The following is a 72,089-nucleotide window of genomic DNA, read 5'->3' on the forward strand; positions in this document are numbered from 1 at the left end:
TATCCCCAACGAAAGGGCTGGGATTTTGCTCTGTTTCTTGAGCTAACACAAGGTTATGCAGATAGAATTCACATAATAATCTTTGAACCTTCACCCATAGTGCTTACAACAATTTATGAAATCATCAATAGTGTTTATTTCTATCGGGGCTCCTGCTGTGACAGCTTTAATTTTCAATTGAAAATATCGTTCCTTAAAAAACAAGGCATAGTTCCTAGCAAGTGCTCTACACGCTAGGATGTCAGTATACAAAGAGCATAAGGTACCCATTTGTTTGATGACTACATCTAGTCTATGAGTTACCTCTTTGACCCTATCTTCTTCCTTTCGCCATCCTTCAAATGCCTGGCTTTCGGATAAGTTGACATTCCTCAGTTGTTGTTGTAATTTTTCATACTTTTCTCGAGAGACAGTCTGTTCTGTAAGTTTCTCTATTGTTTGTTGGGATTGCACCAAGTCCTTTCGCAGAGTTACTGTCCTCGGATCACTATCCCACATAGTAGTTGTAAGCAGAAGGTTTACTTGAATCTTCTTATTACATCGTCTCATGTTTATTGTTCGCATTTCCTCAGAGGATTGTGCCTTTGTCTGAACTTCTTTGTCACAACCTGATATATTATTTGTTTGTACTTCAACATGGGCGACAGCTGAATGTTGTTCCTTTTGGTTTTGAATGGCAGGCTGGACTTGAGTCCTCCTAATCTTTTTCTTAAGGGGTTTTGCTGTAATGGTTGCATGTTTTTGTTATGAAACCAGCTCAAGAAAAGATAGAAAAGATAGATCAACGCCTTAGAATTCAGCCTCTTCGAGGGGGCAACCTCCTTTACATTACATAAATGAACAATTCTTGGATGATTCAAATGACAAAACCTCCTTTCTCTATATAGGAGTCTAAGGAGTCACAATATAACCCAGCTGACCTAACAATAATAATATAAAGCCAAAAAATAACAATAGAGGGATTCTATGGGGCACAGTAATAACAATATGGGGATAATAGGGGCACAACAATATTAATAAGGGATGCAACTACAATAGTAATGGGGTAATCACTAGTATTATAGGGACCCAACATAGGGATGCAACTACAATAGTAATGGGGTAATCACTAGTATTATAGGGACCCAACATGCCCCTCTCCTTCAAAAAAGTGTTGTCCCCAACGCTTGAGTAGTTCTGGGTGCTTCTATTTAACATTCTCATCCTCCCATGTGGAATCTTCAGTGGATAAGTTCTTTCACTTGATAAGATACTCTGAAATTGATCGATTTCGTAGCTGTTGAGTTCTTGTTTCTGTGATTGCTTCTGGTTCCAATATAATTTTTCCTTCCTCATCAAGTTCTGGCAATATTGTTTGAACTGGGAGCTTGTCGCCTATAACCTTCTTTAAACATGAAACATGGAAAACTGGGTGAAATCGAGAAGCTGCAGGAAGCTCCAATTTGTATGCCATAGTACCAATCTTTTGCAACACCTTGTACGGACCATAATACTTTGGTGATAATTTATTATCCTTCTTAGCTTGCTTGAGGGAATTTTCTTATATGGTTGTAGCCGTAGGAATACCCAATCACCTACATCAAAACTTCTTTCACTGCGATGTTGATCTGCCTGTTGTTTCATTCTATTCTGTGCCAACACGAGGTTATCCTTTAAGAGTTGGAGGACTTGTTTTTGATGTTCGATGTGATGTTCCACTGCTTGAACCTTAGAATTTTCTCTTAAATATGATGTGATGGATGGTGGCTGATATCCATAAAGTGCCATAAATGGGGTCATTTTTGTTGTTGTATGGAAGGAAGTGTTATACCACCATTCAGCCAGAGGCAACCATTTGACCCATTGTGTCTGTTTATCAGATACAAAGCAACAAGATATCCTTCCAAACATTTGTTTACTATCTCAGTTTTCCCATCAGATTGAGGATGATAAGATGAGCTATGAGCTAACTGAGTACCAAGACAAGAAAATAATTATGTCCAAAAATTTCCAGTGAAAATGGGATCTCTGTCACTTACAATAATCTTTGGGTTTCCATGTAGCTTTTGAATTGTTTCCATAAATGCAGTAGAAACTGTACTGGCTTTAAATGGATGTGATAATGCACAAAAGTGTGCATACTTGGTAAGTCTGTCAACTACCACCATGATGACACTCTTTCCCTCAGACTTGGGTAAACCTGTGATAAAATCCATTGAAACCTCCTCCCAACGTTGGCTTGGAATGGATAAAGGTTGTAATAGACCCGGTGTCTTAATTGTTTCAACTTTATTTTGTTGGCAAACCAAACATTCCACCACAAATTTTTGAATATCTGATTTAAGGCCATCCCAAAAAAATTCCTTCTTAACCCTGTGGTAAGTTTTTAAAAATCCTGAGTGCCCTCCTAAGGGAGAAGTGTGCAATTCCATAAGAATCTTTTGTTTTAGTTGGGAATTCTTACAGAGGTATAAGCGATCTTTGTACCATAAAGAATCATTTTTCCAGCTAAATGTATTTGACATACTGGAATCTTGTTGTAACTTTTGAATAAGTGCCCACACTTCTTCATCATTCTTCCATTCCTCCCTTGCTTCGTTTATCCAATCTGGTTGGATAATAGAAATGGCGCACAACAATGCTTCCACATCCTCATCCTTTCTTGAGAGTGCATCTGCCACCACATTTTGCTTCCCTTTTTGTAGATGATTTCAAAGTCATAACCCAACATCTTTGTGACCCACTTTTTTTGCTCTTCAGAGGATAATCTTTGTTCTAAAAAGTATTTAAGGCTATCATGATCTGTTTTTACCTTGAAGTGTCTTCCCATTAGGTAGGGTCGCCATTTCTTAAGTGCATGGAGTATTGCCAACATTTCCTTCTCATAAATAGCTTTGTGTAAAAACTTTCCCTTGATTGGACGACTTTCAAAAGCAATGGGTCTTTCATCTTGCATTAAAACAGCACCAATTCCATTTCCTGAAGCATCACATTCCACAATAAAGGTTTTTGTGAAGTCTGGTGTAGCTAAGACCGGTGCTTGGCACATTGCCTCTTTAAGATGTTCGAAGGCCTTTGTTGCTTCTGAGTCCATGAAAATGCATCTTTCTTCAATAATGTTGTTAGAGGTGCTGCTATTCTCCCATAATTCTTAACAAACTTGCGATAATACCCTGTCAACCCGAGAAATCCTCGCAGATGCTTTATGGATGTGGGGATTTTCCATTCCTTAATGGCTTTAATTTTGCTAGGGTCTACCTTAACTCCTTCATGAGATACAATATGACCCAGATATTCCACCTCTTGTACTCCAAAGAAACATTTGGATCTTTTTGCATATAATTGTTTCTCCTCCAATAGTTGTAGCACCCTGTCAACATGTTCAACATGATCCTTCCAAGACTTGTTGTAGATTAGTATATCATCAAAAAATACTAACACAAATTTTCTAAGGAATGGTTTGAAAATGGAATTCATCAAACCTTGAAATGTTGAAGGTGCATTGGTAAGGCCAAAAGGCATGACCAAAAATTCATAATGACCCTCATGAGTTCTAAATGTTGTTTTCGGAATGTCTTCAGTCTTCATTCTGATTTGATGATATCCTGAACGAAGATCCAACTTGGTGAAGTAAATTGATCCATGCAATTCATCCAGTAATTCATCAATGACAGGAATGGGAAACTTATCTTTAATAGTGAGCTTGTTGAGCTCCCTATAATCCGGACACATGTGCCATGATCCATCCTTCTTGTGCACTAATACTACTGGAGCAGAGAAAGAACTTTGACTCAGTTGAATTATACCAGCCTCTAGCATTTCTGCAACCATACGTTCAATTTCACTCTTTTGGGCATAGGGATATCTGTACGGCCTGATGTTTGGAGGAACACTTCCTGGAATCAAATGAATAGCATGATCATGATCACGAATAGGTGGGAGACCTTTGGGAGTCTCAAATACCTTGGAATGATTGTCCAAGACTTTTTGGAGATCTGGAGAAATAGATGATTGCAATGTGGAAACATCTAGCGAACATAATTGTGCAATTACACCCTTTGTTCCTTTTTTAGAAGCTTTGTCATACCATTAGAGCTAATTATCTTTCTCGGTTTCCTTGCAATACCCCTTAATTCAACTTCCTTTCCTTCCATGGAAAATTTCATGAAAAGTTCTTGAAAATTAAAAGCTATTGTACCCAAGGATTGTAGCCATTGGACTCCTAGTACAACATCAACACCTCCCATTGGAATGGAAAGCATTTGGCTAGTCAATACATATTCTCCCATGGATAGCTTGATATTATGGCACTTTCCAAAGCAATTTATTTTTCCTCCATTTGCAACCATCACTTGACACTCTGGTGCTGGATATAAGAAGCAATTCAATTCTTTTGCTACCTTACAATGAATAAAATTGTGGGTACTTCCTGAATCAATCAACACTATTACCTTTTTCTTCTTGATTTGTCCTTCTATCTTGATGGTTTGAGGAGTGGTAATTCCCACCAATGCATTACAAGATATGGTCAGATTCATTTCTTCTTTATCTAGGCTTTGTTCCTGGAGTATATCCTCTTCTTTTGACCTTTCTTGCTCCTTTTCTTCTTCCTCTTTGCAATCTATGTAGAATAATTTCTTCTCAGCACACTTATGACCTTTAGTGTATTTGCTATCACAACTGTAACAAAGCCCTTTTGCTCTTTTTTCTTCCAATTGTTGTGGTGTCAACCTTATAGGTTGTGGAAGACTAGGGGCAACCACACTTCCATCTTTATAGTTGTGAGTGGTATGCTTCCTGGTTGCCATAATTTTGCTTTCCATTTTTCTTGCTAACCTGAATGCCTTCTCTAATGAATCAGGTTCCCAAAGGAAAACATCATGTTGGATATTATCCTTTAAAGTATGTATGAACACATCAATCCTATGCTCCTCTGGAATATTTTTTACCCTTATGTTCAATTTTTGGAACTCCTCAATGTGCTCCATTATTGAACCCTTTTGTTTGAGACTTATCAATTGGCTCAAAAAGTGTTGCTTTTTGTATCCTCATAATGTGCTATCAATTCTTCCGTAAAAATTGCCCAAGTGATAATTTGTTTACGAGAGCAAAGCCATTGATACCATACAAACTGATTTGGTTCCAAATATAAAGTTGCAATACGTACCTTTTGTGTGTTTTGCACATTATTGAGATCGAAAAATTGCTCCATTTGTAATATCCATGTTGCGGGATCCTTGCCATCAAAATTCCTCATATCGATTTTTGGAATATGGTGGGTCTTTGATCCCACATTAGAGTCTAAGAAATCATGATTAACATTTCTTTTGTTCGCATCATGAGTTTCCTTTACTACCTTTTCACCATTAGTAAGTATTTCTTGTAGAAAATTTGTCAAATCTGTCTTCAAATCTGCCATGCATGTCTTCAAATTTGTGTTCAAATCTATCTTCAAGTTGTCCATCTTAGCTTCCATGCCATTCATCTTAGCTTCCACGCCATTTATCTTAGCTTCTGTTAGCTTTTGTGAGAGTGACATTTGTTGCACTTGTTCTTGTAATTTTGATATATCATGTAGCATTTCTTCCTCTTCTTCATGAGTCATGCTAGAGCTTTCAGGTTGCTTACTAGGTGTTTGCATTTTCTTTCTTCGGGGCATCAGTTACCAATAATAATGCTCTACTATGCCCTTTGAATTCCTTCAAAATAAATTTTCAAACCAAGCTTAAGCAAAAATTTAAAAAAATCTACACATCTTTTTTCACTTTGTAGGAGCTCGATATTTCATCTAATGTATCTTTGTACTTTCTGATCATCTAGTTCTAAAATTGCGACTTGTAGTAGCCTTCTATTTCCTCTTTCCAATGCCACCAGTCTAACCCAAATTGGATTCTCCTAGGAAACGTTATGTGAAATCTCCCATAGTGACTTGATTATAGACTAGTTCAGTAGAGCGAACTTGTATGACGTGCCACGAATCACTGTTTCGACCTTTGGCTTTGAAAAATATCTACAAGAAACTATAGTCCGTTCTCTTTCTATAACTTCTTACGAAATTTTAATCCGATGCTCAGAGAGAAAGTTGTGACGATTTTCCCCAGGTCACCTGTTTGGAATGTAATTCAAGAGTCTGCAAAAATACCAACTTCCTCATATCATATCTCCACAAATATAGTGTGAAAAGCTCTGAAATTTGGACCCGAGGTTCAACACGATTTCTTCTCAAATGGGTTTTTTTTTATCTTTTGAAACATCGCAGAAAAAAAAAAAGTTATAGCGAAAATGCCACGATGACCTATTTGGAGCAGTGAAACCCTAGAATCCAAGGCTCTGATACCAAATGTTATGAAACCAGCTCAAGAAAAGATAGAAAATATAGATCAACGCCTTAGAATTCAGCCTCTTCGAGGGGGAAACCTCCTTTACATTACATAAATGAACAATTCTTGGATGATTCAAATGACAAAACCTCCTTTCTATATATAGGAGTCTAAGGAGTCACAATATAACCCAACCGACCTAACAATAATAATATAAAGCCACAAAATAACAATAGAGGAATTCTATGGGGCACAGTAATAACAATATGGGGATAATAGGGGCACAACAATATTAATAAGGGATGCAACTACAATAGTAATGGGGTAATCACTAGTATTATAGGGACCCAACATAGGGATGCAACTACAATAGTAATGGGGTAATCACTAGTATTATAGGAACCGAACAGTTTTACCCCCAAAGTCCTTTTTGCTTTCTTTCCCATTTTCAAAACCCTAATTTGTTGTCGAAGTTGTGCTATCACATTAAGCAGTCTTTGTTGTTATTTTTGTAATCTTTTAATTTCCTCTGTTTTCTTGGAAGGAACAGTTGTTTGTTTACTCGGGCCTAGACTTTCGCCTTGGCCAATTTCCCTGTTCTCTTCTTGGGGTGCTTCCTCATTGTTCTGATCGGGTTGTTCAGGAGTAAAAACCCTAGCTTGTTCTGTTATTTCCTAGGTGACTTCTTCTTCCACCCCTTCTCCTTCATGAAATTCTTCTGGTGTAGTCTGACTGGGAATAGATTGTTCCTCTTCTTTATCTTCATCACTTTTCTCTCCAGATATACTTTCATCATGAGCAGAGTGATTCTCTTCTTCTTCTTCCTCATCACACAATTCTTCGGATGCATTTTTGTCATGAGCAGAATGCTCCTTTGGTTCTTCTTCGATGTGGAGGTTTAGTGGGCTGAGAGGTTGAGCATATTCACCCATATTGGCCAGAATTTGGGCCAATTCATCCTCTTGCAATGGATTTTGCAATGGGCTTTCTTTACGTTGCTCTGTCTCTTCCTCCGCCTGCCCAGACTACTCGGTCTCTTCCTCTGTTTCTCCTTCCTCATTTTCCTCCAACTCTTTCTCATTCTCCTCTCCTTCCAATTACGAGGTTTTCTCATCCCCTGAATCATCTATCTCCACCGATTGACTGGTATTCCCTTGGGAATTTTCCAGCCTCCCTCTGATCCATGCCAATCTAACGGATTTCCTCCATTTCAATGGTCTATTCGATGTACTGGTAGCATGTTTTCGTTTTGGGGCTGGCAGAGCCAGTCCCCCATCTATCGTGACGATCAGTTCCTCCCAACTGCTCTGTTGTTGAGCAAGACTGTAGCTAACTATCAGTCGTATCAACCCATGGTGACTTACTACCGATTCTACGTGGCATGATTTTTTCATGCTTTGGGCAACATCATGTAATAAAGAATTTAAAAACGCAGGCAAATTCACAAAGCATTTCTATTTTAATACGGCTAAAAGTTTAAGGTGGCGTGGTCTTACCACGTCTTTCCTGCCTTCACAGGTGATGTAACTCTGGATGATTCTTGCCAATTCTACCCACGACTCTCCCAATGTTGCTGGTAGAACTCCCTTTCCTCTTACATTCAGGTTCTAGCCTTCATCTTGGAAGATTTTTATGATGTTTCGCAGTCTCTCCTTCTTTAGAGTCCACACAGGTGCAGTGGATGGCAGTCCCGAGACCTCTACAATTATTTCATTGGTGACTACTATGTGCCTCCCTCTTAGCGTGGAGTGATGTTCTTGCAAGTTCTGCAAGAATTCAATTGCTACGGTCTCGTTGGATTGTTGTAAATGATTGAGATAAACTATCCATCCTGCCCTTGTTAGGATTTCTCATGCAGCATCAGAGACTGTCAATACCTGTGGTTCTCTCCGAATTGATCTTCCTCCCATGCTTAGCACACTATAAAAACGCAGAGACGGCAATGGAACAGCAGGTTGTTCAAGTTGTTAGGAAACACACAGAAAATAATGAAACATAAAACTTGTTCAAATCCGAGTCACTTACTAATTGTTGCAAAGCATAATACAGAAATAGCTTCGAAACAACAAGCCATGCAAATTGGAAAACAATATACCGTTAAGCCTTACTATTCCCAAGTGAAAATTCTCCAAATAATAGTCTGACACATATGCCAGCAAATTATGAGGTCACCTTCTCCCCCCTGTAATGTGATAGGCCGTCCTCGGCCGTCAAATGAGGGAGCAGCGTGTCGAACTGCCATGGTACAAATTCATAAAGGAACAGCGTATACCGAGATTCCATGTTTACAAAAGGAGCATATTTCTGAAATCGAGGTGTATAATAGAATCGCTTAATAAATAAGAGAATGTCATGATATGATGCGAGGTTTGGAGGATAGGATAGCTGACATGCACAAAAATTCTGATGTGGTCATTATCAACTCTTTCCGTCATCTCAATAGAAAAGTATACATCTCAATAGAAAAATATACCCTTTGTTCTTATTCCTTAATAGTGATCAAAGAAGATTATTGAAATTTAAAAAGAACCACCATGATAAAGATAACCAATCATATCAGTATTAGTAGAATAATGACAGCAAAGTGATCAATAGTTGTGCCCTCTCATCTTTTCTCCTATCAATTCAAAGAAATTTCTTGTAAAAGAATAGTGATTTTATGTAATTTGCTGATTTCAGTATGCTCTAATTTTGTATCCATTGCATAAGTGTATAGTTGTGCTCCAAATCACAAGAAAAAGACTCGAAATTGTTGTACATTGAGAGGAACAGTAGCTGTCCTTTAATTGGAACAACAAGGAAAATAAGTGTACGTAAACTAGATGCGAGAATGTTGTCCTTTCAAAAAGGAACAACAGAAAATGCAAGTGTTGTTCCTTCGGAAAAGGAACAGCAGAAAATGCAAGTGTTGTTCCTTCGGAAAAAGGAACAGCAAAAAACAAAAGTGTTGTTCCTTCGAAAAAGGAACAGCAAAAACGAAAGTGTTGTTCCTTCGGAAAAAGGAACAACAGAAAACAAAAGTGTTGTTCCTTCGAAAAAGGAACAACAAAAATGAAAGTGTTGTTCCTTTGAAACAAGGAACAAAAGAAAACAAAAGTGTTGTTCCTTCGGAAAAGGAACAGCAAAAACGAAAGTGTTGTTCCTTCAGAAAAAGGAGCAGCAGAAAACAAAAGTGTTGTTCCTTCGAAAAAGGAACAGAAAAATCGAAAGTGTTGTTCCTTCAGAAAAAGGAACAGAAAGAAACAAAAGTGTTGTTCCTTCGGAAAAGGAACAGCAAAAATGAAAGTGTTGTTCCTTCAGAAAATGGAATGGCAAAAAAAGTGTTGTTCCTTCGGAAAAGGAACAGCAAAATCGAAAGTGTTGTTCCTTCGGAAAAAGGAACAGCAAAAAAATGCAAGTGTTATTCCTTTGGAAAAAGGAACAGCGAAACGGTGAAAATGTTGTTCCTTCGAAAAAGGAACAACAGAATGAAAAAGTGTTTTTCCTTCCAAAAGGAACAGCGAAAACGATGTAATTGTTGTTCCTTCAAAAAGGAACAATAAAATGCAGAGGTGTTGTTCCTTGAAAAAGGAACAGCAAATTGGTGAGAATGTTGTTTCTTCCTAAGAGGAACAACAAAGTGCAAATACAAAAAAAATATGTACAGAGAAAAAAAGAATTATGTATAGAATGTAAGAACAGATGAATCACTTAATGAACCAGAGGTGAGGAAGATTTCTCTTCCTCCACCAAAACCTACATGTCGGAATCTTCGCAGAGTTGCTGGTAGAAGGATTCCCGAGTAAGTGGTTTGCAGTATAGTCAAACTCGATGGCCGTTTGCCTTAAAGCTATGTCCGGATCCGTCAATGGTGGTTAGAGTAATGGTGCCATTATCATGTACCTTTTGGATTTCATATGGCCCCAGCCAACGAGTCTGAAGTTTCCTCGAAAAATCCTGAAACCTGGAATCATATAGGAGCGCCCAATCTCCTTCACGGAAGACTTTCTTTTTAATTAGGGCATCATGCCATTTAGCTTGTTGTTGTTGGATCAATGTAGTGTGTTGAAGGGCAGAGAGCCTGATTTCATCTAGCTCATTGATCTACTATAATCTATTAATATGTGCCTCATTTAGATCTAGACCGACTTCTTGTGTTGTTCGCAGTGTCTGTATCTCAAATTCTATCAGAAATATGGGTTCCTTTCCAAATACTAGTTGGTATGGTGAATAGCTGGTAGTGCTTCTCCATGTTGTTTTGTAAGCCCACAAGGCTTCCGGCAATATTGTAGCCCAATCGCGTCTATGTGATGCAATGGTTTTTGTTAGGATTGCTTCTATTATTTTATTGCTGCTTTCTACTTGACCATTTTCCTGTGGGTGGTATGGAGTAGTAATTTTATGCTGGATATGATAGTTTTTTAGTGTTGCAACAATTTTGTTACCAGCAAACTGTGGTCCACCATCTGTAATTATATCTCTTGGGAGGCCATATCGCACAAATATATGGAACAGGAACTATATGACAGAATCCTCTGTAGCTCTCGGCAATGCCTCTGCTTCAACCCATTTGGTGACATATTCTGTTGCTACCAAAATATATGTTTTCTGGTTCGATGATGGGTTAATTGGACCAACAAAATCAAGGGCCCATCACTCGAATGGTTCAATAACTAGCTATGGGTTCAGGGGCATTTCGTCGGATTGTCCAGGGCATCCTGCTCTTTGGCAGCTGTCACAAGCTTGAACGAACTTCTTTGCATCTTTGAAGATCGTGGGCCAATAATACCCTATTTGCAGCACCTTGTGACCAATTCTTCGATCGGCGAAATGTCCGCCACACGGTCCGTCGTGACAAGCTTTCAAAATGTCAAAAATTTCATCTTCATGGACGCATCTCCTGATGTGCATATTTTCCCCTGTATGGAACAGGTAGCCCCCAATCCAAGAAAATCGAGTACTACGCTGGACAATCTATTTTTCGTTCATTGGGGTCAGATGTTTCGGTAATTTGCCTACTGCTAAATAATTTGCAACATCAGCATACCAGGGTGTTTTAACAGTGATAGCAAACAAATGTTCATCTGGAAATTGATCTTCAACTGCTGCTGCGTCCACTGGTTTTGGCATTTGTGAGAGAAAGTTAGCTACAGGATTTTCTTTTCTAGGTCGGTCCTTTATTGTGATATCGAATTCCTATAATAAAATCAGCCATCTGGTTACTCTACCATTTGTGATTGGTTTATTTGCTAAATATTTTATGGCAGAGTGATCTGTATACAAGATAACAGGATATCCAGTAATCTAATGCCTAAATTTATTGACAGCATGTATTACAGCGAAAAATTCCTTTTCAATAACAGGATAGTTCAATTCAGTAAGAGATAAATTCTTTCTAATATAACAAATTGCATATGGTTTTTTATCTCCTTCTTGCCCAAGGACTGCTCCAATAGTTGTATCTGAAGCATCTGATGAAATTTGAAATGGCAGGTCCCAATTTGGACCTCTAAGTACTGGGGCTATTGACACAAGATTTTTCAGATCCTGAAAAGCACAGTTGCATTTTTCTGTCCAAACAAAGTCAACATTACCTGTTAGTGCATATAGAGGTGTAGCAATATGAGAAAAATGTTCTATAAATCTTCAGTCATCATCATATATCATTTTTCATGGCTCAAACACAGCCTGGTGGCAATGCACCGCTGCAACACTTTTTCCAGTGTGTCCAATGCTAGGTCAAAATCATCTCCGTATGGTGTAAAATCGTCCATGTATACTTAGAGCCCTTCATTTATTAAATCTGAAAAGATGCTGAGGATAGCCCTTTGAAATGTGGCAGGGGCATTGCATAGGCCAAAATGTAGAACTCTGTAGGTAAATGTTCCCCAAGGACAAGTAAAAGTAGTTTTCTCTTGGTCTTCAAGCGCAATTTGAATCTGATTGTATCCACTGAAGCCATCTAAGAAAGAAAAGAATTCCTTTCCTACTAAAGTGTCTAATACTTGGTCAATGAATGGAAGGGGAAAGTGGTCTTTTGGTGTTGCTTTATTTAGTTCTCTGTAATCTACACAAATCCTCCATTTTCCATTCTTCTTTGGCACCACAACAAGTGGTGAGACCCATTTACTATCGAAGATAGGGTAGATGAATTTCACATCTAAACGTTTTTGAAATTCAGCTTTTACAATGTCTTTTATATGACGGTTAAGTCTCCTTTGTGGTTGGCGAACAGATCTTGCATCCTTTTCTATGTAAATGTGTTGTGTACATAACTAGGGATCGATTCCTTTCATGTCAAGGTAATCCCATGCAAATGCTTCTTTGTATTTCCTCAATAGTTGGATTATCTTCTCTTGTTGTTCGGAAGTCAGGTTGGCATTAATGTCTAAAGTCTTTCCTGGCTCAGTTTCTACAGTTTTTCTATTTGAGACAGAGGTAGTCGGTATTGTTTGATCGTGAGTATATTTAAGAGGATCTTCTTCTAATTCATTATCAAATGCTGCTTCTATCATGTGACATTGTATGTGGGGTCTGGATTTAGCTTGGCTAATAAAATTGTTAATGGAATCATCTTCTGTTTGATCTTTGAAATCGAGGGCATCTTCTATGGTTAATGGAGATCTAATATTTTCGGTGAGGTATGATATAGGATGTTTGTTAGTTTTTATTATTGTGACACTTGGCTGGGCTGGAGGATATAAAGCTAGATTCTTGATATTAGCCCCCCTAGTTATGGTCATACTGCCTTGTCGGCAGCCAATATAAGCGTCAGCAGTTGCAAGCCAAGGTCTGCCTAAAATCAACGGATGTCCATCAAGTTGGTTTTGGGGTTTATTATCATAAAATCGGCAGGATACTCCCAGGAATCAATGGATATCATGACATCATGCAGTGTGCCCTCTGGCCTAACCACGAATCGGTCATCTAGTTCTAATAAAGTGGAAGTTGGTTCTACTAATGTAATGCCTAGTTTTTGACAAGTGGTTGTTGTTAAGATATTGATTGCAGCTCCTAGATCAACTGAGTCATTTGAGAAGGTTTGTCCATTGATTTGTACTGTTACTATTGGATTTCCTGTGTCTTCATATTTAACGGGTGCTTCTTTTCCTGATAATAGATCGGATAAGGTACCAACTACTTGGACTGTTGGGTTATTTGTTATTTTCCTCCTTGGTTTTGTTATACATAGCTCTTTGATGGTCTTTGCATGTATTGGGATGTCTTGGATGGCTTGAAGGAGTGGAATTTTTATGTACAGATTTTTCAGTTCTCCCAGAATGTCAAAATCAGGATGTTGTATAGGTCAAGGTATAATTAATCGTTCTAGGAATGGGGGAGAAGATGTGGTTGCTTGATCATGAATTTTTTGTCTGGTCACATCCTCTTCTTGTGGTGGTTGTTCTATAGGTAACTGATTTTCAACTTGAGCGGTTTTATTTCCCTCTATTTCTATAATGTGCCCAGATCTTAATTGAAGATCATTACACTCCTTTAGATCAGTTTCTGGTTCTGGTGTTTCAATTATTTGGATAGATTGGACCGATCTATTATTTGGATTAGGGTTGGGCTAGGCCAGGAGTTGTGGTCTTAAGTTAGACTGAGGGTTTTGTTGTAATGCTGGCAGTGTAGGTTGAGGGAGCGGAATGGTTCCTACTGGTTGATTCATCGGTCTTTGCCAGTTTGTCTGCCAGGCTTGACTCTATGAAGTAGGAGGGGACCATTGTGTTGGATATACATTGTTTTTCCAATATGGTGGGGTATAGGGAAAATTTAGCCAACTGGGTTGACTTGCTTGGTTTGGCCATGGTAATGAGGAAGAAAATGGTTTATGTGACCAATTTGAGAAGGGAGGTTGATTTTGCCACATTGTATTATATTGTTGAGCATGATATTCCGGAGGTTGAAAAGAAGAAGCTAGATTTTGGAACATACCTGATTGTCACGACTGCCATTAACGGCGCTGATTGAGTAGGTACACCTGTTCTGGCTCTTCTTCTGCTTCCTTTTATACTGCAGGAAGTGAGGGACAGCTCTCTGTAGAGTGGTCTTTCATACAAATGGTGCAAACTTGGACTGCATATAATGGACACTCCTTGTGGTTGTGTTTCTTTCTGCATCTGGGATAGAAGATTGCCAAATTCTGTTCTGCCTCTACTTGCTTTTGTTTGGCCTCATAATATCAAGCTGTGTTTTCAGTGTTCACAGTATGTCAGTTTTAAAATTTTCTAATAAATTTCCAAATTTTGCGTGATTTACTCCCTCTACAGAGATCTTGTTGTCTCTTGTAAACCTATCATGTTCCACTGGTTTTAGTCTTATGCTGCCTCTCAAGCTCCTGATACATAAATCAATAATGTCAACAAAATTTTCCTGATAAATATCTGCTTTTCCCATAATATTTAGTGTTTCAATCCATTGTTTCGTCATTCCCCTAATTAATGCTATTTTTAATACATTTTCAAGTAAGGGTAATGATGCATAAGGAGATCTTTGAACATTATACTGGAAACATTCAACATACTCTTCTAATGTTTCATTCGGTCTAGCTACCATCTAAAATATTTCATCTTTTAATTCTCTAGACCTGCAATAGTCATGATATTTCTTTAGAAAAGCATCTTTCATTTGATCCCAATTGTTTATAACACCACCGCCCAATCCCATAAACCATCTTAAAGCAGCCCCTTTTAATGTAGAGGAAAACAATTTCAGTTTCTGGGTATCAGTGGTATAGTCATATCCTCTACACAGCACATAAAATTCAAATAAGAATGCATCCAAATCTTCTGATGTAAGGCCATGGAATGTAGGGATATGCTGGAAAGGAATCGCTTTCATAGGTGCATTAGCTGCAGTATCCACAATGGGGTATTGCAGTGTAGAGGTTTGGGTGTTTGGCTGGTTCTGGGCCATTTGGTTAAATATATGCCAATAACCTTCTAGGATATCTAGGAGGGTATTCCTAGGCTGTCGAGGGGGAATGGTTTTAACAGGAATGGCCTTAACAGCACTTCCTTTATCTGGGATGATGAGAGTGACTAATGTCTACAGGGATTCTGGTTCTTGAGGTTCTTCAACTTCGTTATAAATGATTTTTGCAACACTTCCCTTATCTGGGCTACTTAATGGTTGAATTATCCCAAGAGGAGATCTTGGTTCTTTAGTTTCTCCTGTTTCTCCTCTCCCTTCACAGAGGTTGCTAAGGTTCCCTTCTTGCAATGATTTTGGGCTAGAATTCTCAATTTCTTGAAAATCTTGCTCTTTGGTTTGACTATGCACCTCAGCAAAGGCTACAGATGGTGATCCTGTGGCCTGAAGGGAACTAGTAGGTTGTCTAGAAGAAACTTTTCTAGGTCCTACTGAAGGCTGAGATTCTGCTTTCTTAAGGATTTCATCTATAAAGGTCGATCGGCCAAGGGTCACCAGCCCCTTAGCTTTGTCAGACTTGGGTAGTGGTTTAGGATTCTTTTCAAGCTTTTTCTACTTAGTCATGCACACAAATCAAATGCTAATTTCTACCCAAAGAACAACAACAAATCTGCAGGAAAGTGGGCAGGGGAGCAGGGCTATTACATGCTCCGTACGCAGGTTCTTACCTTCCATTTTTAAAACCCAGTTCTCTCCTAGCAGGTTCTTACATCACTCTGGAAAAGAAACAAATGGCTACACTCTTCCCCGGCAACGGCGCCAAAATGTCGAGTAGTAAAAAGGGTCTTTTTCACCTCTATTTACCCTACATTAACTTATCAATCCAAGAACGATTTGTTATCTCAAAGAGTGTACTCAGTTTGAGGCGGTCATTTGTCAGAGTAATGCTAGTAGTATAGTGCTCTAAATACAAGAGTAAACGGATGCTTGAAATAAGATCTACTTACAGAAAAGAACCTTAAAACTCAAATCATGCACTCAGAAAGCTATAACAATTTATTAGTGAAGGGTACAGTAATGGTAACTCATCCCTCTGTAAACTAATGTAATTAAAATACAATCGAGGAAAAGATCATCAATCTGGGAACTAGACAACATATGTCAATGCTCACTACAGCCTCAGATTGTTCTACACACCAAAGCAATGATAATACAAATGACAGGAAATGGAACAGAAACTATTCTTATGAATAATATTGAGCAGCAAAACCTTAATCTACGGAAATGAATGCAGCAATTATATCCTACAGGAATTAGGTAACAATCTTTACTCTAAAGATAAATGAGACAGCAAATAGAAATAGAACGGCAACTAACAGAGATGAAATATAGAGCAGCAACTTGAATCAAATACAAATGTACAATAAACCAAAACGAATATCACACACAGCACGCTTAATATTGAAAGGAATAGTAATCTGACTTCGACACAATAAGTATAAATCACATTTATAAAGAATAACGATTGTGATTCGTAATGGAATAGCAACACTAGTTGAACAACAATCACGGTTAAGTGTAAACCATAGATAAATACAGTAATACCGATTTATGAATGTACAGCACGGTTACTCTGTAATTGAGCAACAATGGCAATCTGTAAGGAACAGCAATGTTATATCAATGGTTAAAGGAACAACAATGCGTTATAAAGTTAGAATGAACAACACAGCATTCCTGTTACAGAGAACAACATTACTCAGTTGAGCATAAACAAAATATAACAGAACCGTTATGTAAAATAGCAAAACACATCAGATTACTGAACAAAGCTAATAACGAAAACCACACACAAATTAGAAATAATGGTACAGGAGCAAGTGTTCCACCAGGGCCAGGCCCTTAGCCTCCAAGGACACACCGCTTGAGATTACTCCAGAATCAAAGATGGAACGGCAACCAAATTTATATTAAAACATCAAAACAGAGTTACAATGGATCACTCTTCAACAAGAGTCGATGATCAAAGTTCCAAATACAAAGGAGAATTACATAAAAACAACAACAGTTTGTCCCCCGGGCTAGCAGTGTTACCCCTTCTTATAACAGTCGAGCGGAGATATCAACGATACAAAAAATCGTTAAGATAGCGATCCCTCAGGATCAAAGGATCCTGAGGGATTCGCCAGACTATTAATTCTCAGTTATCCTCTTGTTCTCTTGCACTATTTGGTATCTCCTTTTACCTTTCCTGGTTGATACGCTCCAATTTGGATCGCCTTGTTTGCATGCGGTTTCTTGTCAGAGGGACAGTAGTTAACTTTGTCTTGTCTTTTCCTTTGGGACGGCAATCTTCCGTTTTCTCCTTTTCCTGCATAAGAAAAGGGAAATTATTAGTTATTTTGCGTTACATACAAATCCTATAGATTTTGTCATAATTTCTTATTATCTACCTAGTTCATGATGCAAAGAGGTTATGAGTTTTAAAGAAATGATGACAAAATAAACGATAATAACATACCTTCTCCAGTGCTAAACAACTTCCTCTATGTCATTGACATGGGAGGTTCTTCAAAACATATATTTTTACTAGAGTCATTCGTTACATCTGTCAGAAGTAAATGTGGCATCTCTTGATAATTATTTTCTCGTATAATTGACACCGCTTTAATAGAATAGCACGGTCGAATCTTTGTTGTCAGAATGGCTCTGATTGTCCAACGCACTTTTTCCTTTGATTCATAATTTTCAATCTACCATTCGTATAGTTCATTTTTTGAGTTCTATTCAATTGATAGAGGTGACCCAATTAGAATTTCACCCGAAACATTTGGTTCAACATTGTCACGTTCTCCATGTAAAACTTGGTAGAGTTTTCTTATTTCAACTTCTTCATCTGAGGCTTCTACCCACAGTTTACCTTCTCGAGGATCTAAGGGAATGATGATCTTTTTATTGTTGCCTTTTAGTTTGATTCTGTATTTTTCTAATGATATTGTTTCTTTCTTTCTTCATCCCCAAGGTCGACTAACTAACGTTGGATACGCAGGAATTCCATCGACTAGGTCGATGACTTCGAAATAGAATGTCATCGAAATGCCTATTATAAATTTTTGAACTTGTTGTAATGTTCCAATTGGTTCAATAAATATTTGGTCTTCTAGCTTAAGATTTTTAGATGTCTTGTGAAAGTTTGGTCATCCCATATTAATCCAGGTTTCCCTAGGAAAAATGTTTACTTATGATCTGAAATCAACAATGACTTGTTTAACCATAAACCAGTGTATTTCTAGGTCTACCTGTAGATCATGAGCTTCTATCTGAATCCCTTGCGATATTTTTCAGACGTTCCTTCCTCTTTATTTTTTTTCGTTACAGTTTTTCTGCATGTTTAACAAGTTGAGAAGATAAGCGATAGAGTTTTCTTCTTTTAGAAGTTCAAGGAATTATTCTAAGAGTAGATCCTTAGACAGACATTGTCCTTCATTTTCTTTCATAAAAAAAATCAACAACTTGTTTCATTAAATCATTTTTATCCTACATGTCAGCATATTTATTTGTATCTTTTATTGGACAGATTACTTGATGGTCTTCGTTGCTTGTATTCTTCCCTGCGCGAGACCTTGTGACTATGTGAATATTTTTAGTATTTATAATCTCATGCTTCGGAACAATTTGTAGTAAATAGACAGGTCTTTTGTTTAGGATTTTTTCTATGATTTTGGAACATTCTTCTAATGAGTGGTCACTCAGACCCTACATATTAGACAAACATAATTTGGTCTTATCTTTTAAGGGGAATTCAGTTTAAATATGTCCCTCTTTCCAATAGTTTTAAAAATAATATCTTCCTCTTCCTCAGCCACGACCACGACCTCTACCATTATAACCACCTCGGCATCCTCCATAACCTCCATGGCCTCATCCTCTTCCATTGTATGGAGATGATTCTGGGATTTCATCAGTAGCTTGAGTATGGTAAACAATGTGGTAGTTAGGTTTAGCTTTCCCATTCAATGGACATTGCTAGGTGGAATGTACATTGTCTTCACAGATTTCACACCACTTTGGTTTGAAATTCTATAAATTATAATGACATTCTTTAGTAGTATGACTAGAATAAGTTTGAAAAATATCACAATATACTTCAATTTGTATTCTTCTAACATCTTGATCAAAATAGTCTAAAAACTTATAGGTATCTTTCGTGTGACCTTCCATATGACAATTGGTACACCATAGGTGATTCTTCTGAATTGATAGCTTCATCAAAGAGTTTTTTTATTGTTTTAATTGATCTTAAATCTTACTATTGGTCGGGCCGATAATGGATTGACTTTCATAATCTTTTTCGATCTGCTGCACTAATTTACGATATTCCTCGTATGTTTTAATTTCATGCATTCATAGTGGTCCATGGATTTTATGCATTAGGCCCACCACATACCATTGTACTAGAATATTCTCATTGATAATATACAGGATCTGACTTAATAATTCTTTGAACCATTTTTCATATTCTTGAACAGATTCATTTGGTCTCTGCTTGATTTCCTTTAGTTTATATGTTGCTAAATGTTTAGTGTCTTAAGCCTTGAAAAATGTGAGGAAGCTAGTCTTTATCTCATCTTTTGTTTTATTTTGTTTTTCAGTTAGGTTCATGAACCATGTTAGATCATGTTTCCTTATAGTTGCAGCAGTTTGTTCCATTTTCTTATCTTCGTCATTAATTCCATTTGTGGTCCAATAATTTTCATATGCAAACCAATGTTTTTCCAAGTCATTGTCACCCTCATAGATGGGCATATGATTCAGGGCCATGTTGTGCATATAGGGTAATGTTGGATGAAATTGATCATTTTGATTAGTTTCCTCATCAAGGCTTATGTCTTCTTCTTCGCTATTGATGGTGTTTTGGTATAGTATCTCGTAGTTCTGATAAGCCCTATGTATATATTTTGTGAAGCAACTTACTTGTGGTCATGACTCTTTGTCGACCGATTCCAAATTTTTGGTTTCTTCAACGGATACGAGTTGCGGCAAGGGTGGTACGATTGTGAGATTAGTCATTTGGAGAAGTATTTGTTCTAATACATTGTTATTATTTGATTTCTCTTGGTTAACATTTTCATTTTATTTATGGTTTCTTTTTTGTTCTTCAGTATCCCAGACTATAAGTATTTGAGAATAATTTCATGACTCAAGGAATTCTCGAATGCTGGGACTTGACATAGACCTAATCAGAGTGTTTCTTACCGCTAGACCAGTGTCTTCTACTTCCATAGTGTCTACTTGTTCTCTAGGGGTTATCAATAGACCTTTGTTCTCCATTGGTGTGGGCGGTGTTGTGCCTATCAACTCGTCTAGGGAGTTTTGTGCATATTCGCTCACACACTCCTGATTATTCATTATTTTCCTATGATATTCATTTTCTCTAATTTTATCTTGTCTTTGTTGTATTATATACCTTGATTGTTTTGTATGTCAATCGATTGTTTGTATTGTCAATCACTACTTGGTCTATTGTTTTCTTGTTGTTTTTTCCTAACGTATGACTTCCTTCCTTCAATCTTTGTTGGTTATAAGTACTTATCCACTTTATCTTTTGTTTTCATTGTATTTCTCTATTTTTCACAATCCATTACCCCCCCCCCCCATGCTGAATTGATTAGTTTCGATTCATAATGGGATACCTATTGACCATACTTATTTTCTTTAAAATTAATTCCATGCATCTTTCATATCTTTGCAGTGATTATTGAGAAATTTATGCCAATTTTCTTGTTCCCTCCTCTAGTCAGTATTGGTCGGCAACCCTAATGGTGATTGGTACTCGATGATCTGGCCTGTCATTTTATCAATAATAAACTTGTGTGATAGGGTTGGAATTTTATAAAATAAATCATCGTGCAAATCGTTGTAAAATCTAGTTTTTATATGTTCGACAGAAGTCTAGTCTTCTATGGCTTGTTGTTCACAATAATTTTCCAGTATCAACTCGAGCCACTCATGTCAGTTTTTTCAACTGTGATTCAATAATTTCAGTAATGGTCATGCATCCATTTCGTTTTGAAGTTTTTTCATCAATGATGTTGTCAAGGAAATTTTTTATTTCTACTGTAGCACCTTCTATAAAGTGCTCATGTACTTCAGTAAAGAAATTAATTCTGGCTTCCGCAAGTGAAAATTGATCCCTTCGTGCGTAGTTCTTTAAATAATTATTAATATTTTCTTCCCACCATAATTGTATCTCATCTAAGGTCAACATTTATGCTTGCACCATATATGGCTCGAGTTCTAAATACTAACAACGGAACCAATGTTGTAATCTAGCGAATATCATACATGGTTACCAGAAGACAAACTTCCAAAACTTATAAAGTATATAGATATACCAGAAACATAGTACTAGATAGATAACCAAGTCAAACATAGATATATTCTTATTATGTATCAAAGACGGGCATTACATTTCTATATATATATATATATATATATATATATATATATATATATATATATATATACACTGATGGAACAATAATGCAGGTCTAATTCTCTGATTGATTATGCTGCTTAAACTACCATTATTTAATATTGCATTACAATGTAGACTGTCGACATGACTACGGTTAGTCGGCAGAGCTGATTAGCCCTTTTTCTATTTGACTAGTCGATCAAGTCAAATAACTCCTCCAACATATCAGTGCTCCTATAAAAAATAACATTGATGTGTTTAAACAAAAACAACACCAATCCACACTTGTTTCGAGGATTTTGAAAATTAAAACAATTCTACCATGTTGGTGCTCTTATAACAATTACAACACTGATGCATTTAAATATAACCTACACTATTGCGTTAAAATATTAATCGCATTGTGTCAAGATTTTGAAAATAAATAAATAAAAATTTAGATCATGTTGGTGCTTTTAAAAAATTTGGCGCCCTAGCAATTTCAGTTCGCATTACTTGTAAATGCACTTCTCCTCTTTACTATCGAACACATCGATGTTTGGATTAAGTGAAACACAAACCGCAAGGTTTTTTCTTTTTCTTTTCTTATAATTGAAGAATGAGTGGTAACTGATTTTTCGAAATTTAATTTCATAAATTATTTTATATAGTAAAAATTTATTCACTATTTCATTACTTTTCCCAAAATTTCAAGGGAGTGATATGCAAGAGAAACATACCAGGAGCACTCTGCAGCAACAAAATACTTTGGAGAAGTAGAACTATTCAAAAGATCAGAAGGTGAAAGGTATTGTGATTCACTCAAAACCCTGTATAGTAAAAATTTTAAATTTTATTGTTGATTTTACTAATAATTTGTTTTACAATTTATGTTAGGGTTTAATTAAAAGAGAGATCATTTGCAAGATAGATATGTTGGGAGCACTGTCGAGCAACAGAATATTTTGGAACTGCAAAAAGATTGAAATTTGAAAGGTATGGTGATTCACTCAAAACATTGCATAGAAATGTTTTTGAATATTGTTGTTGATTTTACTATTAAAATGTTTTACAATTTCTATTGGATACATTCAAAAAAACAAAAATAAACAAAAAACAAAAGACAAAAACAAAAAACAAAAAAATCAAAAACATAAACAAAAACAAAAACAAAACAAACAAACAAACAAAAAACAAAAACAAAAATTTGCATAAGAAAAAATTTACTAATGATTTTACTAGCAAATTTTTTTACGATCTCTGTTCCTATTTAGATTTAATTAAAATTTATACAAACAAAAAAAATTCCAATACTTACCTTGAACATTTTCTTCTTCTTGCTTATGTGACTACAAAATTTCACCTTAAGGTTTAACTCCTTTTACCACTTCATAATTAGGGTTTTTCATTTTAAGCATTTTGAATTTAATGGGTTTGTGTACTTACTATATATATGGTGTTTGACATGTAAAGTATGGGGATCACTTACTGAATTAGATCCAAACTTTATCATCCCTGTCCGTTTTAAAAAAAATGGTGTTTGTTTCGTAGTGTGCCATGTGTAATATATTGCACTGACGTCAATGATGCTTTTATCGTTACATATCGCACCAAATCCTCTCGGCCATGTCTAATATGTTTATCGGTGCAACCAGTGTAATATAATGCAGTGACTTTCCTATACCAAATAGCATCGTTAGTGACTTGTATTTAATTTTTTACGTTTTCATTTTTTACTATGATGGTGGTTCTTTTATCGTTAAAAATCGCATCGTCATAATTTAAAATTATTTAAAAATAATAATTTTCATTGTCGGTGCTGAACAATTAAACTCCCAGTTCGTTTAGTAGATTAAATGCACTCGAGCATTTACTCCAATAGCCACACCAGTTACCAAAGTTATTTTTGGCTAAAAAAATTTTGGTTTAAGTATTAAATATATTTAATTGCTTCTGTATTGAATGGTACAGGTTTTATATTGATAAAACATTTATGAGAAGTTCTCAAATAATAAAAAAACTAATCAACACAATGATAACACATCTAAAAAAGCAAAAAATGCAAGTTATTTGTAAATTCTTTACAAAATTAATATGTTTGAACTACATGTAAGTTTAACTAATATGTATTGGTTAGTGTGTGTCATGGAGAGCTAAAAAATGAAGAAGTTCGATAAGATTATTTCTAATCTAAGTGCAAGATCATAAAAGCATGATAGAAAAATTGCAGAAGGAGCAATTGTTAACTTCTATAGCATTGGATGTGTTCTAGCCAGGAAATTTGGTGGAGAGGCTAGAATACATGAGATATCCAAAACCTAGAAATCATTCCTGGAAATTCCACCTAGAGATTACTTAATTAGATTAATAGCCAAAATTTTTAATGTTTCCTAAGTCTAAACTTAGGAAAACTAGTTAATTAATTAGAATTAATTAAGTCAAGGTGTGAATTTTCTAGAAACTCACACGGATCGATCCAGAAATTATTTTAGTTATCGATTAAAATTTAATATTGGCCATTGGAGTCCAAAGATGAAGATATAAGAAGGAATCAATGTGGTGATGGAGAATACACCTGAGTCACTTGGAGAATTTGATTTTCTAGGGTAGTAGCATTCAATTGTCTAAGAGTTTGAGCTTCAGTGAGGAAGTAGAGACAGTGAGGGGCAAGGACAGTGAGGCTGGAGGAATATTTCTAGATCCAGCAAGTACATTTACAGAGAGGTTGAGATTTCTTCAAGAGGTTGCACAGAGACAACATAGAGCAATAAGGAGGAATTTCGATTTGCTGAGAGGGGAAGACATCTTTAGTTCTAGAGGCTGAGAAGGAGTCCTTGAGTGTCAGAGAAAAATTTTCCTAGCCAGCAGTAGGCAGGACGACTTGAATATCAGCCATTTTGAGTAGCATGTAGAGCAGGCAAATTTAGAGTGGCGTAGAACTTGCGTTGGCCCAGTTGGATGTCTTTCTTTTCAGAGGCAATCTAGTGCCAAAATTGCCCAGAGTGAGGGTAATTTCCCTCTATTATTTTTGCTAGTACTTTCTCTACAAGATTTCACATCCAGATTATTGTACTCAGATTTTACTGTTGAATAATAATAAAACCCTCAATTGTTGCACTGGATTTCCCAAGTTGGGTTTTTTCTGGGACGTTTTTCAAAAAATAACAATGTCGATTTTTATGCGTGTGCTAGCATTTCTCAGTTTCCAGTGCTAGTTTTCTTCTGCAATATTTATTTGTGAAAATCACAGTGTAAATTATTTGGTATTTTCCATAGAAAACTACAAATAAATTGTTAAATAAATTAACAATTAGGAAAATAATTTCTAGTTGTTGCGATAGATGAAATTTTCACATGAATCAGGTGACTGAAAAAATATTTTTCAATATGATTTATTCATTTTTCATTAAAATATACTTAAGAATAGTATATAACATGTTTCAAACAATCTATTAATTCATATATGTTTAATGTTCTATAGGGAGCAACAATGAAGGAAAAGTTCAATGTCATTCTAAGAAAAGAAAAATTATAGAACATGTAAATGACGATGAATTGGTCCTTAGGTTATCTAAAGTGGTGATGGAGGTTAATGAAGGGGTGGGGGGAGATTTTTACAAAACTATGAGGGATATAGTCAAATGAATGTATAGATGTACTTTCCACTTACAATACAAAAATTAATCCAATGATTCCAAAAACCAAATTATATTTAAACTACAGGAAGCGTTTCAAGAGAAATGGTCAATGAGACCAATCAAACTTGCAATAGAAAAATTGTACAATAACTAAAAATAATCATTCAAAAGGTAATATTCATAATTAAAATGATTTTCTAGAATTATTTGTATATATTACTACAAACCATTTATTTACTAATATCAATTTTTTTATATTTAGTTTTCATATATCAATTCAAAAATATTTTATTACTTTTCTAGGAAGATTATGAAAATCCCAAAGGACCAATGATCTAATATGTGAAACATGCCAATAGGAATTTCCAAAAAATTATACAAGGAGATGGTCAAAGAAATGGAGATAATTGCATCACAAGAGGAACCATATCAACAACAATATGCTTCAAATGTATGTAATTATGATTGAATTTGTATATATAAATAAAAAAATTAAAATTAAATATTAATTTTCAAGTATTTTCTTGGAGAAAATAAAACAAAATGGAACTAAATCAGCACATAAAACAAGACAACAAGGAAGAAAATGGTTAATATCAATGTTTGTGAGTAATTTTTAATATTACCTTATAATAACCCAAGGCTTAATTTTTGTATATATTAAGTTATTTTACAGCAACAATCCTTGAATGTCTTCAAAGAGGTGCTAACATACAAAGAAGAGCCATCGGAAGCATTGATTGACATTGGGATAAATATGGGTTGTGAGTATAAGTTGGCATATCAAAAATTAATTGTGGAATTTGTAAGTATATATGTTGTTTTACTTCTCTCAGTTTATAATTAATAGAACAAAAAAATCCAATATATTAAATCTATGATTTACAATGGGGTATAAAACTTGTAGGGAACAAAGTATAGAACTACGCCAACAGAAGACTTGTTGCAACAAGGCATGAGACTTGGTTTTGAAACCGTGTGTACAGTTCATGAGTCACTTCTTGATATGGTACATTTTTATTCAATTTACATTGATGTATATTTTTATTTCAATTTTCATTATTCTCACCAATGTAGTTACACTCATTACACTTTATTTTTATGTTTGCAGATGGGACATGATGAAGAAGAGAATCAATGTAATCAACAAAACATTTGTCCAAATAACCCGAGTCATGGAAGTAGCTCGAGAACTAACGTCAGTTCTTGTGAAGAATGATGATATCAATGCAAGATGATGTATTTTTTGAATAATTGTATATGAAAATCAAACATTTTGTTTAATGTAATAGACATAGTGTCCTAATTGAAAGAGAAGGGGTTACCAACAACTATCCCATTTTGTATCACAAAGAACCTCTTATTGATATATAATCAAATATGTTTTAATTTATTTTATTGTGTTATCCAATGTTGTTGTGAAATGTTACACCATTGATTAAAAATATGGATGATTAAATATTATAATGAAGAGAGGAGAAATATGATGATATAAAAAATTAATCCAAACATCATCTACAAATGCACTAATCAAAATTTAATTTATATGAATATTGTTATAAGATATATGTCGATTTTTCAATGAAAGCAAATTTAAAAAATCACAATAATTGCACTATCATAGGTCGATGTTTCAAAAAAATAGAATATACCATTCAAAATATCAGTGCATCTATAACATGAACACACATATGTGCATTATTTTATCTAAAAGCACCGTTACTTCAAGAATTTTTGCATGGTTGGTGCCTTTTCCAAAAACCACAACATTGGAGTGTTATATTCTTCAAGCAGTAGTGTTGTTTGCATTTAATGCCCTAGTGCATTGTAATTCTAAAACAGTAGTTCTTTCATAGAACTAATGTCCCAGTGCAACAAATTATTATTTCTGGCCCCGGTGCATTATTCAAACTAACAACACCGGTGTGTTTATATGTGTAGAGCACTGGGGATTTTATGAAAATCATACACATAAAAGCTGTGAGTTTAAATTAAAGCATTGGGTCTGCAATATTTTTTTGCCTGTGCCACGTCATTTTTTATTGTATATGCACCAAGGTGTTATACATTTCAGGCATCAGTGTTCTTTGCATTAAATGCCTCAGGGATTCTGGTTATTTATACAACACCGAGGATTTTATTTATTTAGTGCACCAGAGGTATTGTTTCCATGAAGTGCGCTACCATAAAAACACCCTCTAAAAGATCCAGCTGCCCATATTTTTTTAGTTGTGATGAAGTTCTGTTATCATCCCCACTAAAACATCTGCTACCACAATGAATGTTGTAGCGGAGGTTTTTTGACATTTTTTGCCAATTTTATAACACTAAAAACCTTTTTCATAACCTCTAGTACAAGGTATTTTACTTGTATTATTTCCTACTTTCCACTTCTTCTTCCCCTCCTATGAAGCATCCTAGTGCTCCATTTTCTTCAAACCATTAGATTTCCCTTTCTTTTGGCCTATGTTCTCCAAGCATTATGTCTATGCTCAAGCCTCTTCCGCCAATCTACGTTTGAACAACATCACTTCCTTCCATAGATGGTTGTGCAGAAACCCAAAATACTTGAGGAATACATTTAGGTTATTTGGGGAGATACCCATTATGGCCATCTTTTCAAAAATCTGTGATGTACTCCTATATACTTTGGCCATGCTGCTACCTACAGTAATGCCACTAGATCCACTGGTCCTATAAATATTGTATAGGGTAAAATTATTAATTTATGATGGTTTTTAAATCCTTTCACCTAGTCACTGGAGGATATATCTCTAACCTCAAGGTTCCCATGTGGCTTTCCCACCAGTCCAGGGCATGGCCCTCTAATTTCAACTAATAAAACAAAATATTGTGTTCTTCCTTTATATGATGAACATTGAAATAAACAACTAATTACTGCCACTATTGAATTAGACTTAGACCATAAACCTCACCTTTATATGGCTTGATTTCAATCTTCACTTCCATTTTGAATAGGGAAATTGAATGGGACATGGCATTCAAACTAGGTTGATATTTTTTGGGTTCTTTTTTCATCCCCTTCTCTATTTCTTCTTGATCTTGTGATTTCCCCTTTGATCATACCTCTGTGTTATAACCCCCATATTCTATGAATAAGCCAAGCTTATTAGTTAGGGACACCATGAGGAGGCTCACACTATGGTTTATATCTACAACTTATAATTCTAGCCATGCAAATCTCTCCTCTACAGGATCTTGAGGCTTATTCATTAATTCATTGGTCATGACTAGGGTGTTGTGACTTTCGCCTTAAATAATATGTATCACCTACAAACCTCCATGATATATCGCAATAAACATTATCTAATACCCAATTAATCCATAAATTGTCATGGATATTCTACTAGAAAATTTGTCACAACATATCTCATACAATTATACTTAAAAATATGAAATATATATTATGTGAATTATTTTTACTTAGACTTATGGATTTATTATGTTATAGTTTCAAGCGTGAAATATGTAAAATTTTTAAAATAGAGAATTAAAATAATAAATCACTCAAAACCATAAGAACACAAGATATACCTTGGGAAACCCTTTCGAAAGAAGGCACAACTGAAGGTGAGGTTGCTCTATTCTTTCTCTAAATGAAAAATGGACGTGAGTACAAAGAAATGAGACATGTAGCCTTTGTTCTGCAACATTACATAAATACCCTATATTTTCTCTCTCCCTATCCACTCTTTGCTACTTCACTAATCTATGGAACAAAATTCACTTGATGAGAATGGTGTAGAGTTCCATAACTATTTTGTTTTGACACCCTTTTTCCTCCATTTTCTTCTTTTCATCATAGCTATCAACTCAATAAAAGCAATAAAACCATAGATTTTGATAAGGTAAAAACTCTCATATGTCTTATTTTCATACTCATTAATGTACCTTATTATTATGTTAAATATTGCATTAGCTACAGAATTAACATGATTTTGTAGCTATTTTGCAAATCTTATCTCCATGGTTTGTGCAGTTTTGGTGCACCAATGAAGCAAGGAAGCACATGGGCAGTTGAGCATTGATTCCCTCATGGATCTCCTCCTACTCGCTTGAGCCAATTCACTAAAGTAATCACATAGTGGCGCGATCAAAGGCATGGGTCAAACACGTAACAGCAGAAGTCTGAATGCATCACGTTTCTATGATTTTCTTTCCAAATACAAAATCATCAAGATAACACTTTTACTGTTTAAGTTTCGAATTTGAATAAGGATTGATTAACATACTTGTAGGTGTAGAAGTCACAAATTGTTGAGCACATATGTTATATATAAATATGTATACTCTATAAAGGATAACAAGGAAGTAATAGTTAATCTCTGAAGAAATTGTGTGAAATGGGCATTTGTTCTCATATTGAATTAAAGTTACATTTATGTTATTCGATGCATATTTGAGTGTGATTTACACCTACTGTATGCGAAGGGCCCCTGCAGATAGTCGAGGTTAAGTTTATTTCATTTTATCGCTTTCCGTTATCACATTTTCATTTCGTTCTAGCTTAGTTTCCTTACTTCACTATTTTATCATTTCGTTATAACTCATTTAAATCTTGTTATTTCATTTTCACTTGAATTTCTTCACAATTGTTTAATGGTTTAGTTTCTTCAATGTTTTTCGCTTAATTACAGTCAGTGTTAAAAGATTGTTTTCATGCTTTTAGAATCAAAACTTGTATATACTTTGTAGTCAGCATTAAAAGATTACCTTCGTGCTTTTTAGAATCAGAATTTGTATATACTTTGTAGGTAAGTTTAAAGGATCATTTTCTTACTCTTAGAATCATTTGAATCTCAATACTTTGTTTTATTGCAGCAAGGTGTTAAGGATAGGTTCATAATTTTAGAATGATTAACATAAGATGCTTTAGAAACGATTGACTCATAGATCTCTTTTGTTGTAAGATAATTTATTGAAAACTATTCATAGGAATGATACTCAATATAGATATGACCTAGTAGATTAGTCTAACAATCGCTTCACTTCCACTCATTAATTTGAAGAAATATGATGCTTACAAATAGGAACCTAGATAACAACGAAAATCCCCAAAACAAATATAACCATCATCTTGCAAATTAAAAGAAAAGCTTCTAACATATATAGTGCACTTTCAGTTCATAAGTTTACCAACTCCGGTCGATAATTTATGCTTGCAATTTAAGAACATTAAATTGACCAAACATTTTGGCGTCGTTTCCAGGGAAGTGTAAATAGAAGCCTTAAATAAAAAAATCAAATAACAACATGATATGCATAGGGAAAGAGACTCTAGAGGTAGGTTTATAGGTCGAGGAAGAATTCTAATTCCCGCATCATCACTCACTCCACCATGACCACGTAGTGTCACACCACCCACACAAACTCGAATTCCATCCATAGATGGTCAATATAGACTTCCTCAAGTGTTGAGATCTAAAATCCAACCTAAAGATTTACCAACTTCATCAAAAGAAGTTGTAATCAAAGTAGATCCTACATCCTCAACAACAGGAATAATTTTCCTAACTTCAACTGGAGAAAAACTTCTAGCTCAAGAATTGGAAGTTCCTATTGAAGAAGAGGAAGAAGAAACTTACTGCAAACCATTGAGAGAGGAACTAGAAGAGCTAGAAGAAAAGCTAGATAATCCTGTTGTAGAACCAGATATTTATGCTGAGGAATCTGTCATGGCTGAAGAGGGATAAGGAGAAGTACACAATGTCAATGGTGAAAATTAGGGATTGGAGGAGTAGTTGGAGGAAATAGAGGAGGTCGAAGAGGTGGTGGTAGAGGTAGAGGAAGAGGAGATCCAGAACCTTTTGGATTCCCTATCCTTGATGAGGATACAACATTAACAATGAAAAACATCTCACCTTTTATCCTCCCTAATTTTCATGGAATAAGAAGTGAAGACATAGAGACATTTCTCTTTGAAATTGAAGTATTATGTAGATAATATGATTATCTCCATGATGCTCAAAAAATAAAGTTGTTACTTGCTACCTTAAAGGATTCAGCATTAAAATTGTTTATGAGTTTAAGAACGAATTCTATAAGAACATGGGGACAAATGAAAGAAGCATTATTGAAGAAATACAAGGATTAGTGTATGCCTCATGGCTATTGGAAATAATACTAAGAGGGGGGTGAATCAGTATTTACAAATCAATAACTTTTTCATTTCCATAATCAGATTTATATATGCTACTTCAGTGAAGGGAACTTACGTGTGCACGCAAATGTTCTTAAGGAAACCAATGTATATCCAGTGAACTTATGATTTAGTGAATTCATCACATTTTGATATTTAATCAATGCATCAATACTTTATTAAACATTAAACAATAACCATGTGCAGTAATAACAGAATAAACCATCACACATAAGCAACACACATGAACACCAAGATTTAAGGTGGAAACCCAATGTGGGTGAAAACCACCTGCTGTTGTCATCTCTATCTTCTTTTAATAATAAGAAAATATGTTTACAATCTTGTACTGGTGCAGACTCATACTAGTATGCAGGCACCCACCTGCAGAAGGCTACAACCTTCTCTCGTTCTCCAGCTTCTTCTAGAAGGGAGCTACAACCCCCTAGTTCTTGTACTAGCCGATATGTTTACTAGTACATAGGCTCCAACCTATAGAAGGCTACAACCTTCACTCATTCTCTAGTTGCTACTGTAAGGGAGCTCCAACCCCCTGATCAAATCACCAACCACTCTGGCAGGAAGCTTCAACTTCCTCATTGAAGGCTCCAACCCTCGGTATCCTCCAAGGACCATGTTTCATAAATTTTCAGACTGGAGGCTCCTGGTACAAAAAAATATACATGAAGGCCTCGTTTCATCAAATTTTCATATTGGACCCATTAGTAACATTGAAGCTCAAAATCAATCAACACTGCAATACAACCATCATATACATCTGCAACAACCAATCACTGAAACCCAATCAATCTCTGATATAACTGAACCCAATCATCAATCTCTGATATAACTGAAACAATCAATCATTGAAACCTATGAACCTCTGACACAACTAAATCATCCCTTCATTCAAACTTAATCAAATTCAACCAATCAACTGGAACAGATAAATCACTGTAACCAGTACACAAATCTGAACCCAAAACACTGCATCAACAACCAGAACTAACTGTAACCTCAAAATTCATGTGTCAGAATGTATATGCTCCTTTAATGAAGAAAACCTGCATGTATATGCTACTTCCTTTTTCCCAACCTGCATATACATCTAAATATACTGAATCATAAATCCTCTAAACCACAAACTGTACCAATCAGTGACATTCTGAAGATCTACTGTCATATTACAGAGTTCTAAACAGCTAGCAACTAGAATCACCCTACTTTCTCAACCAATTAATCAATGAGACACAAAATCTTTATTCATTCAATTTTACTTTCAGATCTAAGAAGACTTCATTGGCAGACAATAGTAAAACAACAAAATTGATCAGATAGATTAGTCAGATCTCAAGAAGAAGCTTTTCTTTTGTATACATTATTTTGAAGAGTAGAACCTAAGTGTACACACACTTTTGTAGAGATGAACCAGAGTACAGATCTTCAAATACTTACTTATAACTTCGCTGCAATTCCCAACTTCAAACATACCCAGATCATCACATATAAAGAATAAATCATGTGCTAGCAATCAGATCTAGCCCATCCATTATCAAATCAGATAATGATAAGTCATTATGATCTTCATCCTTCATTATATCTCATCCATCATCAAACACTGAGGTGCATATTTAGTCTAGATCAAGCAAAGCATCAGAAACCCATAACATGCATATTTTCTTTTGATCTAACACTTCATAATATATTCATTATTTGTGCACTTATCCCTTTGATCTTCTCCTCCTTATATAGTTTTAGGCCTTTCTCAATACCTTGGACCAAAACCATTTAGGACCAATACCTCTGACCAAATACCTCAAACCAAATACCCCAGACCAATGCCTCGGACCAAATACCTCGGACCAATACCTTGAACCAAATGCCTCGAACCAATACCTTGGATGAAAACCTCAGACCAAAACCTTGGACTAATACCTTAGACAAAATACCTCGGACCAATACCTTGGACCAAAACCTCGTACCAAAACCTCAGACCAATACCTCGAACCAAATACCTCGGACTGAATACCTTGGACCAAAACCTCGGACCAAAACCTTGATTTTCCATCCCATACTTATACGCTTCTTCTATTCCATGAGCCCACGTGTATACGCTACTTGGACAAGGTGAACCAACGTATACTTCTTAAACCATTCTCTTTCTTCAATTTCTTGATTTTTCTCTGTAGTCATTTGTTCCTTCATCTTATTCTTTTGTACTATTACTTTTTTCCCTCTAAATAGACCTGTTATAATTTGATTTTCCATTGTACATTACTTCTCAACTAATTCCTTTGAACTGCCCTGCATTTTGTCACATCTGTAAACACAACTGCCATGCATTCTGTCACATCCGATATCTCTCCAATAGATTCATCTAGTTACCATATACAAGTGAGTTGTTCTGCTACAAGTTGGTTTCCATCAAGTAAAACACATGTATCATAATGCCAACAATCTCCCCACTTTGGACTTGATGGCAACCATGTTGGTGTCGATTGCTGCAAGCTGTAGAAATTGTTAGAGATATCAAGCAACACCAAAATACTCTCCCCCTTTGACATCAAGGGCAAAGGGCGGACCAAGATATTCTCCCCCTTTGAGATCAAGGGAAAAGGGCTGACCAAAATGAAGACTTTCATATCTGAATAGATGAATATGAACATTGATCATGCTCCCCCTAGGCACATGTTGAATTCTCTGATTAAACTCCCCCTTTGTACATGATGAGATGCACTAAACTATCCATGCTCCCCCTGAGCACATGCAGAGTCTGCAAAAATATTTTCCAAAAGAATAACATGACTATAACTCAACTATGTGAGTATGGCCTTCCTATCACCAATGACTCATACATACATCAATCTCCCAACCAAGTGGGGATATACCAAATTTGACCCATCTACCCAACCAAGTGGGGATATACCAAATGTTTATACATGACTGAAATATATAAATTATTACATCATCCTTTCCATGCATAGTGGGGGTACAAATTACATCATATGACCAAAAATGACTCATTAAAAGACTACGACAGACATAGACATATTATGGGCCTTTATATGACCTTTACATCAAGTGATATACATGACATTTATAACAAAGACCAAATATCTAAACAATACTATGATAGTCATCAACAACTATCATACACCATATATGATCTGCACCATAAGCATCTGTCAGCAACATCCAGACCAACAACTTGTATATGTCCATCATTAGTTCCCAAGATATGACAATTTAAATATCATCAACCTGTGACAAAGTATGTTGCATATAGATATCAACTCATCCTCTTGATCTCATCAAGATCAACTTGCTTTGTTTCCTTAGTAGAAAGAGCCTTATCATAACCTTCCATGAATCAACTAAGAATATGTCATATCTCCAAGAAGTAACACAAAATCATATCATATGTATGTGAAAACACCATAGTCATCATCTATGATCATAGCTTCATCATCAAGAACTGCATGATCTTTCCATAAGAACCATCAATATATCAACCCTATATCATCACTAGGAAACATCCAATATCTGATAAACATCATCCATGATAATCAACATATGTGAATATCAAACCTATCATCATAAAGTAAGAAGTTATCATCATTATGTGACTAAGTAAGCCATGTATCCAAATAGATATGTCTTCATAGAACCTATAACAACACCATTCTCTTGGCCAACCAACAATATTTACCAATATGCAACTTAAGTAATCATCCATGTATCCAACATAATGTGTATCCAACAATATGTATCTAGAAAACCATGAGGTCATAGTCATTTGTCAAGCATTCTTGATACCATCAGTAGTAGCAATCCTCAACCATGTGAGAGCCAAGAACTATAGGAATCCTCATGCATAACTCCACCATATGAAGTTTAAGCATCTTTTGAAGGTATGATGACAACAGCATAAGAGAAATGACACTTATCAAATAATGAAGTTGTGTACTCAAGCTTTGTTCTTCTCCTTGTCCTTATGAAGATCTTCGTGTAAGGCACATACCATATATGCATCATCAAAAAGAGTCATCCAGAATCATCCATAAATTTGATCTCAGTAATAACTATGTGGCTCAAGAGATATAAGATTTCATCATAGGAAACTTATGACTGCATCATAGCATGATGTATCATTTAAACATTTCAACAACATAAGCATCCTCGCCATTGATAAGAATCATTATGTACCAAAGTATTCTAAACATAATTCCAACAATGAATTATTAGAAGCATAGAATATTCTCCCCCTGAACCTAGGCTACATGTTCACTGTCAAATTTTATCATTGCATATATCAGTAAGGGTCATCAAGGCATCATCATCCACTAGTTATATGTCAAGTCATCAACAACTTATGAAGGTCAAAAGCACTTCTAAATAAAATCCACAGACCGTAGTCATCAATCATCAAGATAGAAAATTTTATGAACCATATCATATCATTTTTCTGAGTCTATCCCACTACTTCTTCATCAAACCAACATATACGCGATTGTGTAGCTTCGAACTCGTGTATATATGCAACTTGTCTTCATGATAATTGTGTATGAGAATTAGAACACTGAATTTTCATACTTTTAGTTCCTCCTAAGTTTTTTTTGTCTGTATACTGAGCTAGGCCACATATTTCTGGTTGTACTTCCTTCTTCTTCCATACCTTGGAATGTGATGAGGTTTTCTCCTTTTGGTGTGTTAGCCAAAATTTGCTCCTGCATTCTTTTGTTATATGCCCAAACTTGTTACAAGCATAACATCTTATATGTTTCATATTCCCTCTATAACAATTAATGGCTTTGTGACTAAACATATTACAAGAAAAATAATATCCCTTAAAGTACTTGGAAGTTGATGACCTTTCTCTGTGACGGTTATTAGCTTGAATTATTCTACTTCTACATCTAGTTGCAACATGTCCAAAATTATGGCATATAAAACATTCAACATTAGTCATCAGAGGAAAGAACCAATTATCACTTCCATAGTTAGGAGTAAATGATTTTCTTTGAAGACTTTCTTCCCTTGGTTGTTGATGGGGTTGACCTCTTAGCTTCTTGTTGAGAATTTCAGATTTTCCATTAGATTTCCTTCCTTCAGTTTGTGAGCTAGATTCACCTTTAACAGTTTCATGAAAACCAAGACCAAATTTGATGGCAAGGGACCTTTGACTACTAAGAATATCATCCAGAATCTTGGTACTATCTTGATTTCATAAGTATTTATCCTTTTCTTCTACCTTTTAGTATATTTACCTCAACCTGATATTTCTCTTCCTTTTCAAGATATTGCTTCTTCATGATTTCTTTAGCTTTTATTCCTTCTTCCACTTGTTTCCTTAATTCGAGAACTTCATTTTCTTGTTCATCAAATTCTTGGAGTAGTTCTTCATTCTTCTTATTTGAATTTTTGAGATCTTCTTTTAGAGAAATGACCACAGCTTCAAGACCTTCACAATGGTTGGTTCTTTCTATAAGTTCCTTGGTTGTTGTGTCCTTTCCATTCACTTCATTTCTCAATGATGTCACTTCATCTTGTAGCCTTTGACTTTGATCTTCCTTTTCCTCGTTTTGTTTCCTTACTTTGTTTCCTTCCTCTAACTGAGCTTTTAACCTTGTAATCTCTTCTTTGTAGGTACACTCCCTTTTTTCCAATATATCTTGTTTATCTCTAATTGTGTCTGTGAGCTTTTTAAATTTTGCCTCCATTTGATTTCATTCTCTTTCACCCATAAGAGAAAATTCAGTTGTTTCACTGTCACTTTCATTATCTTCAAATGAACAGAAAAATGTATCACCAGAGGACAAAAAAATCGTACCTAATAGTTCTTTTGCTTGTTCATCTTCATTCTGAGGTGATTCTGGATCTGAAGAGTTGCTTCCACATAAAGGCCAATCGTCTCTCCCACTGTCATAGTTCCTTTGAGATGTCTTCTTCTTTTTAGGTGCTTTCTTCTTTAGCTTCTTTCCCATTGTTACTATAGATCTCCTTCAAGAAATCAAGCTTCTACCAAAGGACCTGCTTTGATACCAATTGTTGGAAATAATACTGAGAGGGGGAGTGAATCAGTATTTACAAATCAATAACTTTTTCATTTCCATAATCAGATTTATATACACTACTTCAGTGAAGGTAACTTCCATGTGCACGTAAATGTTCATAAGGCAACCAACATATATCCAGTGAACTTATGATTCAGTTAATTCATCATATGTTGATCTTTAATCAATGCATCAATACTTTATTAAACATTAAACAGTAACCATGTGTAGTAATAATAGAATAAACCATCACACATAAGCAACACACATGAACACCAAGATTTAAGGTGAAAACCCAATGTGGTTGAAAACCACTTGCTGTTATCGTCTCTGTCTTCTTTTAATAATAAGAAAATATGCTTACAATCTTGTGTTGGTGAAGACTCATACCAGTATGCAGGCACCCACCCACAGAAAGCTACAACCTTCTCTCATTCTCCAGCTTCTTCTGGAAGGGAGCTACAACCCCTTAGTTCTTGTATTAGCCGATATGTTTACTAGTACGTAGGCTCCAACCTACAAAAGGCTACAACCTTCACTCATTCTCCAACTGCTACTGGAAGGGAGCTCCAACCCCCTAATCAAATCACTAGCCACTCTAGGAGGAAGCTTCGACTTCTTCACTTAAGGCTCCAACCCTCAGTATCCTCCAGGGACCACGTTTCATAAATTTTAAGACTAGATGCTCCTGGTACACAACAATACACATGAAGGACTCATATCATCAAATTTTCATACTGGACCCATTAGTAACATTGAAGCTCAAAATCAATCAACACTACAATACAACCATCAAATACATCTGCATCAACCAATCACTGGAACCCAATCAATCTCTGACATAACTGAACCCAATCATCAATATCTGATATAACTAAAACAATCAATCACTGAAACCTCTGAACCTCTAACATAATTGAATCAACCAATCATTCAAACTTAATCAAATTCAACCAATCAAATGGAATAGACAGATCACTGTAACCAGTATACAGATCTGAACCCAAAACATTGCATCAACAACTAGAACTAAATGTAACCTCAAAAGGAATGTGTCAGAATGTATACGCTCCTTTAATGAAGCAAACTGCGTGTATACGCTACTTCCTTTTTCCCAACCTGCATATACCTCTAAAGATACTGAATCACAAAGCCTTTGAACCACAAACTGTGCCAATCAGTGACATTTTGAAGATCTACTATCATATTACAGATTTCTAAACAGATAGCAACAAGTATCACCCTACTTTCTCAATCAATTAATCAATGAGACACAAAATCTTTATGCATTCAATTTTACTTTCAGATCTAAGAAGACTTCATTGACAGACAGTAGTAAAACAACAAAATTGTTCAGATAGATCAATCAGATCTGAAGAAGAGGCTTTTCTTTTGTATACGTAATTTTGAAGAGTAGAACCTGCATGTACAGATGCTTTTGTAGAGACGAACCAACGTATAGATCTGCAAATACTTACTTATAACTTCGCTGCAATTCCCGACTTCAGACATACCCAGATCATCATAATGATAATGATAAGTCATTATGATCCTAATCCATCATTAGATCTCATCCATTATTAGATCACATAATGATAAGTCATTATGATCCTAATCCATCATTAGATCTCATCCATCATTAAACGCTGAGGTGCATATTTAGTCTATATCAAGCAAAGCATCATAAACCCATAACATGCATATTTGCTTTTGATCTAACACTTCATAAGATAGTCATTACTTGTGCACTTATCCCTTTGATCTTCTCCTCCTGATATAGTTTTAGGCATTTCTCAATACCTTGGACCAAAACCATTTAGGACCAATACCTCAGACCAAATACCTCAAACCAATACCTCAGACCAAATACCTCAAACCAATACCTCAGACCAAATACCTTGGACCAAATACCTCGGACCAATAGCTTGGACCAAATACCTCGAACCAATACCTTGGACCAAAGCCTCGGACCAGAACCTTGGACCAATACCTCGGGTCAAATACCTCGGATTGAATACCTTGGACCAAAACCGCGGACCAAAAACCTCGAACCAAAACCTTGATTTTCCATCCCATACGTGCCTTTCCTTTTGTGAAAGTGCATTCATACGTATACATTTCTTTTGTTCCATGAGATCACGTGTATACACTACTTGCACAAGGTGAACCAGCGTATACTTCTTAAACCATTCTCTTTCTTCAATTTCTTGATTATGATATCTAGTCCTTTGTTCCTTCATCCTATTCTTTTGTACCATTACTTTTTTCCCTCTAAATAGACCTGTTATAATGTGAATTTACATTGTACATTATGTTAGCGCTTGAGATTTCACCCTAGGCTGAGGAAGGTAAACCTTCAAGGCAACATCAAACCATTTCACCTCGTAGCCCTATGGGGTATGAGAAGGCTCTCTCCGGTCAAACTCGGTAGATCTTTCAATAGGATGAGCTGACCCAATTAGGAACACTGATATTAGGCTAGTAAATTGATAAGGAGGGTTGATTTGGGGGTTTTGGGGGTTTTTTGGTGGCAAATTGAGGATCTGCAATTTTAGGGTGCGAGGATTTGACACAGTTTCTGCAGGTGGGTCTTTGGGGCAAGGTAGGAGTTTGTGTTGATGCCTTTAGCTGAGATGGATGATCAAGGAAGAAAAAAGAGAAGCTAAAGAGGGCAAACAATGACTTTGAATCCTCTCTAGACAGTGGAAAACATAAACATTAAACAAATTTGAAAGCTGAGCATGGCAAGCATGAATTCAAACTTTATCACTTCATTTGTTCAATTAGCAGCAGTAAAGAAAGGGATGGAACACATAAACACACTTACAATTACAATACGAGAACACACCATCAACACAAGAGTCCACAAGAATCCCAATGATGTCTGCAAAAACCCTGGTCTTCCTTTTCCTCAAATTGCAGAGATACAAGTAAAATATACAATAGGAGCTTCTCCCTCAAGAGTCCAACGATGAAAATGAGCAAGAGAAGGCATAATATAGATGATCTAACTCCTTTCCCCACCTCTAGGGGTCGAGCTCAGCTTCCTAGGAGCTGTTTCAACTAATTCTAAACTGAGCACTAGATAATAGGCAGCCAAAACAACTTGCCTATAAAACTTAGGGAACCTATCCATGCATTAAATATTTACCATTTACATCAAAGAATCTTCTAGAAGTGATGAAGGAGAGTAAAAGCATCTAAATGCCATGAAAATTACACAAAAATCCATCATTTACATGCCTCAAAAGTCAACCAAGATGAAAACAGTGTTTTGCTGGCCGAACCGGTCAAAACAGGCAAATTTCCCTGACTGGTCGCGCACATCACTCTCACTGGTCGCGCACATTCACAGCTCTGTTTGAGGGCCTTCCCGGTGTCCAAATCAGGTTCAAGATAGCTCGTTGGAAAGGTCTGCGAGTCTAATTTCCAACCCCACTGGAATTTGTGAATTTGGAGTTGATTTGACCCCTAAAAAGTCATTTCTCCCAAGACAGCTTTCTGCAACTCAAAATAGGGGCAGAAAGTCAAAATTTGCATGTATTTTGAGCTTTTGGAAACCCAAATCTCCATAAAATCTGAAACCCATCCATAGGCAAGTGTATTTTTGCATGAAAATTCCAAAAATGCAAAGTTTTCCCCGTTCTGAGTTGCCCCCATGTATGGTCGCGTGCGGGGTGAGACTAGGCAAATGGCCAAAACCTGTAAAATTCCCAAAAATGCTAAAAATGCCTCAAAACTCTCAAAATTTCTTGGGCTCCTCTCTTTTATGATGACCACCTTTGCCTCCCCTACGAGGCCTCCACTGTACCTCAACCTCTGTGGAAGAAGACCGGTCATCACCTTGCTCATAGGTTTCAGTGGTTGACATGGTGCTTTTGAGCAAAGTGGAGAAAATAGATAAAGTAAATTGCTGCCCTTGCCTGCAAAAATACTGAGTTGTATGCTGTTTTCAAGGGGAACAAAATCATGAAGGAAATATTAGGGGAGGGGATTTTTCATAAGGAAAGGGAAACATATAAAAATAGGGAATTTCTAAGGGACAATTCACAAAATGTTAAGCATACAATCTCATCTTAATCACCGGGAAATCATTTGCAAAGAAATGTTTTTATTAGGGAAACATGGATGATAATAACCAAGGGAAATGATATACATGCTCAACAGGGGGTAAGGGACAGCATGTATAACAGGGGTATGGGGCAGCATAGATCACTAGCATCAACAACTTGCTCTTTGATTTTTGTCTTTTGACTGTACATTATAAGGCATACTCTGTTTTTCAAGGGATTCATGTACATTTGATGCTAAGGGAAACAAGGGATTCTTTTACATTTGTCATAGGGGAAGGAGGGCTTTATTTACATTTTTGTCAAAAGGGGAAAAGGGATTTCATTGACAACTTCAAAAGGGAAAAGAGTTGTATTGAAACAAGGATATTTAGGGGATAGAAGGGAAAAGGAAAAACAGGGTTTGGTTTTGGGAGACACAGCAACATTATTTTTGTAATGAATACTCAAAGCAATATGTCTTTTTGATAAATATACACAGCTGCATTGTCTTTGTTTTTGCTTTGAATATACACAGCAAATATGTTCTCTGTTTTGTAATGACTATGCACAGTCATTTTGCCTTTCTTTTAGTTTTTGTCATTTTGCCATCATATTGCCCTTTTCTTTTTGCACATCATTTTATTCTTGTTGTGTTTATTTGTTATCCTTGCTGTGTGAAGGACGTTAGGGTTTTGGGTAGATTAGATGGAGGGCATTAGGGTTTAGGGAATGTATGTGAGGGAGGGATAGGGTTTAGGTATTGGGGATGGGAAATTTAACATTCTTTGCAAATGACATAAGATAGAGACATATCATAACAATTGTGAATTTAATGGGAAACAATGGAGGGAATAAATGGGAGTTTAAAACCTTGAAAAAGAACACCAACCCTAGCATAATGCCTACATGAACAAGCAATAACTAAAATCCATTCCTCTTTACATTCTTGGTAGCAAATATATATAAGCACAAGCCCAACATCCTTGATTTCAAGCATCCAGCATGTTAGAAGACCCTACCTCGATCAATTTAGCAAGCAAGAGGGCGATTGAGCAAATTTGAAGTGGTTTTGTGGAAGACAGTTTGACTGGTCGCGCACGGGCTTTGACTGGTCGCGCACAGCCTGACTGGTCGCGCCCGTTAGGAATTAACACTGCGGAGGAGCTGCTGACTGGTCGCGCACTGCCCAACTGGTCGCGCACAGCTCCTGAGTGGTCGCGCACATGAAAATGACCCAAATTCTCTGCAATTCGCCTCCTTTCGCCTTCTTCGCCCTCTCACTCTTCTTTGCAAGCTCTTAGATGCACAATGAGGGTGTTTTAGAGGGAATTTGACTCTTTATAAGCCCAATTTGAAAAAATTTACTTACCAAACCCACTTTCTAATGTTTTGTTTTGACATTCTCTTTAACACTGTTTTGAGTTTACTTTTGTCCTGAATTTGACGTTTTGAGTGCTTCAACTCCGTTCTTTTTGCAGGTAGACGATCTGATGGACTCTGGCGAGGAGACCAGGGTTATTGCCGTCATTTTGAAGAATTTTGAAAATTTCCTTATTTTTTGCAAAATTGACATGACCTTGGCTTTAAAAACATGGTTTTTAAATCCAAGGTATAAATGAGTTGTACCTGATGAAAATATCCATGAAACATATTTACATACCTCCTTCCGGCTTGCTGGGGACCCATGGACCTCTGACTCATGATCTTGCAATGACATTTGACCGAAACCCTAGACCTAAGACTTTGGACTTCAAGACAAAATAAAACAAGCGTGACACAAGTTCATTAACTGATATGACCTGATCCAGCAAAGCCAAGAAGGGAACAAGGACCAGCTCCTCCATCAGTTTTATGGCATGCCTAATGGAATGCAAAACTGACATCGATGAGACACCTACTTATGCATATGCAAAGAGTTTTTTGATCACTGATGGAGGGCACAATGACCGACACTAACACATTACTTCTAAACTGAATCATTTGAACTTCCCTACATTTTTTCACATCTGTAAACACAACTGCCATGCATTCTGTCACATTTGATATCTCCTGTAGATTCATCTAGTTACCACATACAAGTGAGTTGTTTTGCTACAAGTTGTTTGCCATCAAGTACAACACATATATCATAATGCCAACAATATCATTAAATATGTAGTCTTTAAGATGGTACAAAAGGAAGATGAAAATATTGAATATTTTGTCGAAATGTTTGTTTATAATATCAAAAGGGCAAAAATGAATAATCTGGATGAGGAAACTTTGAAATCTCTCCTACTAAAATCCACTAAATATGAGTGGATTGATCTTCTCCATCTAATGGGAAAAGATGATATTTCTCAGTTACCATTTGCAGATATTTGTGATCTATGTGTACATATTTCAAGAGGTAAAGCAAGAACAAGGAAAGGTCCAAGGGTTCCTCTTTTATCAAGAGTAAATAAATGTACAGTCGGGAAAGTAAGTAGGGCAGAATTAGGTAGTTTTCTTAATAATTTTAAGACAGATATTTTAGGGAGTCTCAGCGAGAAAATTGACATCCTTAAAATACACAACAAGCTGAAAGCCAAAAATGTTGCATTATCCATATTTTGTCCTAGGTGTAAAAGGAAACCTGCTCTCATAGAATGTCCTTTAGATTTAAAAAACATAGAAATTTGTGTTATATGTACAGAAAATCACGATACAAAAGAATGTCCCTCTATACCAGGTCTTAAGGTTGTGAAGAAGGAATACCAAATCAAGTAGACCATATTTACTTTATTTCCAAAAGGCCATGGTAAAATCCTCAAACAAATCAAACTCAAGGCTTTAATCCTCAACAATTTTCACAATCTTCACAAAATAATTGGAATCCACCTGTGCCATGGCAGCCTTGGGCTCAACCACAATCTTGGAATCAAGGATGGAAAAATCCTTATGGAAGATATTCTCAATATCAATAATATCTGCCACCTTATCCAATTTTTCCACCACAATACTTCCTTCAATCCAACCAGTTACCTCAAACTCAAGCTCGAAATGCAAATCCACAACTTTCATTGCCATGTCTACAAAGACCAAATCAATTACCTGTTCAACCACTTCCAAATCCAAATGATAAAACTTCACAACCTGTTTACAGCTTAGAAGGACAGAATCCTCAAACTTATATGATCACTCCATTAGATCTTAATAATGCTCAATTAAGGTCTGGTAGAGTATTAGAAAGGAAGAAACCATATGTTGTTATTCAGGAAACAGAAAAGATTTCCCAAAATATAATAATGACTCTGAAGGAGATATTTCCCTTCCTCAAAAATAAAATATTGAAATAGAAAAAAAAAACTATACATTCTAACAATACTCCTATTATAGAACAACCTTCAGTATCTTTCTCAAGACCACCTTTTACCAAAAGGTTGAAAACCGATAGAGTAGAGAAATAAATCATATTGCCTGATTATGATATGTTACATGAATAGAAAAATGACTGTATAAAAATTCCCTTATTACAAGCAATAAAGGAAATATCGATTTTTACAAAAACAATTAAGGAATTGAGTACTCGAGGATTAGGAAGAAAAATAAAATAAATAAAAAGAATTCAACTAGTCGGGAGAATTGCAAATATCATCATGGGGAAGACAACAATTCAAAAATATTTAGATCTTGGAAGCCCCATTGTGAAAACACACAACAATGGAACGGAAATACCAAACACACTTATTAATCTAGGAGTAGCTATAAACATAATGAGCAAACAAACTATGGATGCATTGAAGCTTCCTAATCTTCAATACACACCAACATTGTTACAATTAGCAGATAGGTCTGTAATTAAGACTGATGGTGTGTTAGAGGATATATATGTATCCTTAGATTCTTGAGAATATCCTATTGATTTCATTATTTTAACACCCAAGAATAATTTAAGAGGACATCCATTAATTTTAGGAAGGTCGTGGTTAGCTACAACCGATGCTTTTATTAGTTTTAGATCAGGAGACATGTTTATCTCAGATGGAAGCTCAACAAAGAAATTTGCATTGTACCCACCTGCAAAAACAATGATATAAGTAGAAAATGAAGAATGGATAGATGATGATAATGATATACGATCATTTTTCTCTATTGCACAAATAAATGAAGAGGATCAATTTTTAAATTCTATACAAAATAATGAACCCTCTTTATATTGTGACAATAGTCAGAATTTTCAAGAACAATGTAATATTGAATATATATCATCTAGACAAATGGCTTTACATTCTATGGAAAACATTGGAAACTCTTCAATAGAAATTCTTCCAGGGAAAATTTTGAACGTCAATGAAAACCTGGAAGAATTACAGAAAAAGAGACTGGTAGAAATATTGCAAAAACACTCTTTTGCATATGCATGGGAATACACTTATATGAAGGGAATTAATCCTAAAAATTGCATGCATCATATTTATATCGAAGAAAGTGCTATACCATTTCGACAACCACAAATAAGAATGAATCCAAACTTAAATGAAATTGTTAAATGTAAATTTCATTTATCCAGTATTAGACAGTCAATGGGTTTCACCACTAGTAATCATTCCTAAAAAAAAATGAAAATGCAAAGTATGCATTCATTACAGGGAATTGAACAAAGCTATTTTGAAAGATCATTTTCCACTTCCTTTCATAGATCAAGTTTTAGATACATTAGCAGGGAAAAAATATTTCTCATTCTTGGATGGTTTTAGTGGGTATAATCAAATTTAGGTACCACTTGAAGATCAAGACAAAACCACATTCACCTGTCAATGGGGGAATTACGCTACCAAGAACTTCCTTTTGGATTATGCAATGCCCCAACAACATTCCAAAGAGCAGTACTAGGAATTTCCTCTAATCTTATTCATGATTGTGTGGAAGTGTATATGGATGATTTCACAATTTATGGAAATTCTTTTGAAGAAGCACTTTAAAATTTAGAAAAAATTCTCATAAGATGAAAAGAAGCAAATATTTCATTAAATCATGAGAAATGTTTTATGATGTTTAATGAGGGAATTGTTTTAGGTCACCATATTTCAGGAAATGGAATTAAGGTAGACTCATCTAAGGCAGAAATTATTTCCAAATTATGAGTCCCAAGTTGTCAACGAGATGTTAGAAGTTTTCTTGGTTTCACTGGATATTACAGAAGATTCATAGAAAAATTCACAAAGACTGCATCTCCACTCTTCAAATTACTCACCAAATACTATGAATTCAGTTGGAACTTTGATCGTCAAAAGGCCTTTGAAAATTTGAAAAAGAAGATCTCGGAAGCACATATCTTAAAAGGACCTAATTTGGAATTTCCTTTTCATATATCGACTGATGCTTCAGACACAGCTCTAGGAGTTGTGTTAGGAAAAAAAAGATCTCACTCCTTATGCCATTTATTATAACAGTAAAAATTTAACTCATTCAGAGCTAAATTATACTGTAACTGAAAAGGAGTTTTTAGTTGTCATTCATGCCATTAATAAATTCAGACATTACATCACTAGCTATGAAACTTTCATTCATACAAACCATTCTGCCATTAGATATTTAATGAACAAACCAGTTACTAATGGTAGAGTAACAAGATGACTATTATTGTTACAAGAACTTAATATCACCATTCTAGACCCACCTGGAAAACAAAATACAATTGTTGACTTTTTATCTAGAATTCAAAATGATAACAATGATACACCTGTAGAGGATAAATTTCCTAATAAGTATATTTTTGTAGTATCTACTAAAACACCTTGGTTTGCATATATTTCTAATTACTTGGTTACAGGGAAGTTACCCTCCTATTTGTTTCCTAGAGAAAAGAGAAGAATAATCCAAACAAGTGCATCTTATTCATGGATAAATGAATAATTATACAAGACAGGACCAGATCTCATCATCTGAAGGTGTGTAAGAGAAGATGAAATACCTGAAATACTTAAAGCATGCCATGATGAACCATGTGGAGATCATTTTGCTGACAAAATAACTGCTTATAAAATCCTTCTCTTAGGATATTATTGGCCTTCCCTTTTTAAGGATTCCAAGGAATATGTTAAAAGTTGTGATAGCTGTCAAAGAATGGAGAAACTTGTTCCTTCAAATGAAATACCACTACAACCTTAGGTACTCATTGAACCTTCTGAAAAATTGGCTTTGGATTTTGTTGGACCAATTAATTCATCTTCAAAACAAAAAATTATATTCTTATATGCACTGATTATGTTACTAAATTGGTAGAAGCTAAAGCACTTTCTTTTGCTACCGAAAATGTTTTAGTTTCATTTATTTTTGAGGATATTTTTACTCATTTTGGTGTCCCAAGAGAAATTGTAATAGATCAAGGAAAGCAATTCACATCCACAGTAGTGTAAAATATAGTGGAAGAATATAAAATCAAGCATCGGAAATCTACTCCATAACATCCACAATAAAATGGATAAGTAGCCTACCAACAAAGTGATTGAAGCAATCCTCACCAAGACAGTTCACTTGAATAGAAGGGATTGGGGAGAAAAGCTTTCAGAAGCTTTATGGGCCTACCATACCACATGGAGAAGCACTACAGGATATACTCCCTATGAACTTGTTTATGGGAAGCAAGTCCTATTTCCAATTGAGTTCCAGACTTAGACTTATAAGACAACATTCATGTTGGGACTTGACTTATCAGAAGCACAAAAGAAAAGAATGGGACAACTCAATGAGCTTGATGAAATAAGGCAAGATGTTATCCAGAAGACTAGTTTACTCCAACAACAAAGATCTAGATGGCATGATAAATACTTCAAAGCAAGAAATTTCATCCAGGAGACTAGGCAATACTTTTTTATTCAAAGTTAAAAAATTTCTAAGGAAAGTTTCAAACTCACTGGATTGGGCCTTATGAGATTGAAAATGTTCTTGATAATGGAGAAACCAGAATTAAGACTATTTATGAAGAAAAATTTCCTCTCTTAGTGAATGGAAATCGACTCAGGATCTATCATAAGCCAATGAAAAAGGAGGAATTTGTAAAGATTTTCCAGAACAACTCTAACTTGAAGTTGGTCAAGAAGAATTTGTTGGCATTATGGCACAGGTTTGGAGCTATGGCACAGGTGTTGTCCTTGATGGCAACTCTCTTTGGTAACAGATCTCAGTTCAGGCTTTCAGAATGAAGGAAAAGACATATACGCAGGTTCATCCTGGCGAAGTCGCGTACAGTTCAGGCTTTCAGAATGAAGGAAAAGACATATACGCAGGTTCATCTAGGCGAAGTCGCGTATACATGTGGGTTAGACGTTTCAAAGGTGTGTGTGCGTATACACGCACTTTCATGCAAGGAAAAGCGCGTATATGTTGGAGAACTTACCTTTGGTCCGTGGTAGTTAGTCCTTGGTACTTGAACCTGTGATTTTGGACCATGATACCTCGTCAGACGTGTTGATCCCAGGTATTGGGTCCTTGGTATTGGCTTATTATGGTTTTGGACCGTGGTTTTTTGGAAGGCCTAAAACTATAAAAGGGGAAGGAGATCATGTGGCAAAGGATCATCTGATTTATTGAATATCTGATATGGTGCTAGATCTGGAATACTGGTGATTGGGTTTTGGTGCAGATCTAGATCTGAATGAAGGAGGAACCTGAGCGCAAGAAGGATAAGGTCTATTGATGGATCAAAATCTCAAGGCTTGAACATTGATATTTCTGTATGATTTTGATCTGTTATATGTGGCACACTCTTGATCTATAAATCTGATAATCTGGGTTAACTAATGACTCAATGTTTAAAAGAATGAATTATCCTTTATAGATCTGTACGCATGTTCAGTGAAGTGCAGGTGCGTATACACGCCTTTTCTGTGAATGAAAGAAGCGTATACGCAGGTTGGTTGTGGTACAGAAGTGTATACACGCAAGTTGTTGAATAGTGAAGTAGCATACGTATCTTGATTTATTTTCTAGTTGCTTTTGTTTTATTGCTGCAGTGTTCTGGGTTCAGAATTGGTGTTTGATTACAGTTACTGTGCTCTGGGTACAGCAGTCAGAGAAGTGTTTATTTGATTCAGTTTTTGATTGGTGAAAAGGAGTTTGGTTGATGTAGAAATTCTTGATGTTTGATTGATGCTATCTGTGGATCCAGTCTAAAAATTAATGAAACGAGCTCCCTGAAAGCAAAGAGAAGGTTGCAGCCTTCTGCAGGTAGAAGCCTGCGTACTAGTATTTCAAGCTAGTACAAGAACTAAGGGGGTTGGAGCTCCCTTCTAGGAAAGTTGGAGAACAAGAGAGAGTTGTAGCTCTCTGCAGGTTGCAGCCTGCGTACTGGTAAAGACTGCACCAGTACAAAACATTGTAAAGAGAAGTTTCTAATTAAAAAGAAGATAGAGACGAATTGCAGCAGGGGGTTTTCACCCACATTGGGTTTCCTCCTTATATCTTGTGTTCTTATGTGTGACTGTCTTCTGCTCTGTTTCACTGTTTCTGGTACTGTTTATTTACTTCTGATTCACAGATTAATAACTGACATCTGAAAGATAAATCTAATTATAAGTCTGCTCTATATACGCGGGTTTCTTTATCTGTAGTTGCGTATATACGCGGTTTTTATTAACTGAAGTAGCGTATATTATCTGGAGTTGAAAAAGGAAATATTTGACTTGATAATACTGATTCACCCCCCCTCTCAGTATTATTTCCAACAATTGGTATCAGAGCAGGTCCTTCAGAAGAAGCTTGATCGCTTGAAGGAAGATCGTTCATCATGAGCAACTACGAGAGGGAAGCATCAATCAGGCCACCAATTTTTGATGGGACAAACTTCATTTATTGGAAGGTAAGAGTTACTGCCTATCTTCAATCTCTTGGTACAGAAGTCTGGGATATCATAGATACAGGGTATACTTTTCCATCAGCAACTCCTACAGGTCCGGCTGAGAAGAAGAAATATGAAACAAATGCAAAGGCGGTCAATACTCTATTAGGATGCTTATCTCAATCAAAATTTGTCAAGGTAATGCAGTTTAAATCCGCAAAAGAGATATGGGACAAGATTGTTCTGAGCTATGAAGGAGATGATCAGGTAAAACGAGCAAAACTTCAAACCCTCAGGATTCAGTATGAAAATATCAGGATGTATAATGATGAAAGTGTGGCTAACTATTTTCTTCGAGTAGATGAGATTGTTAATTGTATGAAAAATTTGGGTGAAGAAATAAAAGAGGTTGTTGTGGTTGAAAAGGTTCTAAGATCTTTGTCCCCTAGGTTTGAATCTAAAGTTTCTGCAATAGAAGAAAAAGAGAATATACAAAGCCTTAAAATGTCACAGCTGCACAGAATTCTAACTGCTTATGAAATGAGGAAAGGAGGTCCATCAGACAGGAGAGAAGCTGCCTTCAAGGCTTCAGGCAAAGGCGAGTACTACGAGTTAGGACACGTGTCAGAAGAAGAAGAAGAATCAAATTTTTTCAGAAATCTTCAACGAGGTACTAGACGGTTCCGAGGTAAGTTACCTTTCAAATGCTTTGCTTGTGGAAGAGTCGGTCACTATGCTGCCAAATGTCCTCACAAGGATAAGATTGACAAAGGGAAGGAACCTGTTAGATGGAACAAGAAACAGAATGCAAATAAGAAAAGATATTACACTCATGAAGATAGTGATGGACTTTCAAATAGTGACGAATATGAACGAGGTAATGAGTATAAACTTTTAATGGCTTTTGAAGATGATGACTACATGGATGCTAGAGATGTAGAAGGTTTTTATGAAGAGATGTCTAATCTTAAAATTTTCTTAGAAGAGAAAAATGTGATTATTGATTCTCTGCAATGTCAACTGGCTGAAAGGGAAAAACATCTTGAAAAATTGGAATGTGAAATTGTTGGTCTTAGAAAGGAGATTGAGAAAATGAAAGCTATTAATCTTAAATTTGTTAAAGGATCTGAAACTCTGGATGAGATTATCAATGTGCAGCGTTCTCCACTAATCAAGACAGGTCTGGGATATAATGGAGAAACATCTCAAGCATCCACCTCCAAAAGTTATCTTGATGCAGCAAGGAGGAGCAAGCAAAGGCCTAATAGAAATCATCAAGTAAATCAGGGACAGTTTGCCTCAAGAACGAACAAAGACTATCAAGAAAATCAAGGGCAGGCTACCTTAAGGACAAATAGAAGCTACAATCAGCCACAAGTAAAATCTTCCCAATTTGCCTCAAGAATGGATGTCAGTAGAGACTACAATTGGTTGGATGATAGATTTGATAATTGTAGGAGTTTCTTCAATGGCCAATGCTTCTCTTGCCATAACTTTGGTCACAAAACAGCCCAATGTGTTGCCTATAAGACAATCATGACTAGAGAATCTCAAAAACAAAGGAATATGACTGGGATCACGAAAAGGACTTATAACAACTTTTCAGCCCTTGAAAATGAAGTTGAATGTTCTATTTGTAATAACTTTGGTCATGAAGATTCGGAATGCAAGAGTAGGTTTTGGAAGACAACTCAGAAGGAACATACCTCAAGTGCCAGAACATGGAGAATGAAGGAACCACAACCAGAAAGATGTGGGATAGCCTTTTATGCAGAAGGACGGGAAAATCTATGGTATATTGATAGCGGATGTTCGAAGCATATGACAGGTGATAAAGAAAAACTTGAATCGTATACTGCATTAGAAAATGGAAAGAAGGTTTCTTTTGGAAACGATGCCCCTGCGGCCATAAAAGGAAAAGGCACTGCTCAGTTGAAAGAAAAGGTCAAGGCTGGAAATGTTTTGTATGTTGATGGCTTGAAGCATAATCTATTGAGTGTTAGTCAGATGTACGATCAAGGAACCGAGGTAATATTTCGATCAAATGGATGTAGTGTTCGTGATCTTGATACAGGAAAAACGGTGATCAAAGGCAGAAGAACTCCAAATAATCTATACATATTTGAAGAAGGACAACAACAATGCTATTTGAGCAAGGATGATGAACACTGGTTATGGCACCGGAGGTTGGGGCATGTAAGCTTTTCACAAATAAGGAAAGCATGCAAATACCAGGCAGTTCGTGGTCTTCCAGATATCAAAATTCCAGAGAACACCATATGCAAATCATGTCAGTTTGGTAAGCAAACCAGAACTAACTTTCCTGAGAAGGAAGGATCAGCTAGCAGGCCTCTTGAGCTAGTCCATACAGATGTATGTGGTCCATTTAGGACAAGGTCACCTCGAGGAGAAGAATACCTTATATTATTCATTAACGACTTCTCCAAGTGTGTTTGGTTAGGACTTATGAAGCACAAAGACGAAGCATTCGAAAAATTCAAATCCTTCAAAGCCTTGGCTGAAAATGAATCAGATTACAAAATTAAGTGCCTCAGGTCCGACAGATGTGGGGAGTTTACCTCAAATGAATTTTTCAATTCTGTGAAGAACATGGAATAAGAAGGGAATTCTCTACAGCTATGACTCCTCAACAAAATGGAGTGGTGGAAAGGATGAACAGAACAATCCAACAAATGGCTCGTGCTATGCTTGATGAGCCTGGAACTCCCGCAACCTTCTGGGGTGAAGTTGCTTATGCTGCGATTGTTATTATCAACAAAACAAATGTTCGAGTGAACAGCACTCAAACTCCTCATGAGCTCTGGTATGGTGAGACTCCTTCGGTAAAGCATTTCAAAAATTTTGGGAGAAAATGTTATATTAAGAACACTGATGAACAGCTTGGCAAACTTGAACCTAGAGCAGATGAAGGCATTCTCCTTGGTTATTCTCCCCACAGCAAAGCATATAAGTGTTACAATAAAAGACTTGGAAGAATTGTTGACAGCATTGATGTAGTGGTTGATGAAAAAGGATACATCCTTAGGCAAGTAAATCATGAAAATATCGAAGAGGATGAAGACTACTTCCAAATCATACAAATGATGAAGAAGAACCTCAAGAGGCACCTGAGGAGAAAATAAGGATAGAAGAGAAGACTCCATCTAGGTACGTTCAAAAGAATCATCCAGAATCTCAGATTTTGGGGCAGAAAGAAGCAGGTGTACAAACAAGAATAACAATTGCAAAAGCCTCAAGCTATTTGGCATTTCTCTCCTCCACTGAACCACAAAATGTAAGAGAGGCATGCAAATATGAATGCTGGGTCAAGGCGATGGATGAAGAACTTGAGAAGATCGAAAAGAACAACACTTGGGAGTTGGTTCCTAGACCAAAAGATAAGAATGTCATAGGGACAAAATGGATCTTCAAAAATAAGTTGAATGAAAATGGGGAAGTAAGTAGAAACAAGGCTAGACTTGTGTGTAAAGGCATGCTCAACAAGAAGGAATAGACTTCGAAGAAACTTTTGCTCCCGTTGCTAGACTTGAGGCCATCTGAATGTTCCTTGCTCTCTCAAGCTTTCAGAAGTTCAAATTTTTTCAAATGGACGTGAAATCAGCCTTTCTGAATGGGGACTATGAAGAAGAAGTATACATTGAGAAACCAGATGGTTTCATTCTTGGGAATGATCCACATCTTGTATGCGGATTGAAAAAGGCACTCTATGGTCTTAAACATGCTCCAAGGGCTTGGTACTACCGTTTGGACAAATACCTTCATCAACAAGGCTTTTCAAAAGGGTCAGCAGATAGCAATCTTTATATAAAAATTGAAAATTACAAATTGCTAATACTTGTTGTGTATGTAGATGATATTATCTTTGGCAGCAATGAAGAAGCTATGAGTCAAAGCTTTCCCTTGGTGATGCAGAAATAATTCGAAATGTCTTTGCTTGGAGAACTAACATACTTTCTTGGATTGCAAATCCAACAAAATGAAGGCGGAATCTTCTTGTCTCAAACCAAGTACCTCAAGCAGATTCTGAAGAAGTATGGCATGGAAGATTCAAAACCAGTATGTACCCCCATGGTTACAAGATGCAGCCTCAGTGCAAATGATGAATCAGTAGCAGTGCATCAACCAACCTATAGATCTATGATTGGAAGTCTACTTTATTTGACAGGTACCCGACCAGACATCATGCATGTAGTGGGAATAGTTGGAAGATTTCAGGTAAATCCAAAGGAAACTCATCTTCAGGCAGTCAAGAGAATCTTCAAGTACCTTCAAGGAACTCAAAACTATGGCTTATGGTATCCTAGAGATACAGATCTCACACTTCATGCTTACACAGATGCAGATTGGGCCGGAAGCGTGGATGACAGGAAGAGCACAAGTGGTGGTGCATTCTTTATGGGTTCCAGATTAGTATCTTGGTTCAGCAAGAAACAGAGTTCAATTGCTTTGTCTACAGCTGAAGCGGAATATGTGGCTGCTGCATCTTGTTGCACTCAACTTCTTTGGATGATGCAAACCTTGCAGGATTTTCAAATCACTTGTACTCCACCTGTCTCTATCTTATGTGATAATACGAGTGCAATAAGAATTTCAAAGAATCCTTTCATGCATTCAAAGACCAAGCACATACCTATCAAATATCACTTTCTTCGAGAACAAGTGCTTGAGCAAAAAGTCAAGTTGGAGTATGTTCCTTCTAAGGAACAAGTTGCTCATATACTCACCAAACCACTGCCCAGGGAAACTTTTGAATATCTCAGACAGAAGCTGGGAGTAGTTGATGCTTCATCCTGCTGTTGAATCTTGTCTATTTCAGAGAAAAGATGGTGTACGCGAGTTGGATGAGGGGCATCCGCATACATACGCCGATTTATGCAGGTGCAGTGGCGTATATGGAGTTCTGAAGAAAATCAGCAAGGACAAACTCTGGTTGAAGAGAGTCTGATATGGGTTTGACAGAGACCATCTGGCACAGGTTTAGGGGGAGCAGATAATCTTCTAATAATGCATTGTTGGCATTATCTTAGAAGCTTTTGGTTCTAGTTCACAGCTGTTGTTGGTTTTAGGTGGAACAGAGGCAGCGGGTGAACAGAAGGAAATCTTGGTTGCTGATCTGAATAATGATGGATAGATGTTGCTGCCTGTGACTTTCATAAGTCTTGTTCTAGATAATTCGTCTCTATGTCATGTATCTCTTTTTGTGGTATCTCCTTTATGGTGTCAAGGTCATGTAACGACCTATTTTGGTTTCCCCACTATGCCTGGGATGAACATGTAATGAACTTGGTTGTCATATGTAAATTTCTGATGTATCCCCACTTGGTTGGGTGGATGATCCCCACTTGGTTGGGTGATGGATGTATGTATTGGTGATAGGAAGGTCTTTCATAATGTATATGTCTTGGTTCTTCTTGAAGAACATCTTTGGCAGATCTTGCCTACAGTCAAGGGGAGCATGGTCAGCACAGCAGGGCAGAACTTTCAGCATGTACTCAGGGGGAGCACAACCCTTTGCCCTTGATGACAAAGGGGGAGATTGACTTTGAGGATGTTGGGTTGCCATCAAGTCCAAAGGGGGAGATTGTTGACATTATGGCACAGGTTTGGAGCTATGGCACAAGTGTTATCCTTGATGGCAACTCTCTTTGGTAACAGATCTCAGTTCAAGCTTTCAGAATGAAGGAAAAGACATATACGCAGGTTCATCTAGGCGAAGTCTCGTACAATTCAGGCTTTCAGAATGAAGGAAAAGACATATACGCAGGTTCATCTAGGTGAAGTCACGTATACACGTGGGTTAGACGTTTCAAAGGCGCATGTGCGTATACACGCACTTTCATGCAAGGAAAAGCACGTATATGTTGGAGAATTTACCTTTGGTCCGTGGTAGTTAGTCCTTGGTACTTGAACCTGTGATTTTGGACCATGATACCTCGTCAGACGTGTTGATCCCAGGTATTGGGTCCTTGGTATTGGCTTATTATGGTTTTGGACCGTGGTATTGTGGAAGGCCTAAAACTATAAAAGGGGAAGGAGATCATGTTGCAAAGGATCATCTGATTTATTGAATATCTAATATGGTGCTAGATCTGGAATACTAGTGATTGGGTTTTGGTGCAGATCTAGATCTGAATGAAGGAGGAACCTGAGCACAAGAAGGATAAGATCTATTGATGGATCAAAATCTCAAGGCTTGAACATTGATATTTCTGTATGATTTTGATCTGTTATATGTTGCGCACTCTTGATCTATAAATCTGATAATCTGGGTTAACTAATGACTCAATGTTTAAAAGAATGAATTATCCTTTATAGATCTGTATGCAGGTTCAGTGAAGTGCAGGTGCGTATACATGCCTTTTCTGTGAACGAAAGAAGCATATACGCAGGTTGGTTGTGGTACAGAAGCGTATACATGCAAGTTGTTGAATAGTGAAGTAGCGTACATATCTTGATTTATGTTCTAGTTGCTTTTGTTTTATTGCTGTAGTGTTCTGGGTTCAGAATTGGTGTTTGATTACAGTTACTGTGTTCTGGGTACAGTGGTCAAAGAAGTGTTTATTTGATTCAGTTTTTGATTGGTGAAAAGGAGTTTGGTTGATGCAGAAATTCTTGATGTTTGATTGATGCTATCTGTGGATCCAGACTGAAAATTAATGAAACGAGGTCCCTGAAAGCAAAGAGAAGGTTGCAGCCTTCTGCAGGTAGAAGCCTGCGTACTAGTATTTCAAGCTAGTACAAGAACTAAGGTGGTTGGAGCTCCCTTCTAGGAAAGCTGGAGAATGAGAGAGAGTTGTAGCTCTCTGCAGGTTGCAGCCTGCGTACTGGTAAAGGCTGCACCAGTACAAAACATTGTAAAGAGAAGTTTCTAATTAAAAAGAAGATAGAGATGAATTGCAGCAGGGGGTTTTCACCCACATTGGGTTTCCTCCTTATATCCTGTGTTCTTATGTGTGACTGTCTTCTGCTCTGTTTCACTGTTTCTGGTACTGTTTATTTACTTCTGATTCATAGATTAATAACTGACATCTGAAAGATAAATCTAATTATAAGTCTGCTCTATATGCGCGGGTTTCTTTATCTATATTTGTGTATATACGCGGTTTTTATTAACTGAAATAGCGTATATTATCTGGAATTGAAAAAGGAAATATTTGACTTGATAATACTGATTCACCCCCCCTCTCAGTATTATTTCCAACAGAATTCTTCTTCTTCTCCATCTTAAAAAAACTTTCCTTTTCATATAAATATCTAAATAATAATAATAATAATAATAATAATATAATATTATAAAAAAATATAATATAACAAATATGTATAAACATGAAAACCAATGATTGTTGGCATGTTTGTGCAGAAAATTGTAGGTGAAAACCAAGAATTCTTGGCAGCTTAAATTTTCTTTGTATCCCATTTTCTAGAATTCCATTTTTCTTTCATCCCTTTCTTTCAAAAAATAAAATGGCTACAGAATTGTTGATTTTTTGCAGCTCTCACAAATTTCTGCAACTAATTTGGCAAAAACTTCTGATGATACAATTGAAGGAATGATTGACTCGCTCCACAACAAAGCACCTGAAGATAGCATAAAAATGGCAACCAAAGGTTAGCAAGCAAACAATTCAAAGGTATGCAACTCTTTAATTTCGTAATAAGGATCAAACAATTACATATACGAATTATATAGACATGGTACTGGCGAAAATCAAAATCATTATTGCTAAGAGTTGATAGTATCATGTCAAATCGAGTATAATCAGCCATTCCTGAACCTAATGTTGGTCTATCAGATCTCTAGAGACCTATACTTAAAGCTTCGATTAGCGGAAAGATAGAATTACTCGTAGTGTATTGTGGCCAAATAGAAACTTCTTCCCCCCCCCCTACCTCCGTACAGATAGAAGTGGGTGAACGAAAATTTATTCCAGTTCCCGCATAGCAAATAAAGGTATAATATACCGAGGAGAAAATGATCCTAATTGGCTATTGTATTTTGCTAACATCAGTAAATGCCCCGTCATCATAACTCATATCCTGACTCACATACCGATCCATTGATGTGATCGCTCAAATCATAAACATAAATGCTCTTAATGGTTAGATTCTGCCACATTCCCTTATACCCTCACTACTTATGCTCTCATTATTCCATCACTCACACCCTCAGCCTTTCCGCTCTAAAAACCCTATCAAGCTGTCCTACCCTGTCAAACAAAAAAAATTTGGAAATAAAGCTTCTCAGCTATGGGAGTGATAGTCAAAACAGAACCAACAGGGAAGAAATTTTTGGAGGGGTATCCACGGACAAAAGAATTGTTGCAGAGGGCATAGTGGCTAGAATTTATAGAGAAATTTGATGGCTTCCATAAAGAAGTGACCAAATCCTTCGACAAGGCTTTTGATGAAGTCAAAGTGGAGATTGGAGACATCAAATTCATAGTGACAGAGTCGTTTATAGCTGAAGTTACTGGACTGACGCGGATTGGAGAAAAATGGTTCAAAAATAGATGTATTCAAAGAGAAGACTGTAAGGTTTTCCTGAAGAAACCAAGCATGGACACCACCATTTTCAAAATGGGCATCCCAAGCATGACATTGAAAAGTAAGCGTAGGAATTTACTTTTAATAATCCAAAAAATTGTTACCTGCAAAGGAAGGTTTGGATGTATGTTTTTCTATCATATTCAGATGCTAATGAATTGTCTTGAAGAAAATGAGATAAATCTTCCATATTTCTTACTTAATAGTCTAAGAAATATGTCAGGGAAAGTTCAAAGTAGAATTCAATCCATAGATAAGACAAGGTATCACCATGGTCTAGTCAAAATACTTGTTGAATTTCATCTCCAAAACATAGGTGATAATTGGGAAGGATTTTTAGTAAGGAATCACTTTCAGGAGGATACCATGAGCAACCAAATAGCAGCAGAACTAAGAGAGGAAGGAAAAGAAAAATGGATAAAACAATGGAATGAGAACCATAGTAGTCACAGGAAATGTGAGAGGATGACATCCCTCTGGCAGAAATTTTAGAGAAAAAAAAAATGTTAGAAGAAAGAGAGCCAATAAAGAGACAGAGATTTCACCTCAACTAAAGAAGCCTAAAACAGAAAGGAAGAAAACTCAAAAGATCCCTATTACATGTCTAAGAAGGAGTACCAAACTCAACTTAGTAAAAGAATTACCCTCAAAAAGCATAGAGCATATTGATGAAGAGACAGAAGAAAACTCAGAGGCAGAAGAAGATTCAAGAATTTCTCCAAAAACATCTCCAAGAGTTTAATCCCCAAGAGTTTCATCACCAACTTCCACCTCACCTCCTTAGATTCCAGGTCGAAGAACGCCAAAAATGGATCCTGTGCAGCAAGATATTTATGATTGTATTGAATCCCTGGAGAAAATGGATGTTGATAGAGTCGGTCTCGTTAGCCCTCCATCAGAGATCAAAATTTCTCTTTTTGCATTTCATTTTAGGTGTCTCACCCAGTTCACTCAGTTGCATTCCGCTAGGGGCATCGATCGTCTGATGGAAGGGTCTTGTCACTCATATCCCTCATGTCATGTACTTGCTGATCTGTGTCTATACATCAAAATCAATTTTAAATTCATTTACAGTCCTGTTTTGCCTCTTGGCCAACAAAGAGTCATTTCAGTCATTAGGTCTAGGGTTTCGCAAATTTTTTCTTCAAAGTGTCCATAATACCAGCAGACACATGAGGGAAGTTAAAAATAAGTTTTCATCACAAAATTTCATTGTTATATCGCTTGATCATGACTTTTCTTAAAAACTCTGTTTTGAAGGAAAATCATCAATTTCACCTTTTGCAATAAATGCCATGTATATTTTCAAAGTTTTTTAGTTGTGAAGATGTTCAGGTGCAGCCCTGGTCATCCTTTGCCGAAATCCAATGCCAACCATCCCTGCAAAAATAGACAAGGTTTCATCATTCAGCTCAAAAAATCAAAGTGGAAACAAGTAAAACAGAGTTATGTGAAAGTGTCAAAGTTTAAAACATTGCAAAAATGGGTTTGTCAAAAGAAAGAATCAAAGTCCATGGCTATATGAGATATTTTCCACTTTTAAATTTCATTTGCACGTCAAAGATAAGAGAGAAGTCGAGTTGAAGTTTGGAGGAGCGAAAATAGGGTTTTAGAGGACCAACTGTGTGTTGTATCTGCTGTGCGGCGCATTGGCCCTGCTTTTGCAGTGTAAAATTACATGCGCGCGGCGCATTGGCCCTGCTTTTGCAGTGTAAAATTACATGCGCGCGGCGCACATAGAGGTCGCGGCGCATTGGGTTAGGCGCGCGGCGCACAAGGCTGAAAGCATAAAATTTCTTGCCTTCTCTCTCAAATTCAAATCGATTCGGCCTCCTTTGCTCCAAGTTGGTTTGTGAGACTTTGTAATTTTCATTAACTATGTTTGGTGTCAAATATGAATTGGAATATAAGAGTTTGAATGCCAAAACTCAAACCTTCTTATCTTGTTGAGAAATACTCCCTTAGTGTTTGAAGTTGTAGTTTTAAACTTGTTTTGGTGTTAATCATTCTATTCCCATCACCTTGTTTTTCCCTTCCCCTCACTATTATCTCATTCATCACTACAGTCACTCCCAAGTCCTATTATCCCTATCCCTAAACCCTATCACTCTCCCTCTCTCATATCAATTATAAAATTCCCAAAACCTCAACTTCCCCAAGCAGTGCAATGGTTGTCCCTTTTCCCAAAGTTTTTCAAGCCAAAAGCTTTCGAAAGACAAAGTACCACTTGAAAAGACTTCAGTGTCTCCATTGTCCTATTTCCCATGGTCCCATATTAACTTTGACACATTTGGCAAAAGCACCAAACTCTTCATATTCACCTCAGGCAACATAGATGAAGAAGGCATCGAGGAGACGTGAAAAGGCATGATCTTGGCCGAAGCTTCTTTGGCTGAGCATGATACTTGATGATGGACCTTCAGTCCAAATTTCAGCAAATTTGGAGAAAATTTTGTCAATTTTGAAAATTTTGGTCTAAAACAGGTTTTTCCGCCCAACGCGTAGCGCCACTTGGCGCGCGCTTATAATTGGCAGCTCTGCAGGAGGAAAACTTTACATTTTTGGATTTGTCATCAAAATTTATGCATGCTCATGGATTACCTAAGGATTTCATCAAGTTCTGGGTTGCCTAAAGGGTCAAAAACACCCTAAAAATGACCTCTCTGCCACCTTTTGCACCCATAGGAAGCAGTCTTGGGATATTGAATTTTTTGGAGGGGCAAATGACATCCAAATCTAGAAATTCCACTTGGGTTGGAAAGTAGACAGGCAAGGATTTCCAACGAGCTATCATGAGCTCAATTTGTACTTCGGAAAGGCCCTCAAAATCAGCTCCAAATTTTTGCTACGCATACAGGTTTTGGGCGTAGCGCATAGAGAATTTTGGCCTATTTTTCACTCAGCAGCTCAGAATTTCGCCCAGTTTTGACTAGTTTTACTTTTTTATGTAACTCTTGATCTACCTTGATGTAATTTCATGAACATGATGTAATTTTGGCACATATTTACTTGTTTTAGTAGATTCATTCACTAAAAAGTGAAAAACAACTGAATGAATCAGTTTCCTAACATATAGAGGCAAGTTGTTTCATTGCCTATTTTTCAGTTCCTTGTTTAGATATGGTTGAAACAACTCCTAGAATGATGAGCTCGACCCCTAGAGGCATGGGAATGAGTTAAGCTTGCCTATATCATGTAATTTCTCAGTCATTTTCAAGGTTGGACACTTGGGATTGCTTGGCACTCCATTGTACATTTGATTTCTGCATTTTTGGCAAAGGAAAGACCAGGGTTTGCAGCACTTTTTGGGATCCTTGTGGCTCTGTGTTTTGATGGTGTTCTTCTCTATGTAATTTGTAAGTTCATTGATATTTATGTGTATCATTTCCTTTCTCTTTTGCTTCTGAAATTAAACAAATGAGTGACAAAGGTAGAATTCATTAGCTTGTTGTGCTCTGCCTTTTAGTTTTGTTTAATTTTCAATGTTTTCTTCAATTTGAAGAGGATTCTTGATACCCTCTTGCCCTCTTCAGCTTCTCACCAGTCTGAACCCTCCATATTTACAAATCAAAGCATCAAAACAATTGTCTTTCTTTCCCCAATCAAAACTCTGCAAAACTGGCCTTCATCCCCGGACCCAAATTTTCCTTTCCCTTGATTCCAACAAAACTCCCAAAAAATCAAATCAAATCCTTATACCTATACCTAGCCTAAAACCAGAATATATTTCAGTCATCTCAAGCACCATGGATCATTATTTGTTGATATTGACCCGGAGAGCGCCCTCTCCTGTCCTCGTAGGGCTAGCTACGAGGCTGAGCATGGTTTGATGTTGGTCCTAGATCCTGCCTTTTCAGCCTGAGGTAAATCTAGGCTCTAAAAAATGCAACAAGAATATCAATTCCAATTCAAGAGGAAGAAGAAGACCAGTTTAATGAACCACAAGAACCTCCAGTAATTAATGTATTAAAAAAGGAAATATTCGAACTAGAGACATTAAACAAGTACATTAAAAATTAAAATCAAGCCTTGAAAGCACAAAATGAAATCCAAATAGCTAAGAGTGACAACCTCATTTTTCATCTAAGTCTCTAGTTTAAGAAGAACAATAAATTGAAGAATAAAAACAGGGATTTACAAAGACAAGTTATAAAATTGAAATACAAAACCCTGATGAGAAAACCAAGGATGGGAATGACTAGTAAGAAAGTGAAAAGGATGAAGTTAGATGTATTGGCAGAAGTGTGGAAGCACATTCAATAGTTAAAAAAAGATATAAATTTTGTGTTTTGTGTGAGGATATACAAAATCTTCAATATGGGGGAATTTAGAGTTCCATAACTATTTTGTTTTGACACGCTTTTTCCTCCATTTTCCTCTTTTCATCATCACTATCAAATCAATAAAAGCAGTAAAACCATAGATTTTGATAAGGTAAAAACTCTCATATGTCTTATTTTTAATATTCATTAATGTACCTTATTATTATGTTAAAGATTGCATTAGCTACATAATTAACATGATTCTGCAGCTATTTTAGAAATCTGCAACTATCTCCATGGTTTGAAGGGTTCTGGTGCACCAACGAAACAAGGAAGCACATGGGCAGTTGAGGATCAATCCCCTCATGGATCTCCTCCTATTCGCTCAAGCCAATTCACTAAAGGAATCACACAGTGGCGTGGTCAAAGGCACGGGTCAAACACGTAGCAACAGAAGTCTGAATGCATCATGTTTCTCTGATTTGCTTTCCAAATAGCAAATTGTCGAGATAACACTTTTACTGTTTAAGTTTCGAATTTGAATAAGGATTGATTAAAATGCCTATAGGCGTAGAAGTCTCAAACTATTGAGCACACATTTTATATATATATATATATGTGTGTGTGTGTGTGTGTGTGTGTGTGTGTGTGTGTGTGTGTGTGTGTGTGTCCTTTATAAAGGATAACAAGGAAGTAATAGTTAATCTTTGAAGAAATTGTGTGAAACAGACCTTTGTTCTCATATTGAATTAAAGTTACATTTATGTTATTCGATGTGTATTTGAGCATGATTTACACCTATTGTATGCGAAGGGCCCCTACAGATAGTCAAGGTTAAGTTTATTTCATTTTATCCCTTTTCATTATCACATTGTCATTTCGTTCTATCTTAGTTTCCTTACTTCACTATTTTATCATTTCGTTATAACTCAGTTAAATCTCATTATTTCGTTTGCACTCAAATTTCTTCACAGTCATTTAATGGTTTAGTTTCTTTAATGTTTTTCGCTTAATGACAGTCAGTGTTAATATATTGTTTTCATTATTCTAGAATCAGAACTTGTATATACTTTGTAGTTAGCATTAAAAGATTACCTTCATGCTTTTTAGAATCAAAATTTGTATATACTTTGTAGACATATTTTAAAGGATCATTTTCTTGCTCTTAGAATCATTTGAATCTCAATACTTTGTTTTATTGCAGCAAGGTGTTTAGGATAGGTTCATAATTTTAGACTGATTAACATAAGATGTTTTAGAAAGGATTGACTCATAGATCTCTTTTGTTATAACATAATTTATTGAAAACTAATCATAGGAATGATGCTCAACATAGATATGACCTAGTAGATTAGTCTAATAATCGCTTCACTTCCACTCATTAATTTGTAGAAATCCAATGCTTACAAATAGGAACCTAGATAACAACGAAAATCCCCAAAACAAATATAACATCATCTTGCAAATTAAAAGAAAGGCTTCTAGCATATATAGTGCACTTGCACTTCATACATTTACTGAATTTGGTCGATAATTTATGCTTCCAATTTAAGAACATTAAATTGACCAAACAAATTGAATCCCTTTTCCTCCTAGCATCCTTATTATAACACAACCTGATAGCATATTAGTTGTTAAGTTTGAATCCCTCAACTCTTAACTAGGGTTACCATATTGTCTCTTCTATAGTATTCTTCATCATTATCGCATGGATGTCCCCTTTTCCATGAATAATGGGGACTAAAATTGCATCCTCTCGAGTTATGGCGGTAAATATAGGAATTTCAACTTTCGAGTGGCATAGAATTTGCATATGAACTCTAATTGAGGTGATTTCTGCGTTGGTGGAAAAGTATATAGATGTAGAATAGAATATAATGGTTTTTAACTTAAGCATATAATTTTTACCCCTCCTCCCCCACCCCCCACGAAAAAAAAAATGTCATTTGATACCTTAAACGGGTACCGAAAGGTTTCAGATCCTAGTTTTCCAAACGAGGTCCCACGATAAAAATGATCCTTTGAGTTGATTCCTCCTTTTTTTTCTACTCCAAAAACTTTGAAATAAATCATAAATAATATAATTATATGATTCAAATCATAGGAGAATTGCTTTAGCATATTTTTATCTCAAGATAGTTAGCTAACCCTTGGGGTTTCTAGCGAAATTTCTATAGTTTATCTTAGGGAAACATATGCCTTTGTTATGATGCTCTTAACACAAGTATTTCATAAGGTATATCAATTTCTAGGTAGATATACATTAATTTACAGTAAAATATACAATAGATTTGCTAATTTTCCATGCACCAGGGACACTTCCAAGCAAGTATTTATCATATAATCTCTTCTAGAGTTTCCAAAATTGATTTAAAAGTTTATATCATTTTTGTAGGGTTGTTTATGACATATTGCAGCCATTATAAGGAATATTTATTACCTACAATAACTTTCTGTGTTTTCACCCAGTGGAGATTTAACCTCAAATCTTTGCAACAACTTTCCAACTTACTAGAAATGTCGATTTTTTTGTATATATGAAGCTCAAGAAGGCATAAATTGATATATCATTATTTTCCTAGATTTTCCCACCTCTAGATCGCCAATATAAAATGTACACATGCTCTTGAGTTACGCAAAAGAGGGTTTACATTGTTGTTTTTGCATTTGTTTCTCCATGTTCAAATATACAGTTATAGAACAAGTAGAATACCATAGGACAACTTCTTATTAAAGGTACACTTCAAGGATAACTTCCGTATTTTGTAAGAACATTATTTTTTTAATTCTTTATGGCCTTTTATAAGTTTAACATCTAAAGTTGTGAGAAAAATTAATTACTAGTCTACGTAATTTTCTGCATTAATACCATTTCGAGATTAGTATAATTAGAAACATTAACTCTTATCTTCATCCTATACTCACTTTTAGGCACTAGCCTATTAATCCTTGGGTGAAATGTCTTGAATATAAGGAATCCTCTAATACCCATTTAGAAGGAATTGGTTTTAAAGAGTGGGGACTTTTGCTAAGGTGATAATGGATGTTTGTCCTATGTGTGCCATCTTAATGTCTCTTAAGGACATTAAAAACACTACTAATTTAAGCAGTAACATTTTTTGGCATCGTTTTCAACGATAAGATTAATTGATATAACATCTAAAAATTCCTTGTAGATTTAAACTGCAGATTGGAATATACTAAAACAATTGACTTGAATCTACTCTACTCATTAGTGGAAACCATAATTGATCGATGAAATCACAAAGCATAAAAGAGAAATAATTCAATCACACATAACACAATGATTTTCTAGGGAAATCCACAACTAAAAACCCTTGTTATTTGTATATTTCATTAGTCATAAAATATGAGAAGATTACAATGCTTTGATCAAGCCCGAGAAACCTCTACACTATCTCAATCTTTCTCATTGCTTCACAAACAAGCTCTAGCCAATACTTAGCCAAATATGTTGCCTTCCAAGCTCCTATTTATTTGCACATTTTCCTAGGGAAATAGCCCATATTTGATTGGGAAATTCCTCATCCATAACTGTACAATCCATCATAGGCCTTCCTTTGATTGCATGCACCACCTATACAATTTGAATGATTATACAACTGATAGTACATTGTCCATGAACTATAATCTCAATTGAGTATTTCTCTAATCTGACATGCATGGGTTAATTATGAGTGAATCTTCAATTTACTAGTTGAGCAGTGCTGGTTACACCCCACTATTGGATGTCCCACTAATTCCTCCATCAGTTGGAAACTCAGTTAAACTGAATGTAGTAATTACAACTCAAAAGAACTCAACCTGGGCCCCTAAAATTTAGGAACCACTCTACATGACTATAGATAGACTACCAAATCAAATTACATGAGCCCACTAAGTCAAATTAACTTAGTTAACTATTACAAGTTGCTATTAGAATTAGAATTACAACTTAAATCCTAATTTAATTCAAGGACAACTTAAACTAGGATTTTTCTTGATGTTATTTTTTAACATTTCTTATTGTTATTTTCAACACTCCCTTTCAAAAGGAAAGGAATTCAACTCTATCCCCATTAGAGGAATTTTGAGGTCTAAAATGGGCCTCCTAAGAAAAATGTACAACCAAAATAAACTTTATAAGAACCAGTAGGATTCAAGATGATGTCAAACATGGGGGATGATTCACCATTTTTGGAGTTAAAAAGTAAAAAGATTAAAAAATAATAAAATAATAAAACTACTTTTTCAACTTGTATTTTCAACTTATCTCCCTAATTTCTTACTCAAATTTCAAGTTGGAGTACTCGTTCGAAGCAAAATTTATTTCCTCATCCAAAGAGTACCCATGTTGCATACTTGCAATGGACCCTACTACACGAAAAATGAGAAATACATGGGTACTCATGTTTCGTGTAGCATGGTTCATCGAAAGTATACAACATGCGTACTCCTTGAAAGAGGAATCAAATTTTGCATCCAAAAAGTGTTCCCGCTCAAAATTTGAGTAAACCCATAGGGAGATAAGTTGAAAATACGAGTTGAAAAAATAGTTTTTTATTTTTTCCCTCTAAAATTTGATGATGTAATCTAATCTTATTTTATTATTTCCACTATTATTTTATAATTTCCTCAGGAGGCCCATTTTAGACCTCAAAATGTCTCTAATGGATCTGTTACCTTTGGAATGTTCTGCATGCAACTCTTTTCAATGTTGTTGTTGCTACTGCAATATCTGCAACCAAAAAACATCCAAACAAAGTAAATTGAATCAACTATGTCTGCAACTGTCTACTCAGAAAACTGTGTTGCTGCTAACTCTGCTACTGAGCCTTCTGCTTTGTTGTCAATTATGCTCTGCACTTCTCAGTATCTGACTGACACTAATCCTCTTGCTATTGAATATTGTGGGCCCCCGTAGCAAGATAATGATCTATGAGACAAAAAAACACATCAATGGACCCTGCCCAAATTTTTTCACACTTGGGAATATTGCTTCACATTGTACCACCTATCACCTAGAGGTATGGATGCATGTTCTCCCTTTTCCCTCTTGGCTCAAAATTCCCCCCTACTAGAGGTCTTTGTTTGATTTTATGTCTCCACTCAGTCAACTCTTTTCTTCTCCAACTATGGTTGCTCCACAACTTGTTGATGTTGCTTCTAAGGCTACATGTTGAGAGGTAATTCATGCTTCCTCTCAACCACCAAGTCTCTAACATTTTACTTGCTCATCAAGGCTTTGAATGCATCTTGTACCTCAAGTACATATAGGTTCTTGACTCGCACACCCATCTGTTTCACTTGTCTCGTGGTGATGTGTCTAAGGAAAACCTTTCCTTTGCTAAAAATTACATCATAGCCACGGTATTCCAATACGGTGACGGAAACAAGATTCTTCTTTTGTCCTAGAACATACATCACATTTATGAGTCTAAGAGCGGAGCTAGACTCCCTCTGAAAAGTAACAGTATCAATGTCAATCGCGTTATACCTCCCATCATCTCCAAACTCTATGTTCTGCTTGACGGCTTTCTCCTCCAAGTAACTAAAGAGATATTTATTCCCTGTCATATGGCACGAGGCACCGTTGTTGAGATACCAAATCATTCCCATTATAGTGCTTGTTATGAATTAAATGAGAGTGAAATCAAGTTCGAATTGTGAAGCTATAGCTTCACCTGTTGTTGCTACTGCAGGATCCTTCTTGTTTGTTTTCTTCTGCAGGAATTTCATGGCATAGTGTTGAACTCGTGACAATGAAAACACTTGATCTTCAACATTTCCTTCTTCTTTCCACCCTCTTCGCCTTGGGACTACATTCCCTTTCCTTTAATTTCTTTGCTAACTAATGCAAAGTACTTTTCCACTTCTATGGATGAGGTCACATCTCTGGTGTTCCGTTGAATCTCTTGTTATACCAAGTCAAACCACAACCGCTCCCACTCTGGTAGATTCTCCCTCCCATTAACTGAGTCCTTATATTTGTGACATCTCTTGGGAAGGCCTAGAAGTTCTAGGCTCACCAGATCGTCTTCAACAACTATAACACCAACACTTCCAATCTCATCCTGACATTGGGTGAACTTGGTGAAGTACTTCAATATACTCTCACCCTTCTCCATCTTGATTTTTCTAAGCTTGTCCTTCAGTGCGAGCTTCTTGTGGTCACTGCTATTTTGAAACATGTATGTCAAGGTGCTCCACATTTCAAATGGAGTTTCCTAACCATGAAGGTTCGAGACAATATGATCTTGAACTCCTTTTAGGATAATCCTTCTCGCCTTTTCCACAAACTTTCTCCACTCTTCCAGATCCTTAGCATCAGCTGGATTAGGAATGTTATTATCTATGAATTCCTTAATCATGTTGTCTTCCAACACTACCTCCATCCTGTCCTTCCAAGAAATATAGTTTTAACTACCCTCAAGGGCATATTCGAGTCTCAATCCGTAGAACGACATCTTGTTGGCTCTGAAGCATGATACTGCAAATTCGATTTCTCCTTCAAAAGACAAACTCATATTCTCCTCTTCTACATTGATTTCAAATCCAATATCATGTAGAAATTCCCTGTAGATTCAAACTGCAAATTGTAATATGTTAAAACAATTGACTTGAATCTACTCTACTCATTAGCAGAAATAAAAATTGATCGATGGAATCATGGAGCATAAAAGAGAAATAATTCAATCACACATAACCTAATGATTTTATGGGGAAATCCATAGTTAAAAACCCACGCTATCTATATATTTCATTAGTCAAAAAATATGAGAATATTAAAATGCTTTTCTCAAGCCCGAGCAACCTCTGCAATATCTCAATCTATCTTGTTGCTTCACAAACAAGCTCTAGCCAATACTTATCCAAATCTATTTCCTACCAAGATCCTATTTTATTGTGCACTTTCCTAGAGAATTAGCCCATATTTAATTGGAAAATTCTCCATCCATAACTGCACAATCCATCATAGGCCTTCCTTTGATTGTACGCACCATCTATATAATTTAAATGATTATACAACTAATAATACATTGTCCCTGAACTCTAATCTCAACTGGGTTTTTCTCTTATATGACATGCATGTGTTAATTATGAGTGAATCATCAATTTATTGGTTGAGCAATGTTGGTTACACCCCACTACTATAGTTTACACCCCTCTACTGGATCACCCACTAATTCCTCCATAAGTTGGTGTTGGGCCTCCAAAATGTCTTCAAAATGACATCCACTTTCACCTTTATCGCCACCATTTCACTCACATGTCACATCTCCATAACCATATAACCTTTCATTAGCCACCATTTTAATTAATATATGGGTTAGGATCCTTATTTACCAAAGTTATTTATTTTATGTGTTTAAAGTGAATTTATGATTAAAAACTAGAAAATTAACATGGTTTCATGTATCTATATATGTGGCTTGAGTTTCATGACATGTGTAGGTCATTTGGAAGCTTCCAAGGCACCCTTATGTGGCCTCCAATGCTCAAATTCGAATTCCCTTCAAAGGAGATTTGGATAAAAGGTCAAAGAAGGATATGTGTCCTATTTGGATTGTAACTCTATGAGGTGTCTCATCATTTCTTATTTGCATTAGAACTCTATGAAACACCTAGGGATATGTGTCTCATTATGAGCTATTTGGTTGTAACTATATGAGATTTTAGTGGATCCTCATTAAATAGGGTAGCTTATTATGTATTTGTATAAATAGGAGAGCCTTTTCCTTTGAAGGCATGTGTAAAGTTGGGGAAATGCTCATGTTTTGAATATAGAATTTGGATTTTGCACCATGCTCATGAGTGATGTTCACCTTGATTTTGTTTTGCTTGCATTTGGAGCCTCTCAACTTGCCATATCTCATGCTTTTGGATTGGCCACCAACAATGTGTGAGATTTATTGTTTTTCGTAAACTTAGATTTATTGCTTTCATAGATTAAGATTTATTTCTTTCATATCTTTTCCTGTGTGAGAGGTTAAGAGTGATTTTCTCTACTTTCTTTCTACCTAGAAGTTAAGAGAAATTGTTTTTATTTTCTTTCATATCTTTTGCTGTGTGAGAGGTTAAGAGTGATTATTTCTATTTGCTTTCTACCTAGAAGTTAAGAGCATTTATTTTTATTTTCTTTCATATCTTTTCCTGTGTGAGAGGTTAAGAATGATTGTTTTTGCTTTCATTTCTGAAAGAGTGATGATTAAAGATTAAGATTTCAATTCTGTGCGTTGTACTATAATTGTATTATAATTTATTTTGAGTTGATTGTTGAATTAGAATAGGTGAATTTGGTTTTTCATTATTTGGTTTCATAGTTAGATTGATCTAAATTGAAAGTTAATTTCTAGCATATATAGTGCACGCATGCTTCGCAAGTTTTATGAAACCCCTAGGTTGACAATTAAATGATAGGTAATTAATTTGCCTCAATAGTTGGAACCAGTTTAACTAAATTTAACTCAGTTAAACTGAATTAAATAATTACAACTCAAAATAACTCAATTTGGGCCCCTAAAATTTAGGAACCACTCTACATTACTCTCTATAGACTCCCAACTCGAATTAACTGAGCCAACTAAGTCAAATTAAGTTAGTTAACTATTACAAGTTGCTATTAAAATTAGAATTACAATTTAAATCATAATTTAATTCAAGGAGAAACTAAATTAGGATTTTTCTTGATGCTATTTTTTAACATTTCTTGTTGTTATTTCAACATACCATTCAATGGAATCATCTTGGTATGATTGTTTCTATTTTGTATCTTGGTGAGATTGGAATTGTCATTACTAACTTGTGGTATCTCACTTGACGACTCCACTTGAACAAAAAATAAAAAGCTACAATGCAAGAAGTAGCTTACCAAAGGTAAGGATTAAGAATTATTAATATACCTTGATGAAAATAATTGATATAGCATAAGGATAAGATTAATTCAAGATAA

Source organism: Pinus tabuliformis, chromosome 7, assembly GCF_031772625.1.
Source record: "Pinus tabuliformis cultivar Carrire ecotype Pingquan chromosome 7, CPIR1, whole genome shotgun sequence".
In the NCBI taxonomy this organism is placed as follows: Eukaryota; Viridiplantae; Streptophyta; class Pinopsida; order Pinales; family Pinaceae; genus Pinus; species Pinus tabuliformis.